The following is a 72,089-nucleotide window of genomic DNA, read 5'->3' on the forward strand; positions in this document are numbered from 1 at the left end:
GAAAATTAATTGATACTTGACGTGGAGGGCCTCTGGGCGTGCAAGTTTTCTTTTGTTGACCCTAACTCTTCTTATTGTTTTCATTCTTCGATCGATTTACTTTTGTTGGTGCTTCAAGTTGGAATTGAACATTGTCTCTTAAACATGAGTTCTTACAAAGTCTAGATTAGCACACATAAGAGTCAGTTGGTAAAAGAACAAGCGTGTTTTTTAGCCCAAGGTCATCCAAGTCTTCTCTCCCCTTGTCGTCTTTTGAGGCCATCTTGGGTGCATAAGATTAGGATCCAAAACCTTGTTTCTTTTTAGGAGGCCTGCTTGGGGATTTCATCACCCCTTGGACGACCTCAACTCCAGCGTTCTAGTGGAGTATAAGAATCAGGAGGTGAATCGAAAGACACCTCTCTTGGGATCAAGATTTTGTCACTCGGGCTAAGCCTCAAGGAACTTTATACCCTTGAGAAGTGAAAGAGGAGAAGTGGGTTACCGCTCCTCTCAGCTGTGTGAAATCTTTTTGGTCTCATCTACGGATTTGGGTCTCACGTACCTTGGGTATATTGAGGACTCCTTAGCTAAACCAACTGTCAGCCTTGTAGAAAATCATCTAGGATGTTAATGTGTTTGAGGTGACTGATCGAAACATTTGTAGAACATACAAACTCCTTGGTGCAAGTATCACTTTCTGAGAATCAAAAACTTCTATCTGGTTGTTTCTATCTATTGCTTGATCTTTTATTTGTTGAATGAATGTTTGCCAAACTTGGTCAATCCTAGCTTAGGGAATACTTAGCGTAGTCACTGCCTATTCCAGAAGTTGAACAAGTTGAAGCAAAACAACCAAGATCTCTCAAAGCCAAGTAGATTCAGGAATTGATGTCAGAGCAACCCAAACCCAAACAGAAGTTCCACAAAGTTAAACTCAAACCATCTCTAGCATACCAAGAACTTTCAACCAAGAGAAAAGAAATAACACCAAGCCCACAAATTGCCAAACTCCATAAAGCAGAGGACAAAGCTACCGACGAAGCACTTCAAGAGGCCTGGTTAGAGCGCAACATCAAATTTAGCCAACATCCAAGAGTTAATCTTGCTTATGCCTTACCAACTAGGCATGATTTCTATGATTAGACACCCTTGTTTCTCCACATATTCTTGGATAAGCTTCACTTTAGAGTCATCTTTGTAGAAAAGCCAGCCATCTTAGGTTATCCCCTTAAGCATTATTAGCTCATCCATCTCATTTAGAATCAAACCATCTAGCCAGCAATCAAAACCTCACATCCAAGCCTTCAAAATTGTTGTCACTTTTGCCAAAAGTTTGCCACTCCTAAAATCTTCCAAATCCATCAATCTCACCAAGGTTATCCCTTTGACAGAGCTTTTTCTAGGGTAATCTAGCTTTGCCACTTGTTATCCCTCATCACCTTGAGCTAAAGGTTGGGATCCACAAGTGGTCAATCTTGTGTTCTTCCTAAAGGATCATCAGTCTATCCTTAAGTTGAAAAAATCACCACCAAGCTTGCACATAGGAAAGTAGAGCTTTCGTGCTTTGGCAACATATCTTAGAAGTTAGAATCTCCAACCCAATCCTCCTTAGGTTTTGTCATATAGCTTTGCCTTAACCTAGGAAATAATTTGCATAGAGAAGCCTTCCCCCTTTTGCATCCATTAGCATTATTGCATCTCATCCCTAGGAGCATTTTTTATGCCACCCGTCACTCGCTTAGCCAAGAAGAAAGAAACAATGGAGCCCTATCATTTGGATCGAACAGCCTCACCCCCCTTGAGCACTCAGCCATCCTTCAGGCCAGAGAAAGCTATGCCATCATCTACTGATATTGAAGCTTTCATGAACCAACCAGGAAATGCAGTATTGGTAAATGCCATTATAGACAAGAACAAAGAGACAATCATGGCTAATTTTCAAAGGGACAATGTAGGAACCTTTGACTTTGGAAGACCCCCTCCATTATCAGATCCATCTCACCCATTTTTTGGGTAGCTACCACCACCCATAGGCTCTTATGATCCAAATTATCCTATATATATGCCAAAAGAAGAGCCTCCAGCCAATCCATATGATCCAACAGACCCAAACATACCATCATCCACCCAAGTTGAAATCTCCATGCCACAAGCCAACCCAGCCACCACCACTCCATCCTTGGTTCATACCTCTCTGCTCCAAACCCCCTTTACCCAAAACACCTCACCATTCACCCCCTTCACTATTGCTGCTGCTGCTCCCCAACCCAGCCTTCCAAATCCACCCATCTCCTAAATCAGTGCTAGCATCTTTTGCCAACCTCAACAATATACAATAGGGATGCCACCCATGGGGCCAAGTAATCAACCTTTCATTACCCCCAACTTGTTCACCACAACCCAAAGCACAATCCCATCATTTCCATTAGGTCTTGGGAGCTCAATACCATTAGCCACAAATCTACAAGCTACTACCCTCATTCCACAAAGCTATCAAATCCCACTAGCTACTACCAATTTTCTACCAAGCTCCCAAGTGACCCCAGCCCCTGCCAGCACTCTACCAAGCTTCCAAATCCAACCACAAAGCTATCAAACCCCATCAGTTCCATTCCCAAGCTTTCAATTCCCACCACCTCCACCACCAACTAATCCATTACCTCCAATTACCAACTACTTTTCAATGCCACTTCTAGGAGGTAATCCACCACCCCAGCCAACCACCAATTATTTGCAGATACCATCCCAAATGGGGGCACAACCCACATATATTGGTCAAACCCCACAAGCCCCCCAATCCTTTCCCCAAGCCTCACAACCATCTTATACCTTACCTCCACAAAGCAATCCATTTATCCCACAGCCAGCTTATGTTCCTCAATCCCAACCTCAAATCCCATATCAACAGCAAGCCTCATAGCACATGCAGCAATATACACCACCTCCCCCTCAGTAACTTGTCATCCACCATGCAACTGCCCAAACAATGTACAATCTCTATCAGCAAATCCCTCACAGCCATCCATATTCAGTCGCCCCATCCAGCACATACCTACCTCAAGGCACTCCTACATTGAGGGCACCCCAGCCATCACCTATCAATTCAGAATGGGAGAAAATGAAGATAGCTCTGAAAGCCATCCAAGAAGGGAATGATCCGAAGACATTCAAGTTTGAGAATGTGTGTCCTTACCCATTTGATAGAGCCATTACCATGACACCATTTCCCAAACACTTTGAGGTACCCAAATTTGACAAATTCAGAGGAAAAGGAGACCCTGTCACACATATCAAATAATTTTACATGCACTGCCAGGACGTAGCATACAATGATGTCTTCCTCTTGCGCCTTTTTCCCAAAAGCTTGGCTGGACCAACTCTTGAATGGTTTTATAGAATCCCCTATGGCACAATTAAAAACTTTGCTGAATTATCTGAGGCATTCGTAGCCCAATATGCCCGTCTTGTTGAAATAGAGCTATCAATAGTTGACCTTGTCCACACTAAGCAAAAAGGTGGAGAAAGCCTTGCTGAATACCTGCAAAGATGGCAAACCCTTACCACCCACATATCCTGCACCTTGCCAGAGCGCCATGTGGTGAAAATGTTTATTGATAATGCCCATCCTAGCTTGGCTCACCACATGACCATGAACTGTTTGCAGACCTACAAAGATATCAAAGAGAAAGGAATGATCCTTGAGCAAGGACTCATTAAAGATGGTGTGGTAAATATTTACAAGGAAGCCAACCAAAATCAATCACATTCCAATGACAATTCTAGGTATTGGAACAAAAACAAGCACGTTGCAACAGATGGCATCACTGACACCAAACATGTGAATATTGTTGGTCCTTCTCAAAACTTGTCCAACCCACCATATCAACCAAACAATCAACAAGCTATCAATTACCAATAGCATAATCACCAAAGCTATCAAAACCACAATCCAAGACCCAACTTTCAAGGGTCTAGAAATCAAGCTAATGCCATCAATGTAGCTGCAGGACAAAAGCCTAGATTCCAACCTACACCTAGAAACTATACACCCCTCGGTGAGCCATTGGATGTCATTTTTGAGAAATTAGTCAAGGAAAACCTCATCAAATTGACCCAAGCCAATCCAAAGCTGCATGGTACAACGATAATAAGTACTGCAAATTTCATAGGGTAAAAGGTCACACTACCCTCAGACGCATGAAATTGAAAGACTATGTGTAGGACCTCATTGATCGGAAGGAAATCACTGTTGGTGCCCAAACCTCTCCCAATGTAGGCTTACAGATCTATCAAAATGCTTTTCCTCCACACCACAACCAAAATCCTGGAAAAGCACCTATCCAAACCAACAACAACAACACCAACAACCGTCAGCCAAACCAACAGCATGGGAAGAACAATGACCACACTTCATCCTATATAGACTATGGTAGCCTTATAGGTTGTATATCCAAGAAAGAGCCTTCTGTCAATGTTATCAATAACCAAGGACCAAATAATGAGTGTGCAGTCACCACTCGAAGAGCGCGATTTAACATCGCAGGCCCACCCGTTCCACCAGAACCATCAACTCCATCAAAAAGCCAGTACAATATCTTGGAACACCTTGGGAACATGCCAACCCAAATCTCAATTTTAGACCTTCTTCGCACTAGTCCTGTGTACAAGAACATCCTTGACAGTGCTCTCATAGAATTCCATGTCCCTTTAGATATCAATGCTATTGATTTTCATAATCTTGTTGGACACCTATCCTCCTCATGTGCCCTATCTTTCAAGCCCACCGACATACCCGTGGTCAAGCCAGATCACACCCTTCCACTTCACATAGCCATCATGGTGTCCAAATTTGCTGTGAAAAGAGTAATGATAGATAATGGATTAGCCTTGAATATTTGCACCCTAAAATTCATAAAAAAAGCTGGGTATACTGAGGCAGATATCATCAGTGAGGTTATCACCATCAAAGCTTATGACAACTTGGAAAGAACCACAGAAGGAACTATTTTGCTGCCAATCAAGGTTGGGCCAGTCATCCAAGAGACACTCTGCCATGTTATTGATCTAAACCTACCATTTAACATCCTCCTCGGTCGCCCATGGATTCATGCCATGAAAGCTGTTCCATCCACTTACCATCAGTGCATCAAATTTTTGCATCAAGGCACTGAGGTAACCATCCATGCCGATCCAGAACCCTTTGCTTACTGCAATGCAGTCGAAGCTTCATATACAAACCATTGCCCTGGAATTGATATCGACACATCCATCGCCAGCTCATCCCACACTTATAATGACCCAGAAACCATCCTCGCCTCTACCCTATCTACCGTGAAGATCAATAACAAAGGTTGTGGAGAGTATAGTCTGTCAGATGCATTTGCTGTCGGGGCACTCCCACTTGATCCACATGCCCATGGATGACTGACATATCACACAGCTAAGGAGATTCCACCTCCTTGATACAAAAAGTTTGGCCCAACAACCTTTGTATCCTCGAAAATCCCTCTTCATGAGGAGCTCACTCCAGATATCAACAAATGGTTACATAAGGATGCACCTCAAAGAAATCAAGCATGCCTTGATCACTTCAGCCAAAAGTATCCCCAAGAACATAAGCTCATCACTGACAAATGGAACTATCAAGGTGGTGGTCTAGGACCAGAAGAAAGAGGCATGCAGTGCCCCATTGATGCACACAAGTGGGAATCGAAGTCAGGTCTTGGCTTTGGCATACCCACAACTGGGGGCACCAATGAGAACAATCACGCTTTTTCGAACATTCACCGTAACCTTGTCAAAATTGAAGACATTCCTGAGGAAGTTGAAAAGAGAGCCTACGATGATATCCTAGACCAAATCTCCCTCAGAGACTCTATTCTCCAAGAACTATCCATCCACCTCATTGACCTACCGCTCGCCCATCCACAACTCATAGATTGGGACCAACCAAGTGTCATACACATCGATGAGTTCACATCAGAGGAGGCACTTCTAAGATTCATGGGAGCTGAAACTCCTCACAAGAAAACAAAGCTAGATTCTGCCTATATCTACAAGCTAGATCCCAAGGGGTATTTTGGAGAAAATCCCCAACCTAGTTCCGATACACCCAAAACTGGAACTAAGGTGAATCTGAGACTAGCTAAGGCAATGAAGAGAACCCCTCAACAAGAAAATCCAGAGCCACAAGAAGAGCATGAGGATTTAGCATTGCCTCCTCAAGATAATCGACCAGAGGTGTCTTCTATTCTAATTGAGGATACTCGAGAAGTCAACATTGGTTCTTCAGAGATCCCCAGACTTGTTCACATTGCTGCATCCCTATCACAAGACCAAGCTGATCTCCTCTTTGAAGTCTTAAGGGAAAACATTGGTCGATTTACATGGTCATATCAAGACATGCCAGGGCTTGATCCAAAGCTTGTAGTTCATCATCTTGCAGTCGATCCAAAGATCAAGCCCGTCAGACAAAAGCTTAGAAAAATGCACCCCAAGGTGGCATTATTGGTCAAAGCTGAATTAGAAAGAATGTTAGCTGCTAAGGTTATCCAACCTATTGACTATTCAGAGTGGATCTCCAACATGGTCCCCATCACTAAGCCTTCTGGTGACATCAGAATCTGCACTGATTTCAGAGATCTTAACAAAGCTTGTCCAAAAGATGATTTTCCCTTGCCCAACATAGATATGATTGTAGATCTTACAGCTGGACATGAAATTTTGTCCCTCATGGATGGATTTTCTGGGTATAATCAAATCAAGATTGCAGAAGAGGATCAACATAAGACAACATTCACTACCCCTTGGGGAACCTTTTGCTACAACATGATGCCTTTTGGCCTAAAGAATGCTAGGGCTACCTATCAAAGAGCTATGACAACCATTTTTCATGATCTCATCCATAGCATTTTGGAGGATTATGTGGATGATATCTTGGTCAAGTCTCATACCTTCATGGATCATCTTGCTGACCTGGAGAAATTCTTTGATAGGTTAGCCAAATATCATCTCATGCTGAATCCCAAGAAATGTGTCTTTGGGGTCACATTTGGCAAGATTCTAGGCTTCATAGTTTCTAAACGAGGTATAGAGATCGACCCCAAGAAGGTCAAGGCTATCTTAGACATGCCTCCTCCCCAAAAACTACGACAGCTTCGCTCTCTTCAAGGAAAGCTGCAATCTGTTTGGCGCTTCATCTCCCATCTTGCAGATAAGTGTACACCATTTTCACATTTATTGAAGAAGGATGAGAACTTCAAGTGGGATCCTTTATGTCAGCGCAGCTTTGACCATCTCAAGCAGTATCTCATCAATCCCCCTATCTTGGTTCCACCAGTTCTTGGTCGTCCCCTGATTTTGTACATATCAGCAACACCTACTGCTCTAGGGGCACTTCTAGCATAGCTTGATGACTACAATAGAGAAAGAGCCATCTACTACATCAGTAGAACCCTAGTTGGTTATGAACTCAATTACACTCCTATGGAAAAATCTTGCTTGGCAGTTGTTTTCTCAACTCAAAAGCTTCACCATTACATGCTAAGTCATACCATCCAACTAGTCTCCAAGATTGACCCTCTCAAGTATATGCTCTCTAGAACAACACTTACAGGCCGTTTGGCCAAATGGGTTATGCTCCTTAGTGAATTTGACATCCAGTATGTGGATAGAAAGGCAATCAAAGGGCAAGCTATGGCGGATCACCTAGCTGATGCACCTCTAATAGATTCTTATCCGTTGATCACAAAATTTCCAGATGAGCATATCTATCTAATTGAAGAACAACCCCCATGGAAACTTTATTTTGATGGCTCATACACATCTCATGGATCAGGGGCAGGAATATTGTTGGTCACACCTCAAGGAGATTACATTCCAAAAGCCTTCAAGCTACAATTCCCTAGCACCAACAACATAGCTGAATATGAGGCCCTCATAGCAGGATTAAAGATAGCTGCAGAATGGAACATTGCTGATCTACAAATCTTTGGTGATTCTCAGCTCATCATCAAGCAAGCCCTAAATGAATATCAAACCAAAGATGAAAAGCTATTACCCTACAAAGAGCTAGTTGATCAGGTAACCCAACATTTTATAAAGCTTCAGTTTACACAAGTGTCTCGAATACAGAACAAAGCAGCAGATGCTATGGCTACTATAGGCTCGCTCTTGGAAATTCCCCAAGCAGCTACATAGTATGAGTTTTTAGTGGAGCAGCTCCTCACACCCGCCTATGCGAATGAGGATTCAAACTGTGTTTATATATTGGTTGGTCCCCAATCCCCTTGGTACCATGAGATTCATGCTTACCTTAACGATGGTATCATATCCCCTCACCTCACACATACCCAACGCCAAAACCTCATCCGAAAATCATCCCGCTATGTTATCATAGCCAATACCCTATATCGTCGGGGTTATCATGATACTCTCTCTCGATGTTTAGACCAAAATGAGGCCACGATGGTGTTAAAGGAAGTACACTCTGGACTTTGCAGTGCCCACACGAGTGGTATTGTCCTAGCACGACAAATCCTTAGAGTAGGCTACTATTGGCCTACCATTGAAGAAGATTCCTGTGACTTTGTTAGAAAGTGTCTCCCATGTCAGAAGCATGCAAATCTTGTGCACGCTCCAGCACAGGATCTACAGCCTATTGCACCACCTTGGCCTTTTGCTTGTTGGGGCCTTGATCTAGTTGGAACTATCACACCCCTCTCATCTGATGGACATAAATGGATAATAACAGCTACAGACTATTTCACTAAATGGGTGGAAGCAGTCCCCCTAGTCTCAGCTATAGGAGTTCAGGTCTCCAAGTTCATCTTGTACCACATTGTTTGCCGCTTCGACATCCCATCCACCATCTTCACCGACCACGGAGGTAACTTTGAAAATCTCAACATGGAAGAATTATGCACTTCCCTCCGCATCCATCACCGCTTTTCTAGCCCGTATTTCCCACAAGGTAATGGCCAGGCAGAGGCAATTAACAAAACCCTCCTCAAAATCCTAAAGAAAGTTGTCAATGATTTCGGCTATGATTGGCACCTACAAATAAATCCAGCCCTATGGGCCTATCGAACTTCATTTCGTACATCCACAGGCACAACTCCATACTCCCTAGTCTATGGTGTCAAAGCGGTACTACCTATAGAGGTTGAACTTCCCTCCTTGCGCATATCTTTGCAAGGGCAAATATCAGATGAAGAATATAGAGTAGCTTGGCTCACCCAACTAGATCTCTTAGACAAGAAGCAACAACAAGCATATGATCATCTTACAGTCTATCAAACTCGTCTCAAAAGGAATTTCAACAAGAAGGTGCTTCCACAACACTTTCAGCCAGGTGACATGGTCCTTAAAGAAAATATGAAAGTCCAAGCAGATTGAGAAAATAAAGGCAAGTTTGAACCTACATGGCTTGGTCCTTATGTTGTCACTGCTTCCTTTGGCTCCGAAGCCTATCAGCTATCTACACCAGAAGGAGAACTCTTGAATGATCCTACTAACATCATTCATCTCAAGAAGTTCTATGCTTGAAGATCCTTGGTATACCTAGCTTTTGAAAAATACAAAAAAAAAACAATAAAGAGAAATAAGCGTCCAATGGTGAAAACTTGACAATTCAAGCACCTTGGATAGGTACCTTGGTGAAAACTTGCTAATTCAGGCACCTTGTGTACTAAAGACTAATCCATTATCTATCACTATCCTATCCCTCATCCATTCACCCACCATCCCATAAGACACACTTGCTTGTTCCCTTGGTGTTCCAACCAAATATCCAAAATCTGATGAAGCTTGTAAATACCTCCTGTATAGCTTGTAAATCTTGTACCAAAGCTTGTATTATACCTTGTAAGTCTTGTACCATACCTTGTCTATCTGAATCTTGTCCAAGGTTTGTACCATATCCCAGCCTATAAATAATCTTGTATCCTAGCTTGTATACTATCACATGCACACACAAAACCCCATTTTCACTTAAGCTTTTTGCAAACCATCTACCTATCCACCTATCACCTATTATAGACATCCCATCCTTCACAAACATTTCCATCTCACAAAAACCAAAACATGAACAAACTTGTACATTTGTAACATATCTTGTTCCATCAGCTTGTACATCCTCTTTAGCTTAATACCATTGTATCTATCCAGCGTTCGTGTCAGTTCGTCCTTGATCAACATCTTGCACCCATCACACATCTTGGTTAGCTATTCCAATGCATCCTTTAGCTAGATTTTCTGTCACCAAAGTGTTATCTTTCTTAGTTTAGCTTGCCAGACACATCACTCATCCAAATCCACCAGCTTCGGTGCTCTCCGATAGGTCCTTGCAGGATATAGCTTTCCTCATGTCTGATCTTGGTCTGTTAGTACCTTGTCCTACCCATCTCGTTGGCAAATGGCTCTCTTTTGGATTTTCACTTTCTTTTGATTCGAGATCTTCCCTTTTGGGTCTTGAAGTATCTTTTCCAAGCAATCTCCTTGTTCCCTCCTCAAGGTTGCCACGATCTTCCATATCATGGTATGTTGCGAATGGGGCAATTAGAGCGTAAGGTCTTGATTAGGTCTTTCGTTTGTTTTTCTTTTCTGCTTGTGGGTTCTCCAGTGTCGTTTCCACGCTGCTTCCTCTAGGATTCATGTGTGATGCTGGGGCAATCCTTGCGTGTTTGTTTTGAGTTAGTTTGTCAGTCCTTTGGACGGTTGGTGAAAAGGCCTTGATGTTCTTGGTAACCTTGGCAATTAACCAATAGTCCTATAGAAAATCTAGTGCTCAACTACATGGTGGTACTTCTCTTTGAAGTATCCCCCCGCTCAAAAAGCTTCAATGGTTTTCCTTCATTTCCATTATCCCCCATCCATATCCAGCATCCGTCTCTCCTACCCTAGCTTATGCATCAGTATCTCTTTGAATCACTCATCACTCTTAGCTTTAGGGATCCACAATCCTAGTCTTAGGGATCCACCAATCCAAATCAATCCACCAAGCCTCATCTTTCGAGATCCACAATCCTAGTCCTAGGGATCTCTGAAAACCCATCTTCCGCCAATCTGACTCTTTGAAATCCTGTTGCATTAGCTTTTTAATCCCCTCATCCATCTCCCTATCCTAGATTCCTTTTATAGCGCTCCGCTCCTTCATCCTCTACAATCCCTAAGATCTTAAGCTTGCTTCCTCTTGTACCTCTGATTCTCCCTTTATCATTCTCCCATAGTGAGAGTTTGAGCTAACCAAACCTCTTCTCTTAAGCAAATCTGAGTCTTCTTGCTCATCTCGGATTCTTGTACTTTTCAAGAAGTCGTTGAGCCTCGCTTTCTCTCCCCACCGCCTTCTTGAGGGGGTATCTCACAGTCCATTCTCTCCTCTTCTACTCTAGCCTTGGGCATCTTATTTTCTTATCTTTGATGCCATGCCACTTGCGACATCACATCAAAGAGGGGCAAAATGTAGACACCTAAAAATCCTTTAGAAAATAATATTTTTATTTTCGGAAAAAAATCCCTGATGACATCATTATTTATTAATTAATTAATTAATTTTTATGCCATTAAATCCCTTTATCTTAATTAAAAATATTTAATTAAGGAATCCCTCCCAAAAATGTTTAAATCTTATTTCCTTATTTATTAATTATTTAATTAATAAATTGACCAAAAAACCCAAAATAAATAAAAAATTTATTTTTTGCCCAAAACTTGGCCAATTTCCTTAAGACCACTAACCTCTTCCAAAATCTTCTAATCCTTCTTTAATTTTAATTAAAGGCTAATCCCATCATTTCCTACTCCTAATCCCAACTCAAAATATTTAATTAAGATTAAATATTAATCCTCATGTTTATTAAAAAAGTTTTAATAAATATCTCCTCAACCCAAACCCTTGAAATAAATAAAACTTTATTTATTTCCTAAAAATCTAATTTATCCTCATCCTAAGAAGTTCTAGACTCTTCTAGAAAGTCTTCATCCTCATCCTAGGAAATTCTAGACTCTTCTAGAAAGTCTTCATCCTCATCCAAAGCCTAGACTCTTCTAGAAGATGTCTTTAACCCTAATCCTAATCCCCTCCTAACCTTGTCACATTCCCTAAACATGGGTTAAGAATTACTAACCCAAGCCAAAGTTAAAAAATATCTCCTCCTTCACCCACCCTCATTAAATGCCATCCACTTGCCTATCCCTAAGCTAATCCTAAACCATCCTAATCCATCCTCTAATCATTTGCACAAGCCTAAAAAAGCTTAAAACCCTCCTAATCAAGTCCAAGTCGAAATTGCTCTCATCACCCTCAAAATATCTCAACCATAAAACTTTATGAAGCCCACTAGGCCATAAATGACTCTTCCAAGCCCTTTTATTGCTCTTACAAGTCATTATGAGGGTCTTTATGAAGATTTTATCTCTTGAGCCTCCTTTGTTGACTCATCCTTCCCCTTTCCTCCATCCTCTCACCATGTGACATGTGTCACTCCTTGATTGGCTGTAAGGAAGCACAATCCATGTTCTCTCCTCTCATGCAATCTAAGCCCTCCATGAGTTTTTCCCCATCCTTGCATCTTAGCCCTCAATTCCTCAAGCCTCTTGCCTATAAATTGGATCCTTCCCCTTTGCAAAATAACACAATCCATGAAGTAAAGTCATAATGCCATTTTGAGAAGCTATTTTACATCAAAACCATACACTCACACCCAAATTCCAACTCCATTTGAAGCCCTTTTTGAAGCATAAAAGCTTGAGCATACATCCTATCTATTTAGAAAAAGCTACTCAACAAGAGAGCTTCTCATTGAAAGAGCCCATTAATGGCTCATATTCTCAATTGGGAGCTCATCTTAGTCTATCTTGAAGTTTATAAATTTTGTTTAGTTTGTAGAAGCTTTATTTAAATTTGGTTTCTATTAGCATACTAACATTTCTCATAAACATCATGTACCAATGAAATGCAAAGCACAAACAATTGATCTAGAGGTAATCACATGTATCCATAGTTGTCAAAATCAATAGCTAAAATAACACCACAACAAGTGCCAACCCATCCAACTATCCATCCCTCTAAAGGTACACCAAGTGAATTATCTCACACAATATCAACATAGCCAATCTATAACCTAAAATCATAAACCTCAAATACAATATTTGCCACATATACTCCAAGAATCTTTGACTAAAAAAGGAAGTGTCAAATATGCAACCAATCACTCACAACATCTTGTAGAAGTGAATCCATGTAGTATAAATGACATCCACAACACATAAAATAATAACTTGCAAGAACAACTCTCATAACAAGTCTCCAACACTCTACCAAGTTCTCCACAACCAAAAAATGATAGAGATAAAGGAATAACCATGCCATCTCTCACATGGCATGCATGAACACAAACCAGTGATCACAAACTCCAATCAATCTCAAATCTAATGTAAGTTAAATTTAACATCGAGGAAGATAACCAAGACCAAAGTGAAATGATGCAAATCATAACTTGTATCATGTTGTTCTACACACACCTCTAGATGTAAATTGTGATGAGTATGATCTCCTCCATAAAAGCCCAACCAAGAAGCCACAACAACACCCAAACCATATCATATAACTAATCATGGATGTGAGCCTCTCATAAGAAGATAAAACTCATAAATCATTCCTAATCCAAGGAATACACCCAATATAAACCATCTCTCAAACTCAATCAACATAACAACAACATATGTACATGGGGATAACCATCTCTCAAATGAACCCTCCATAACTAACTCATGTACCATATATTAAGATATATATCTATTAAAGAAAAGCATAAACATAATGCACCTAAGAGAAAAAATGTGCTATAACTCTCAAGTAGTAAACCATCAAGTAGACCAAGAGGAGGGAATGCGAATATTCATCAAGATATCCAAGTATCCATCCAAGACTTACCTAAGAAAAATCCCCTCTCAATTCATATTAGGTGAATGTCCCTCAAACTTTGTTTTGAAACCAAATAACTTTTCCAAAAAATACTTCTCTAATCATAAGATAAATTAGCATTGCCATCATCTCTAAGTATCCATGAGCACTTGTAACTAATCAATCCATGCCAACTCCAAATGAAACATATAAATATCATGAAGTATCCAACAAATTATCAATGTACTCAATACAAAGAAACTAGACCAAGATCAATGTTAAAGTTCCAACCATGGCCTTAGGAATATAAACATGACAACATGATCTAAACCATCTCAACCAAAGAGATAACATGCTCCATATGAACATGTCATAAAATATCAAAACTCTAAATGTGTATCAAGAGTATACCATGACATAATAATGAAACCTTCTTAGCACCAATGATAACATGTCAAATGAAAGAATAAACCACACCTTTACAAAGAGCCTTGTGAGTCCTTAAGATGCAACCATCTCCATGTACCATGAAGAACCATCTCCACACACCATGAAGAACCAAGTGCACTATGAAAATGTCATAGATTTTTATGCAACAACATGATCTAAGACATCCTCCAACATCTACAAACACTCAATAAATATATCAATACTAGAAAATCTCACTCAATAGTTGTATCAAGTCACCCATGGCATCATAAAATCCATCTCCTACATGAAGATCCTGCATGTCTAGACACACACAACCAAAGTGTCAATACCAAGTGAAACCAAGATCTCCAAACTAAGAAGATACAAACCAATCTAGGAACTAATCTTATGTTGCCACTTCATCACTATCACAAGCTCCCACTAAACCATGTATCCAATTTGTCCATGACATCATGATGAAAGCCATCAAAGAAATCAAGGTGAACATCATGAGCTCCTCAAATAAAATAAAATAACCATGATCCTCAACTAGGAAGACATACAACCATAACCAAATCAGGAATCCAAACTAATGAGCATCAAATAATTACTTGTACATCGAATTGTGTCATGCCAAAATCCATGGCCCCATGATCACATAAATGAACTGGGCATCTAACTCTCAAAGTGTCTAACCTCTTAGCATAAATAGTCAACCACAATCCTCCACCATGATTGTACCTATAACAACATCTCATCCCTTCTACATAAAGAGAAATAATAAAATCATGTGACTAAGGGCATAAAAAACCCAAATTCATGCCACCAATCTTAATATGCATCAATAATGAAAGAGAAATGGGAAAAAAAACTCATATCCAAGCCATAAAGGTAACCTATAAGTATAGACTACTTACAACACTGCACAATTTTTGGATCCAACAAGTCATCATACATAGCCAAACTAAACACTAATAATTATACCAACATGAGAACAATCTAAAATATAAATTGTGTATACAATGGCATCAAACTATAAATCTCCAAAATATATAATGTCATAAACTCACAATGTTACCATAGTCAATTTATATTATAAACTATTTAGATCAATAATTCACTAAATAAATCATGTCAAATCTACACCAAATTTGAACCAATGTGTAGATCTCTCCAAGAGCTTTTCATTGACTATCCAAAGTCAAAAATCTGACTTCGTATACCCAAGTTATACCAAATGTGTTCTCAAAATAAACAACATATAAATTTTGGTCTCTTAAAACCTGAAAAAATATCAAAATCATAGAATAAAACATACACCATGTTGTAATGCTTTGAATTAGCTTTCCAACACCTATAAGAAGTCCAAAATTTTATATCTGAAGTGACAAATATGGCCACTTTACCATGACAATCTTTTTACCACTTTCAAAATTAATTTTTTTTGATGAAAAATCTAATGGGATTAAATTTGACAGTCATCATGGGCTACAAATAAAAACCTTTTGCATTTTCTATTAACATGACCAAACTACTAGAAATTTTTTTAGTGCTCCCCTTGAGATTCATGACAAGGGCTTAACTACCTCCTATGTACTATAATTTGAGTGGTTGTATCAAGCATTGATAGATCAGTCTTTTGGTGCAATGATAACCCCACTCTAACAAATGGTATTAGAGCTTGGTCATAGGTTTGAATCCTAAGACCCTCAAGTAACACTAAGGGGGAGATTGTTGAAAATTTTTTTAGCGCTCCCCTCAAGATTCATGATAAGGGCTTAACCACCTTCTATGTACTATAAGTTGAGTGGTTGTATCTAGCATTGATAGGTTGGTCTTTTGGTGCAACAACAACCCCACTCTAACATAAACTAGGGTATATTATATATAAAAAAAAATGGAAAATCCAACTTGGATCCAATGGTGAGGTCTATTTTTACCTAAGAGGTCATTTTTGCAAACTCCCCCCAAAAAGTCTCATTTAAATGAAACGTCCAAAAAAATATTTTGACCAATAATTCCACATGCTCAAAATATTCCAATATCCTATCATAAGAGCTAACCCAAAACCCTTAGATTTGAAATAAACAACCTACAAAACTCAATATCTTTCCCTTTCTTTTATTCATTCATACATTCTCATGGATTTAATCTAAGGTTACAATAGCAAAACCATAGCTCTAATACCACTTGTTAGGAAACTTGCAACCAAAATATTACCATTTTCACATAACCCATAATGGATCTAAAATAAATAAGCACTTAAAAATCACATGCAAGAGAATAGACAACATACCCACAAAAATGTGAGACAAGATATGCCCTAAGAAACCCTCATTGAGGGAAAAATCCAGTCTCCAAAACCATCCACCACCATGTATTATTCAACAAAAAAATACTATTGCAATACAACCATGGAAGCCTTCAAAGCCATAGTCACAACCAAAGAATCCATGTGAACAAGAACGAATCCACACATCTCATGTCATGCTTCCAACCTTCACAAATGCTCCATTGACTAACTCATCAAGCTTTTTTCTCTTGGCTTTCATGTTTACCTTCTTGCCCTTCCTCTACAACTACCCTTTTGGTTGCTAATATAGTAGAAAGCTCCCACAAAACCACTAAGTGGTATTACATAAACCTTGTACTAAAACCATGTTCTACCAAACCCATTGACCCTCCATTTAATATTGGATATTTAATACTTTCTCCAATATAAAATAATTACATCAAATATTATCACAATATTACAATATAACTCATCAACAATATCTCTTGGGAATCTCTACATATTGAACATCCATCTAAGTGCTCCTAGGTGCAAAGTTAGATAATAAAATTGTAGACACTTAAAATCGTCCCAAATGATATATTAATTCATTTAATATTTTCTTTGACATTATAATTATTTATTTATTAATTAATTATATTTTCATATTCTTCTACTTATTTAATTAAATAGGTTTATTTTCCTAATGTATTTAAATTTAATTTGAATACATCCCCTCTAATGTATTAAATTTATTTAATGCATAGTGCTCCATAAATCCCCTTTTAAATAAATTCTAATTTATTTAATTCCCTCCACTTTATTAAATTCTTTAATCCTATTATTAAGTTAAATCTTATTTAATTTAATCCTAATCTCATCCTAAAAACCTAGTCTACACCCATCACTCTCATGCTTCTAAGCGTATCCATTAGTTATTCCCATTTATTTATCTTAAACACCTTTTAGCTCCTAAGTGTTTGCACACACGTGTGAGAAGCTCATGATCTAATGAAGCTTCCACTTCATTTACACGTCTTACACCTCTTACATCTTTGTTCCCCACTCCTTTCCCCAAGGTTTCTCACACATGTGTGAGCACACCTTGAGCCTCTCAACCATAAAGGTTCTTTTTAACTTTTGCACGGCTTGTCCTTTATCCCATGTGTCTCCCTTGTAGCACCTATGTGGATGCCACATAGATGCCACCTCCCCCAAGGCCTCTCTCAAACCTATAAATATAGCCCTTGTCTCAAGCATTTTACATCTCCCTCATTTGTATTGTTATCATGCTAGTATAGTTCTAGAGCTTTTTAGAAATTTTATGCATTGTTACTAACCTTTGGTAGTTGCTAGATTTTATGTCATTTTCATTTTTAACTTAGTTTAATTTCTTGCATCCATATCCATATCCTTTGAGTGCTTTCAAGCATGGTTTCTTCCATAGCCATTGCTTGAAGTATTCTCCATTCATCTTAGTATAGACTCATTATCATTTCATATCATTTTTCGATTATTAGGATTCATAGTTGTGTTTGGGGAGAGCACACTCACATCCCTTCAATCTAAATCACACCAACAAGGCCTCTTATGGGTGCCCTTGTTGAAGTACTTTGAGGTTGTGTTGGGACTCTATCTATTCGGTTGCCTAGTTTTAAAACTCAAGTTTAACATTTAGTTGTATTTTATTTGTTTTGAATCTTTTGAATATGTGCATCTACAACTAATGTTTTCTTGTTTATGTGTGCTACCAATAGGTTAGATTTTCACATATACAAAAAAAATAAAAATTATGCAATGTGTTTGACACACGTAATGTCAACACCCTAAAACTACTAGTGAAGTAAAAAAAATTCCATGGTTTGAATCAGTTTTATAGGAAGTTCAAAAGGAACTTCAATAATATATTCTCACTCATCCTACACACCATAAAAGAAGGTATGAAAACCAATCTTTAGGGGACAAAGATAGCTTACATAGGGTTTAGAATATTGAAGAATGAAGTGACTAGTCAACCATTATTGGTATTACCAAGTTTTGATGAAATATTCACCCTTGAATGTGATGCTAGCAATGTTGTAGTAGAAGAAATATGAAGCCATAAAGGAAGAATAGTAGCATTTTTCAGTAAGAATCTCAATGAAGATAAAAGAAGGTACTCTTCTTATGATTTAGAACTATATTGCCTTGTTTCAAGCATTAAGAAAATAGAGGCACTACCTCTCTTGTTGTGATGTGGAGCCTAATTAGACTCAAAGGTTTATTCGATGTGATTTTCTCCCCATATTATTTTCTATAGTAGTTTGGGGGTAGTGCCCCCAAGAGGGGGTTGAGGATATAGCAGGTGTCATTCAAATAATTGTGTTTAATTTAAGATGTTGGATGATGACAACCACATTATTTTATTTTTATATGTTGATGATATGCTTGTAGCTGGGTCTAACATGGATCACATTAAGGAGCTAAAATGTTAGTTAGCACATGCATTTTCTATGAAGGATTTGGGGGTAGCAAAACAAATCCTTGGTATGAAGATTTGTAGAGATAGGAAGAACATGAAATTGACATTATGTCAGGCTGATTATATTGTGAAAGTATTGCAACATTTCTCTATGGAGAATGCTAAAGCTATCAGCAAACCTTTACTTGGTCATTTGAAGTTGACTAAGGAGATGTGTCCCAAGACACAAGAAGAGGAGGCTAAGATGTCTAAGGTACCTTATGCTTTAACTATAGGAATCTTGATGTATGCTATGGTATGTACAAGGCCAAATATTTCACATGCAGTGGGAGTTGTTAGTAGGTATATGAGTCATTTAGGAACTGAGCATTAGAATGTAGTTAAATGGATTCTCAGATATTTGAGAGGAACATCTAGCAAGTGTCTACATTTTTGGGGCTCTACTATTGATTTATAGGGCTATGTTGACTTATATTTGGTAGGGGATATTCATACTAGGAAAAGTACTATAGGTTATGTATTTACTGTTGGTGGGGCAACAGTTAGTTAGGTTTCTCAATTGCAAAAGGTTAATGCTTTATCCACTATAGAGGTAGAGTATATTGCTACTACAGAGGTAGCCAAGGAAATGATATAACTTTAGTTCTTCTTGGAAGAATTGGGACACCCTTAGAGGGATAATTATTTGTTTATAGATAATCAGAGTGCCATTCATCTTGTGAAGAATTCAACTCTGCATTCAAAGATAAAACACATACAGTTGCAGTACGATTTCATTCAGTCAGTTCTGAATGATGGATAGTTAAAGCTAGACAAGATACATATAGATGATAATCCAATAGATATATTTACCAAGGTAGTAACAAGGGATAAGTTGAACTCCTCTTCAGCTTTGATTGGTCTTCTAGACTAAATAGAATAAAAGAACAACATAGTCCATGGTGGTTTGATATTCCAGTGGGAGCTACAAGTTTAGTAGTGCTATGATCAGTCTCCAAGTGGGAGGTTATTGTTGTCGAGTTTGATCAATATCAAAGTGGGAGATTATTGTGATGTGGAGCCTAATTAGACTCAGGGGTTTATTTGGTGCAATTTTCTCCCCATATTATTTCTACAGGGGTTTGGGGGTAGTTCCCCCAAAGATGGGGTCTCCTTATCATAGTATAGGGTGGGGTCAAGTGGAAATGCCCCCAAAGCCAAAAATGCCCTTATATTGTAAAAGATGTTGGCTGTTATTTTTCCTATTGGATGACTTATTCAAGCCTTGTTTTTATAATTGGAAAAAGCTTGTATAAAAAGTCTTAGGGTTAGGGATTTCATTATGTAATAGTGATATTGTAGCTTCTTGCATTGGTATTGAGCTATAAGGGATTTTAGATTTTAATCATTGGATAATAATAATATTGGACTTGTTGTTAGTGGACGTAGCCCAAGGATTGGGTGATCCATGTTAAATCTTGGTGTCTTGTGTTCTCTTCTATGTGATTTATTATTTTTTGATATTGGTTATATTTGCATGTAACTATTATTTTTCTCTGAGGTTAATCCTAACATCTTGCTAAAGGGGTGTCTAGCTTATATTGATCACCAAGCTCTTAGTTTTTTGAACTCACAAGAAAAACTAAAACATAGACACATCAAGTAGGTAGAGTATCTATAGTCATATATCTTCACCATTAAACATAAAAAATTCCAAAGTAATAAGGTTTTTTATTCCTTAAGTAGGAAAGTATTGACTGTTCAAGAGCATTGGGATTGATAGCTTCAAGGAGTTAGTTGTACAGGGAATATGAAGACTTCTCTGTAGTTTACAATGTATGTAAAAACTATGAGAACCATTTCCATGGTGATTATTTAGACTATACTTTGCAAGAAGGCCTAAATTTTTAAAGGGAGTCAACTATGTGTGCCAATAGGGTCTATGAGAGAAAATTTTATCTAAGAGAAGCATAACAACAACATAGGAGGATACTTTGGTTTGAACAAAATCATTGTAGAGATTTTATTATTGGCCTAAGATGCACAAAGATATTAGGAAGTATGTAGAGAGTTTTACAATATGTCAAAGAGAAATTGGGACATCCAAATTTGTAGGACTTTACCAACCTTTTCTTATTTCCAATAGGCCATGAGAATGTGACTGTGGATTTTATTATTGGGTTGCCCAGAAAAAAGAATGGACATGACCACGTTTATGTTATAGTGGAAAAATTTAGTAAAATGTCCCATTTCACTTGTTGGAAGGTAATCCATAATGCTTGTCAAATTTCCATTTTGTTCTTTAAGGAGGTCATAAGAATCCATGGTTTGTGAACCTGTATTGTATCTAATAGAGACTCAAAATTTATTGGGAATTTTTGGAAATCATTGTGGAAGAGATTGGAAATAACTTATCATTTGGGTCTTCATATCATCTTGAAATAGATGGGAAGACAAAATTTTTCAATAGAACCTTATGAAATCTGATCTTAAGGTTCTTAACCAAATAATATAGTTTTATTCATTAGATTTGGTGATACACCAAACACAATTTTCATACAATGACATATTGTATAGAAGCATGTGGATGAGTCCATTTGAGGTTGTTTATGGATCATATACTAGGGGAGTGATGAATCTTGGAGATCTTGTAGGTCTAGAGAAGAGAAGTGGTTTTTCCGAGACCTTTTTCCCAATCCATGAAAGAAGTCCATGAGTAGGTTAAGAAAACCTTGGTAGAGAGAACAAAGATCAAAGACATAGTTGACATAAAGAAGAGAGATATTCAATATCAAGTAGGTAATTTAGTGATGGTTTATCTAAACAAGGATAAATTATCCAAGGGAGTCCCTTGTAAACTAAAGATGAGAAGGATTGGACCATGTAAAATCTTGGACAAATATGCCAAAAATACCAACAATATTAACTTGCATCCTATTTTTTGTGTAGCATATTTGGTTCCTTATAAGGGCTCTAATCCAAATGGTGACAAATAAGTATTTACTATTGAAGACATTGTCTCTGAATTATAAAAATTATTTACTCAACCCAAGCCACAAACATAAAAAGTATTGGGGTCTATAAATGCCAAGAAAACTAGAAATACAATTTGCATGGAGTACTTAATTGAGTGGAAGGGTTTATCTCATGTTGAAGTTACATGGATCCCTGAGACTGATTTCAAGAAATTGGTAATACATCAACTACTCTTGTCAACTCTTATAAATTGAGTTCTTTTTATTGTGGGAGAATGGTGCAAGAGCACCTAGGGGTTTGAAAGGAGAACCCACAAGTTTTGGCTTGAAAGGTCTTGTATGGTTTTCAAGTTGAATTAGGATATTTGAGAGTCCAATAGGTAGTTTCAGTGAATTTTGAAGTGTTTTGAGTCAAGTTGTGTCAAGGTTGACAAAATATTTCCAAGTAGACAAAAGTTGGCAAGCATGCCAAAATTGGGCCCATTATGCAATATGATGTTAATAGGGAGTAGGAAGTATTGATTAAGGGTTTGAAATGTTTTGGGGCTCTAAATAAATCATTTTTCATCATTATATTAGGTGTATTAATTGGTGAAACAAAATATGTAAACCTTGGTACAAAGATGCAATGATAACTTTGCAATTTTTACAAAGTTGCATTGACAAGTTTTGTCAACTTTGTCATCTCAGGCCAAATTAGTTATGAGCATGCCCAAGTGGTTGTGAAAGGGCTTGGAAGAATATTTGAGGATTGTAATTTTTTTATAGAATGGTTGGAGGTTACTGTGGTAGATTTTACCATTTTGAATACATTGACATTTACTAGAAAAACATACACAAATGCTCTACAACATGAGCAACTAATTGGTTTTGGATTGAATTTGGAATTTTCTCACTATATAGATAGTTAGAGTACAATTTTTATTTATTTGGTGTTTTTTTTTTGTTCTTCTATTCATATGCATGTCAAATTTCTCTCTCTCAATCATAATCTTATAGGCAATTTCAATAACATAAGCTAATAATAATTAGTACTAGTATTGTAGTTCATTTTATAACCAAGATTATTAGTGACTAATCTCACATTGGTTAAAGGTTTTCCTTATGTCTTATATGGTCATATCCCTCTTATCCCACTTGGTTCCAATATTGTTTTCTATTTATCTCTTTACTAACTTGTTTGCTACAAGAACTATGCCTGCATTATCTAGACGAGACACTAGGTGAATGAGTTCTTTAGTTATTATTATATGTTAGTCACCTAGCTAGAATATTTGGTCATGAATTCTACTCAAAATAATTATGATCTACTCATGTTCCTCAAATTCCTCATAATCTACATACTGCAAAACATTTTGGTTTGTAAGTGTGCAAATTTTGGTTTGAGTATCTTATCACCATTATAAACATTGTCTAGGTATGAAATTATGCCCCTATATCTTGACTCTGATTTATAATGAATGTAAGCCCTAATTTCTTCTATATACAAGACACCTTTTGGGTTTGTGAAAATGTGCCAAACAAGATGTCCTCCATTGAGATAAAAAATATGTTTCTTGAATTGGTAATGGGGGTTTTCCTTAACATTATATTATTGTGGCATATTCATAACTTCACATCTTCACCAATGATTGCAAATGAAATCTTAAATTCAATTTTTTATTATCTAAATACATTCTTATGGTCCCATTAGGGAATCCAATGAATTTAGTGAAAATTCTTTGAAATCTCCATGCAATTACACTTCTGTCTCTCTACCCAATCTCTTAGCTTGAATGGTGAAGAATAAACTCGAGTTTTCCCTAGAATCCTTACATAAATACTTTAGCATTAAATTTAACCTTTGAAAGTACAAAAATATGATAAAACTCATAGTATATAACAAAATCGATGCCGATCTTCAAATTCTCCAAATTAGCACTTGCAAACTAAGATTCAGGATTAAGAATTCCTGACATATCTATAATAAACCCCACATACCTTAATTCTTCCATTAAAAGGTCTAATAATTTACTTGTAAAGTTCTCCCCTTTTATCTATAATATATAATTTAGGCTGAAGTAGAAGGTTTAGTGTTGTTAGTACATCTACCTTGATCTCTATATGGAATCTTGTGTCTTCTCCTTCTATACTTTTTTGTTCTTCGTACTTCCTTCTCTTACAAATATCTTATCAATGCTTTCATATTGTGTCCTATTTTCATTATCATGACTATATTTTCTCCTTTTAACATTAGGTATTCTCATAGTAACCATGTATCCATTAAATCTATAGAATCTAGTTGTATGTCCGAAATTATTACAACTATGACATGTAGCAACTAAAATTTCATACCTGGTCCAAACTAATTATTCTAAAATTTACAATATCTAGTAATATTTCCAAAGTTTCTACATTTACATAGCGCATAACTCCATTATTGATGGTATTATTCATTTTGAAATTTCTTCTAGATATCATTCTATTCCTTTCATTTATCCTCATATTTGATATCTAATTAGGCTTCTTGCATTCATGTGATTTGTGTCCATAAAGAAAGAAATTGAAATAATATCCAATAAATGGATTTGAATTAATGATACCTCTATAATCCTTCTTCATATTTACATACTTATTTCATGCATAATATCTACCTTTGAATAGTATCCTTTGATCTCTAGGCTTCTCAATCCGATCTGATGATTGATTTGATTCCTACTCAAGTTCATGTTCGATTGTGATTTCTAATCCTTTAGAAGATTCTTCTTTAATGTACCCAATTCTTGTCATGTCTTGCTTAGTTTTTTGTCTTAGAATATTTTAGAATAAATAAGAGGGGGTGTGAATCAATTATCCTTAGGTCTAGATGTACCAATTCAACTTTTAACCACTTCAAACACTTAATATCTAAACATTTATCAGCTTGGTCTCTATAGCAAATAATCATCTACATAAAAAGTTGTAGTCCACTATCCTAAAAGTTAAAAACTTTTCATAATGTAAAACATAAAAATAGAACATCTCATATAACATCCACACAAGTATGACACTAGGATTTAATGTAGAAACCCAATTTAGGAAAAATCACCAGTAACATGCTACTGATTTTTACTTTTCTAAAGTGAGCTTTGTGAGGATCCAACCTTGTTAAAGGTTTTAAAATACATTGTTAAATGTGACCTTGTTAAAGGATTTATTCATCATGTTAGGAGTGACCTTGTTAGAGGACTTTAGAACATTTCATTAAAATTCCACCTTGATTAAAGGATTTACAAGTGATTGTTAGGTTAACCTTGATTAAAGGATTTCAATATTGATACAATGGTTAGAAAGTAACATTAGGTTGATTTGATAAATACAACTCACTTTGAAAATGTAGATCACAATTAGGTTCAACATTTGACTCATTAATTGGCCTCCATTGATGTCTCCATCATTAATTGTCTTGGAAAACCTTCAAGAAATCACTCTTCTCCTCAACACTTCATTGTTTAGCCTTCAGTTCAAGTACACTGATCAACATAATCAACAACTATTCCAACCTTTATAAGTTTATCCCTTGTGCCTCCTTTAATAAGTAACTCTAATCTTTTGTTTCTTAAATATTACTGTAGATCTTAGGATTTAAAATAGATTCAATAGATATAATGAATCTATCTACCTTCTCATTCATCTTCTTCTTTTGTAGAAACTTCTCTTTAAAATCAAGCTTTTTTTTGCTCACCTAGCCCTTTCCTTGCATTAAATAATCTAGCTTATCCATCCTTATCTTCAACATATTTACATATTCCAAGAATTCAATTATGTCATCTAGAAATCAAGATTTTCTCATAATTTGTCAAATTTTATCCCTCAGCCAACACTAGGTTTTGACATTTCGTCATTACTAAATTACTCGGTCGATACTAACTCTTCTACTCGACATATTTTCTAATACTTGGTCGATATTGATGTTGGATCAACATTGTATTTTTCTTGGCTTATACTTTCATTTGGTCAACTCTAGCATCACTCGATATATACTTATAGTTCTAAATATTCTACTCTTTTCTCATTCAAGCCTATTTGGTCTTTCTTGATCACTTCTTTTAGGCTTCAATACAACTTTCTTCACCTCTTAGGTTATGATTAAACAATCACATTATCTTGTTAAGGTATAACTAATCAAGTGCCTATTATAGTTTTCCATAACTCAACCTTTCCTCTAGGTCCTTTTGTTATCTCTCCTTCTCAAATCCTCTTCATAAATCATCTTGATATGGAACTCTACTTAGATATAAAATGTCTTACCAATAAAGTTTGACATCAATGACAACATAACAATTATTCCAATTATAGTTCCAATAGTTTGTGCCATTAACTACTCATCAAATTTGTTTGTGCTTGAATATAGATTCTCAAGATGTTTCTTGTTTTGAAAAAGTTATCCTTTCATAGTACTATTATATTTCTCAAGTTCTGTGTACTTCAACTTTTTGTCTTCAAGTTTAGATGTTACCTTAGTAAGTTGTGTCGTCAAATTTGTAACCTCAATTTTTAGATACGCTTCTTCTTTTCATTCATTTGATGTCATAATAATATTAAGTGATGTGATTTCAAGTTCATGCTTCAATATTTCATTCTCTTTCTTTAGCTTGAAAATGGAATCTAAACCCTTGACTTGATCTATTATCTCTTTCATCTTGGATCTTGATTTTTCAATTTGATCTTTTAGCTTCTTAATGAAATCTTGTGTAGCCTTAAGCTTGGTCTTTAGTCTATATCTTTCATCATTAGTTTGATATAATTTCTCAAGGGTTTCCTGATATATTCTTTGAAAATAATATGAATTCATAGTGATCTCCCTCATGTTTTTAGACTTCTTCTCAATAATTGTGTTTTGATACCAATTATTAAAAATAGGGAATAATGGGAGGGGGTGAATCAATATTCCAACACTTTTTGCCCACTTATGGATATAAAAAATAAACCATAAATATGCATAAACAATAATATGAAATATCAATAACGAGCATCCACATAGAAACCCATAACACCATGTTTATTAATTAGGGAAAACCCTGGTGGGGATGGCACCCATAAAATGATCCACTAATCAAAAGTACCTTGTAAAAGGTTTTGACCCTATTAGGAGTCTATTGCATACATATAGTGTATATGTCCTTGTTAGAAAACTTTGATCTTGTCAGAGGCCTCAACCCTATTAGAAGTTGTATTATAGAATATTCTCACTACTCTAGAATAATATACACCTTTACAAATAGTATAGAGAAATACCAAAAAGACGACTATACTGATATCTCAAATATTTGATTAGTCCTTTGTTGTTCCTTGTATTTGGTCATGCCAATATACCTATGTTATTCTTTGATCATGCCAATATACTTTTTTTGTTCTATGATCATTAACACACAATCTATCTAGCATAAACAAACCTCACATGTCACAATTATCACATAGTATACTCATTGGCAACACTGCTAATCAAAAGTCCTTTCTTTATACCATTTCCTTCAACTTTTTGTTCAGTCATCTTGAATTAGCAAGTAACATATTTCTAAAGCATATTATTAAAATATGCTAAGTAAGGAGGCTTAACGTCTAGGATGTCATCCCTTTATTGCCAAGTCCTTGAATTGACAAGTCAATTCAATGCATTAGCCAAAATAAAAATTATGTCCCATGAACTCTACCTCTACAGTAACAAACTATATTCTTATTATTCATCCAAAATATGTGCCAATTTTCATTCTAACATAGGAGGACATATAGCTATCAAGTATACTTCTCATTCTACCATATCCAAAATTGTATCCTTGTATTGCTTCTGGTGAAGCTTTCTAATGAAAATAATTTGATTGTACCCTATTTTATTTGGTCATACTTAAGCAATTTTATCACTCTATCATATAATAACTTTATCTTCATAATGGGAAAACTTAACTGTGCATGGTATTTTCATAAATGACAACATCCAAGTACTTACCTTATCCAACTTTCCAAGAGTATCTATATTGGATAACTATTTAACATTGAAATCAAACAAGACAAAATAATTAATTGAGGTCATGATTAGTAAAGTTATGATTTTAAGGTATCAGTTAGTAATTTTGTTCAATCTTGTTCTATAAAAACAAGGACATGGAAAGTTTTTGAGGTTGACCTCTTGGTTAGAGGTTGGATTCAGTATCTCTTGGAGGTTACATATGTGATAATAGGAAGCACAAATTAGGATATGTAGCTACATATCTATTATTTCTCCTTGACTCAAAGGAGTGAAACTTAGTTATTTGATGATATGTAGGCCTTATATGGATGAAATACAAGTTTATTATAACCTTTTTCTTAATATGACATATTTATTTGTGTACGCATTTTTGACACTATTTTCTCCCTTCAAAAGAGTTTCCTAGGCTACAATTGGTGTTTTGGATTACGGTAAAAATAGGTTTTGAGGGGACCCAAAACCCCTTACAATGATATTACATTAGATATTCAATTAATCGCATAAAAACAAAAAACAAGAACAAAACATTGTTGGAAACACAAAAACTAACAAACCAAACCAAAACCAACAAGATCGAACAACAATGAACCAATAGATACTACATACACACTAGACCCAACCAGAGAGATAGAAAAGAAGCTAGGATAGATCTCTAAGGATTCGAGCCACATGCCTTTCTCCAATGACAACATCACCAATAATATCTAGAATAGCCTAAGAAACAAAACCCCAAGTCTTCTTCCTCATCCTCATGTTGGTCCATTTTCTAGGACCAACAATGTTGGCTTCTGAGTTAACAACTTTTGAATAACCCAATGATAGGAAAAAATACATCTAGGGGTAGCTAATTTCAATGTTCACCATATCTATTTAGACAACAGGGCAAACTATAAGGCTATAATCCTTCTTCTTCTTCAGGCTCTACAAGACCTAGGTAGGTAGACCACAGGTTCATTTATATGCTACCAATTCCAAAGCATACAATCTAAATCTATACAAAGTAGATAAAACCGTTATTCTTATATGCTTATAAAAAAAACATAGACATGAAATAGATAATGACATGACCTATGAACTTGATAAGTTAAGTGAGGGTAAATTCTTTTCGCTATTCAACATAAAAGGGAAAAGACTCTGATTAATGTGTTGATTATCAACAAAACCAAGGTATAAACAAAAAACTATAGATCCTATAGCTAATTAGTGCCATATCTATGGGAAAATTCCACAAATTAGTAACACACATCCTTGGATATCATTGATACATCTCATATACCAAGACTCCAGATCTATCCTATCACTTTGTGAATTAGACATTTGCATCAAGACTAAACCTTATACTCGACATATCATTCTGTGAAATTTGTAACCTTGTCAAATATATCAAGCATTTACTTGGCTCTTTGTTCCAACAAAAAAACATATTAAGACATACAACTTTAAGGAGTTGCAACTGGGTTTAAGCTCTTTGTTCAAAAACCATAAACCATTATAGATAACACAAATAGGAGACAAGAATGAGAATGAAGATAAAACTAAATTATTGCATCTTATTTAATTATTCTTTGAAAAAATACATAAAGGATGTATGAAGTAACTCACAAAACAATTGAATAGATCATAACTATACAGTATAATTCATTAATGTTGTTCAAATACAAAGAGAAATGCTAAAGAAATGGTGGAAACCCAACAAAGAACTTGCTTAGAAAACTTAGGAACCAACCAAGTGGTATCAAAGATATGGAAAAAACTATCCACGAACCTAGAACCTCCTAAAGAAAGAGAAGAGAAGAGAATAAATAGAATGAAAATAATCATAGATTTGTTATGCTACTGCCATTTGTCCACTTGAAAATCCTCCATCTGTTGATGTAAAAATTCTCTATACTCTCTTCCTGTACTTGAAAATCAAATCTTCACCATTGTTGTTGAAGAATGCTTGAAATATCTTCAAAATGATGGAATCACCAACTAAAAAAGATGCCAAATTTGATACTAAAACAAGGGTTAAAACACCTACCAAATGGATTTGAAGGAAAAATAACACTCTTAGGAACATTTCCCCCCAAATCTAGAGCCAACAAACTCCCTTGTCTACTCTCTAACTGAATCCAAATCTCAATGATTAAAAACATCTATTTTGCTAAGAATGCCCCCACTTTCACAAATCTACTTATAACTTTTTCCTGGTTGAACCTACACATATTCTAATTGCAAATTTGGGAAGTTTGTCTTTTTCCCTTTCTAATGGTATACTACACTCCATATTTTGGATAAAAATGGCCCCTCTAGTGTTGATTTGAAAAATCAGGCCCTTGTCCAGGAAAAAACATGTTTTCCCTTTAATTCTGCATCTAGTTCAAACTTGGTCAACCCTCTTGTGACATGTGGTGACACTTGATTTTTCAATATCTACACTATCATCACTAGCTGGGCCCACTGTCAAGTGTTAGCATGTTGTTTGACTGCTTTGGTTAAAGTTTGAGCATCTTCAAAATGCAGAGAAGTGACGATCACTGATCTTCATCTGATCGACGATCCTAAAGATCCTAGCTATAGCTATATTTCCTTTTGAATTAGGGCTTGCTAGGACACATGTTGAATGGTCATATTATCACTTTGGTTATTCTTCATGAAAATTTGAAAAGTGAGAATGTGACAGATGTTGATCTCCTCAAATTTGATGACTATGACCAAGCAGTACTTTTTCTTATGTCTCACATCCATAGAAAATTAAAACTCGCCACTTGGAACCTCGTATTGACAACAAATTTTGGCAACTCATAGCATAGGCTGATCCTACCACTTCCACATGTTGTTATGTCATATTCTCACTTTGGCTAATCTTTGTGCATCTCTATAAAGCAAGAAAATGACAACCATCGATTTGCATCCGATCAACAATTTCTATAAAAATGAAGTTCTTTTGTCACAGTTAGCCCCCTCGAGCAACTAGGACATTCCATTTAGATAACACATTCTAACATATTTTCTTTCTCATGATCTCCTTAGCTTCATAACTTTGAAATTCTCCTTAAAAACCTTTACACTTATACGATCTTCCATTCATTGTAAGGTCGTAACCCTCCATAACCTCAACATCTTATGTCTTACAATCTCTTGATCCTTTTGATTTTTTATTTTCAAAGGTTCCCTTTCAGTCATTGGCCTGAAATTCATTTGGATGTGGACAAGTATCATTATTCTAGAGACTTTAAGAATACAAGATGACTGTTGCCCAAAATTGACCCAAAATTCATTTGGAGTAATTGATCTTCCAAAGATTGAATAGTGGTCAGCTTGATGTCCATTCTCAAGACATGTCACCAAAATGTTTCAGCATCTACATGGTCTAATCATATCTTAGGTCCCTATTAACAAGGGTCAAGTCCCACTAAAAAATAAGACTCCATCAAACTCCACATGTCAAATTCTCACATTTTTTCTTTGGCTATCCTTTGTGCAACTTTATAAAGTAGGAATGCGACGAGTGTCGATCTACATCTGATCAATGGCTTGGAAGATACACCATTTTATATTGTTTAGAAACAAAAGAGGGACTCGTAGGGACATGTGTCAACTCATCACTTTCTCACTTTGGCTAAAGTTTGTGCATCTTCAAAAAGTGAGAAAGTGACGATCATTAATCTACTAAGATCTAACGATCATGAAAATGACTCTTCTTGGGTTAAGAATTTAACAATAAAACAAAGGGTAGTCTAACCATAGGAAAACCTAGGTCAAAGAAGAGTTAAGAACTAGGGTAAAAGGATTTTCCCAAAATATTGAAAAGACCATGTGACAATTATACAATAAAAGGATTTTCAAAGGTTTTAGGGATTTATTTAAAAATCTTCCCGTGCATATTTGAAAACATGAACAATATCAACCAAATGTTAGAGACCTAGGGCATAAATAACATTAAGGCAATGTAATTAGTAATTTTTCTAGGGCATAACCAATTAAAAAGACACACAATCCCTGATTTCAACTGATTTTTTACCACAAATTTGTAGAATTATAACATGTAAAAAACTAAGCCAATAGTGGCTTTGTCTGGGAATGCATGTCTCTTGTGGGCATGGAAATGATTTAGATATCTAGAAGAAGCTAACCATTCCAAAACATTCTCTCAAACAACTTTACTAAAAGCAAGAAAACTAGTCCTAAACTATACAAACGATGGCCCTGGGCCATCGTTTTTCAATAAAATTTATTACTTCTGACATAGACCTAATTTTTATTTTTATTTTCATGAGGTAAGTTGACACCATCACTTCCATCAGTTTCATCAATCAAATTAGCATCTTGAATCAATTCACTTGGCAAAACAAAATCTACATCTTCATGTTCATAGTGAGTATACAAACTAGGAACCACTTCAACAAAATTCTCACTATAAACATATGGATTAGCATGCTCAAATATATCAGAATTAAAATAAGACTCCTCTTGATCAAATGAATCATGTATGCTATCAACCTTGAATATGAAATTTTCATATTCAGATTGGGGAAAAAAATCACATATGTTGAAATTATGTATCTTCATGTGCAACCGGTTGGTACTCAAATGAGAAATCAGATTTATACTCACAAATGTCATCCACGTCAATGTTTGAAACTAATTTGGGGTTCTCCAATGATTCTTTGCGATCAAAGAACAGATTAGCCATCATATTAGTGTAGACACCTAAATTTGTCCAATCCCATTTCCTAGCCAATTAAATAAATATTTATTATTTATTAATTACCCTACCTTTAATTAAATAAATTCACATTTATTTAATTATATTTTCCTTTCCTTGATTTAAATAAACTAAGGTTTATTTAAATCCTAGCCCATTCACTTTAATTACGTACTTCGTTTACTTAATTAATCTCTTGCCTAATCCACCTTGGAATTAAATATTACATTTAATCCTATTTGAGCACATGTTTCCTACCTTTAACCCTAACCTAACCCATCTTTATAAACCTACCCACTTCCTTAATCATGCTTGCTTTTCCTAATCACCTAACTAATTACCTTTTAATCCTAAGTGTGTTCTCACACATGTGTGAGAGATGTTCATACTTTCCTCATCCCTCATGTCTTCCATGCCTCTTGCACACTTGTCCTCTTGCATGAGAGTCAAGGTGTCTCACACATGTGTGAGAAGCCATGCTTCTCACACCTCTTGCACACTTGTCCCCTTGCATGAGAGTCAAGTTGTCTCACACAGGTGTGAGAAGCCATGCTTCCCACACCTCATTGATCATGTCACCATCAAAGGTTGCTCACACATGTGTGAGAATTTTATCCCCTTTGAATGGTCAAAACCATAATCCATGTGGAGTCTACTTGGCCTCCACCTCATGGACACCTCATCGATCCTGAGGGATCCTAGCCCTTCATCTTGCATTCAATCTCAGCCATCTGTTACATCTCTTTTTTGATAAAAGGAGAGCCCTCTCCTCATTTTCACAAGGACCATCTACCTCATTATTATGCTGTTGGATTTGTGAGCAACCACATCCCACAACAATGAAATCATCTACACTTGGTGATTTCATGAGGTTTGCATAGTGATATTTTGAATGATTTTATGCTCTTTTTGGTTTCATGTTGCTTATTTACATGTTTATCTTCCATATTTTGAGGTTTGCATAATCATGTAAGAATAGATGTTAGTTGCTTAATGTTTATTCTGTTATTCCATTTTTATGCAATACATTTTGGAACGCTCGGTGGGACCCACTTCATGGGTTCGAACTAATTATCTAAGGTGTTTTTGAGTATTTTGTGAGCTTTTAGGTTGAAGAAGCACTTGGAGACCAAATCTTACAAGGAGCACCTAATCAAGCCATAAAGCCCATCATCGCGTCTGGAGGACATAATGAAATTTTTTTGACATAAAACACTCTATGTTTTCTTATTGCTTTATTTACAAGCGATAGAGGTACATATGCATTAAATATACTCTTCGTTATTAGTAAAATTTAGAAAGAAAAAAAAATACTCCCTTTTTGTTAATATATAAATTGTTTGAAAAAAAAAAGTGGGGAGATTTTTTGTTTCATTTCATTTTGTTTTTTTTATACGATTTAAAAAAAAAAAAAAATCATTTATGTTTGCATATTATTAGGGAGGAAGATCTTTTTAAAAGGAAAAATTAAAAATTAAAAAAAATGGGGTGCATATTTCTTAGTTTAAATATGTTAGTGTAAATCAAAAATCAAAAATCAAAAATTAAAAAAATCTAAATCAAAATCCAATTTAAAAAAAATAAAATTAAAGAAATAAAAAAATAAAACTTTTAAAAAAACTTTATTTCCTTTTTTCGTGGCTCCAGGCCACCAACGTGGCACCACCTGTGGTGGTGCCTCGAGCGGCACAATCACTGTTGCAGCCCCCCCATCCGTAGCCACATTCGCAGTCGTCGATGACTTCTCTCCCGACGCCACCGCCCACGGCCCCTCTGCCGTTGTGCTCAACTCTCACTCCCCGCTTGCTCCCTGCAACACCACCACAGTCAGCCAATGCTCTGTCGTGGCTCATCTAACCTCACCTTAACTCCTCTGCCTTGGCCCTACATCGCCACCTCTTCCCTGCCCTGCGACCTTCCACGTCTGCAATTACCGCTCCCTCGCTCCTCTGCTGTCTCTGCCCACCGCGGTCGCATCTCCTCCAAACAACTGCACCACTGCCAAAATGCATCCACTCTACTTTGCTTCCTCACCACCACCTCCCCTACTATGACCTACTCCCTCCTCCTATGGTCCTATGTCCAATCCTCCACCGTAGCTGAGATCCCCACCTCCCACCGCCGCTGCTAACACAACCCCTGCACCGCCCGTTGGCTACTCCCTACAACTCTCGTCTGCTTCGTCCTATCTCCTCCACCCTTCATCCCTGTGCCCAACCACCTCCTCTCCTAGCACTACTTCCCTATGTCTCCCCGTCCCTCAACCACATAGCTCCACTCCCTGTGCCCCACTCACTATCGAACCCTCCTCCAACACTCTCCACCACTCGGCCCGCTACCCCGCTCAGCCCAAAACCAATCCTTCACCTCCAAAACTCCTTCGCGAACACAACCCAACCTCCACCTTTGCTCATCTTGTGCCCCACTCCTCTCGACTGCCTCTCCTGCATAACTCTTGCTCAATCTCCACTCCAATCTGCCGCGATCCTGCAACTCCACCACCTACCACAAACTCCTCTGTCACCTGCGCCGAATCCCTCAGCCACACCCTGCTAAACCCTCCACCGTGCATTGCCACCACTGATCCCTCCGCTCAGCCAAAGCCCAACCCCCACCTGTGGCCTATTTGAAACAAAAAAAAAAAAAAAAAACCCTTCATTTTTACCTTTTTTTATTTTATTTTATTTTTAATATTTAGATTAACAATGTAAATATTACTTTTCTTTTTAACTATTTTTTTGGTAATAAAATAACCTTTATCTTTTTAAATTAACAATGAGGATTTCATTCTTTTTGAAAAACATCAAAAAACAAAAAAAAATTGCTTGACGTGCTCCTAACCATCAAATTTTTTCTCGTAGGTTACTGACATCATCACTGCATCAGCAGTCCATATGCCCTTTTAGATCATAAGGAGCAACCTTTGGTTTTTTGCTCATAACTTGAGCATACAAGCTCCATTTTTGCAAAATGAAATATAGCCGGAAAGATGATTCTGAGCCCGTCATCATGGTTCTAGTTTCATGAGATTTTGATGATGTTTATATCTCTATTTTTCCTATCAAAGACAAAACTTTGTGCTAACCTTTTCATTGCAGGGTTGTTTCACATTTGTCTTACATTTTTGCTCCCCTAACTTGTGTTTTTATAGGGATATTTTCTCACTAACCATATTGCTTGTAGGTTTTTTCTTTAATTTTGGTTTGGAATGAACTTGTATGCTTAAACACTCATCTTTGAATGCATGGTTAAATGCTAAAAAAATCAAATTCAATCTTGAATGCCCTAAGGGAATGGACATGCATGCTTAGAATAGCAAACATTTGGGCTTGGTTTTTAAAATGAATTCATCCACTCTTGAATACCTTAAGGAAATGGACATGTATGCTTAGGCTAGCAAACATTTAGGCTTGGTGCTTAAAATGAACTCACACAATCTTGAATGCCTTAAGGGAAATTAATTTCATTTTCAACATTTTGTTTATGCACACACTTGATTTACTTTCTTGTTGACAAATTTGCACTTTTCATTTACGTTGACCACAATTTTAAGTTGGAAAGAACATTGCATAGTTTAATCACGTGTGTCTTTAACGTAGATTACATAACCTAAAGTTTCATTGGGAATGAATGCATGTCTTTTTGAACCCAAAGGCCACTTATGTATTCTCTCCCCTTGTGCCTTTGGGTGATCTTGGGTGCACAAGAAATAAGTGGTCTTATTTTTCATTTTTTTAGGAGGCCTACTTGGGGATTTCATCACCCCTTGGGATGACCTCAACTCCAGTGTTTTGGTGGAGTATAAATAGCAGGAGGTGAATCGAAAGACACCTCTCTTGGAAGTAAAATATTGTCACTCTTGGCTAAGCCCCAAAGAAATTTATACCTTTGGGAAGTGAAGGAGGAGATTTGGGTTACCATCTCCCCCTAGCTGTGTGGCAGTATTTTCTTTCATCTACAGATTTGGGCCTCACGTATCTTGCGTATATCGAGGATGCCCTCTAGTTGAGCTTGTATATCTTAGTCAAAACCTTACAGGTTTGTTGGTGTGTTCTACATGCTTGAATGTTCAAAAACCTCCCCATTCAAAGGAGACAAACACCATCTAAACTTGTCTTGTATATATTTCCTTGTTTGATTTTGCATTCCAAATTTGAAAAACCCAAAAACATTATAAAACGCAAAAATCTAAAAACATTGTAAAACATAAAAATCCAAAAAAATCATAAAAGTTCCAAAATCCAAAAAAAAAAATTAAAAACATTTCAAAAACAACAAAAACAACAAAAAGAAGCTCATGTTTTCTCCATCACTTCTTCTATCCATCCATCCCATCATCATCATGCATCTCTTGTCTTAATCATGTTCTTAATCGTTCAAATCATTCCTCAAAACCTTAATCATTTCTATTCATTCAAATCATTTCCTCATTTTCTTAATCACTCAATCAAATCCATAATCTTCATCCTAATCATGGTTCATAGTCCACATAAAGATCCAATTCCATCATTCAATGACTCATCCTCATGATTCTTAATCCAATCCCTTGTCAAATTCATTCTTTTCTAATCAATTCTTAATTCAATCCATTTACATCTTCTTCCATAATCAATCTTTCTAATTTCATTCACGTCTTCTTCTAATTCAACTTTGCATCATATCTTCTACTTTAGACATAGGAGCATTATCATTAACATTGGACTTTCATTCAAATCTCACATTCACTTGGTTAGGGTTTTTTATCAAATCAAATCAAACCCTCATCCATATCATATCCAATCAAATCAAAATCAAATCAAATCAATATCAAGTCCATCCAATTCAAATCAAGTCAACACAAAGTCCAAAATTGCTTCTAGTCCCAAGTTCATATCCCATCTATCCTCAAATCTTTCATCACTCTTTGTCTAACATCTATGGATTTGAATTTGCTTAATCAAATGGTTTAAAATCTTCAAAGATAATATGGAGTTATACCTCCCGTTTAACCAGCATATCAAATCCATCCTCACCACTTCATATCCAACTCTCATCCACCTCATGTTCATTATTCATCTACCTTTAACAAGGGAAATCCACCTCATTACCCTTCCACTACATACGATTCCATTCATAGCCCACACAACTCCTCCAACACAAATGCTCTTGCCATGGAAATGGAACAATTAAAGAATTATCTCTTGGCAAGCCAATAGAAAGATGCCACCTTCCATGCCATGTGTCCTCTTCCCCCATGTTTTGAAGACCATAGTCCTCATGTCCCATCCAACTCCAATCCTCCATGCAATTCTCTTCACAATCCTAATCCTCCAAAAACATCATCCCCACCTTGTAAGGGATTTTTCTCATCATTATTGGCTAAATGTAAAGAACAAGATAAAGTGAGCCAATCACCCAAATTCATACACCCAATTCCATCTCATGACCTTCCTCCAAAGCATGACATTATAGATTCCTCTTCTCCTCTAGATTCGAGCATTTTTCCATCTCATTGTTCCCCTATCCCTCAAGGTCCATTTATCCCTCCTAGTCCATCTCACGATCCCCTTCCTAATCAAGATCAAGGCATTCCATGTACCATTCACATTACTGCTTCCATTCCCTCTCAAGAGTTCACATCTATAGATCCTCCACTTCATACTGAAGTTCCTTCCACTCCATCCACTAATATTCCTCCATATCAAGATCAAATCACTCCATCTCATGAACCTATTCCATCTCATGATCCACTCATTCTGCTACATGATCCTCTTTCAAGTCAAGATCAAAGCACCCCTTCATTTTCTTTTCATGATCCCACTCCATCTCATGATCCTATTATCCTTCAAAATCCCCCTTGCGATCCTTATCCTCCACATGATCCTATCCCACCTATCCAATCCACTCATGTATCCCATCTACCTGGACTCACATATTGTATTAAAAATGATAAATATCCCATTAATGAAATAATGTCTCAAGATGTTGGTATGCTTTCCATTCCTTCCAAATCCAAAATTCCTCCATCCAAACTTAAAGCTTTCCATCATTCATCTTCCAAGTCCATTTTGGGACCTTATATCCATATTCCCATTCCTTCCTCCCTTCCATCCATTCTAGGTCCCTATGTTCCACCGCCAAATCCTTCATCCCTTCCTTCCATTTTGGGTCCTTACATACATCCATCCACCATATCCATCTTTTCCACTTCATTCCCTCTTGGTTCTAGTCAAGATCAACAAAGGCACACATCCTTGAATTCCTTACCATGTTCACCATCCATACACTCTCCATCCCATTTATCTTCATGCACCCATACCATGGCCAATGGAAGCAATTTGGATGCCAAAGAAAAAATGAATAAAGTCAAAAATCCACAAAAATCAAAGGATCAACATGTCCCCTCTAAAAAACATGTTCAAGAAAAGAAAAATTTGATCCAAAGCAAAATCAAAAAGCCACAAAGTCTCAAAATAAAATATGCAAAAATTTTGTGGATCCCAAAGCTACTTAATGTAGCAATGAATCTCAAAGAAAGATTCAAAATGGCATCCAACTTTGCTAATCCAAAGGCTTCCCTCCTTTACAAATCATCCCAGCTTCCATTTTCCAAATCCATTTTGGGCCCTTATATACCCAAATCCACTCTCCTAAATCCATCGTCTCCTTCCTCCATTTTGGGTCCTTACACTCCACAATTTCCTCCTTTCCATCACCCTTCAAGGTGTGTGCCAATGACGATCTTTTCATCTTCTTCATCCACCCATTCACAAGTCTTCCAACCTAGCATCCATCCACCATGTCTTCCTCCTACCCACTCCACCCCCTTCATCCAAACTTTTTCATAAGTCATTGTCTTCCATTCCCATTCCACGTCATCCTTCTTTTCACTATCCTACCAACATCTATGAGAACATAGTAAAAATTCCTTGAAAATAACAAAAAAGAAAAAAAGAAAAAAAAAGAAAGAGACAAAAATATCAAGGGATACTATCCATATATCTAGATGCTTGAGTCCTCCCTTCATTTTCCCTTCATGTATCCATTGTCTTCCAATTCCACTTATCCATCCATTCACTTTTCCTCTTCCACTTGAACTCTACACTAGGGGCAAGCTCCAGCCATACCATACTGCCTTACATCTCTTCCCTCCTTCCCTCTACCATTCATTAGCCCTTTTCCATCTTCGATCTTGACTTTCACTTTCCTTTCATCCATCCATATGCTCACTTGACATATCCCTTGTGCATTATCCACAAATATTCCTACATACTTCCATAATCCTTCCATACATTTGATCTTGACATACTATCCATGTCTTGCATTCCATAGTCCTTGTCATGTTCATTCATCCATTTTCCATCCATACTCCTACATACTTCCATCCTTCTTCCATATGTCCTTGATCTTGGTTGTCCCTACCTTTCCTCCACTTCATATCGCACATGTCATCCATCTGCTTCATATTATTACCCCTTTTCCATGCCCTCCCTCCCATATCCCTTGTTCATTCCTCTTTCATACCCATGCTCGTGATCACCATTAGAGGCACAACAACAAAATGTTCATATGTGCTTTGGAAGAACACATGCCTCCTCTTCCTCCATACGCTAGCCTTTGTACCATCTTTTCATTTTCATGCATCCTTTCCCACCATATTTCCTTCCATTTTCCTATCCTTGGTATGGGGCATTTGGACTCCTTTGAAACATGGTCCTTGGTTTCACATTTTTTGATCCCATATCATTTGGCCTCTTATATCCTTTCACTACTCCATTCATCCATTGACTCGCATTGCTTTTCCTCCATTTACCATGCCTTAGTCCTCCCTTGTCATTGGTCCCAATACATTCTATCCATTCTATAACACATTCGTTCATATCACATTCGATCTCATTCTTCCACTCACTTCAATCAACTTCATTTATCCTCTATTTCAATAAATTTTCCCTTCTAATTCTTTCACATCAAATCATTCTACTCTAATCATTCTCCATCCTATCAATATTATTCTTCCAATCTCACCCACGTTCATTCTTCTATTCGCCATAAAATTAAAAAATATCAAATAAAAAAAGTCAATCATTGTGCAATCAATACTAATTCAATCAATCTCATCTTGCACTCTTGTACATCAATCTTCAATCAATTCATCACTTTGACCCAATTAGTTGATAATCCATTAACCATATTCAAACATCATTATCATGGGATGAATCCTTCCCAATCCTTGGGTGTGCCTTACACTTATCATTAGCTTTGCTTTCCTTAATCAATCATCATCAATCAATCCACTAATGAGTTTTCAGCTTGACTAGGGGCAAAATTTTGGTTTGGTTTTGGTTTATTGTGCATGATTGCTTGTTACTTGTCTGCATTAGTATTTTTTTGCATTTATCATGGTCTTTGCATCCTATTGTCCCAGGAATCATGGTCTTCCATATCATGGTTTCATAAGGCACATGGTTGTATTAGACCCCTGTTTTCATGTACTTGACACATTGCCATCTTGGTTCCTCATACCTTGGTGCATAGTGTTGAGTACAATATCAAACTTAGGTTGTTCACACCATTACATCATAGCTTTTCCACTCCCTTCCATCTTCCTATCCATTTCGAGAGAACATCCATGTTCTCCTAACCTGCATGTCCTCTCGAAGGGGCATACTGTTCCACCCTCGTCATCCTTCCTCATCCTTCCATGACCGAGGCATCATGCTACTAGTTTTATCCTCCCATCCACTATGTTTTATTCTTCTTTGATATAACATTACTAATGCTATATCAAAGAGGGGGAAAATGTAGACACCTAAATTTGTCCAATCCCATTTCCTAGCCAATTAAATAAATATTTATTATTTATTTAATTACCCTACCTTTAATTAAATAAATTCACATTTATTTAATTATATTTTCCTTTCCTTGATTTAAATAAACTAAGGTTTATTTAAATCCTAACCCATTCACTTTAATTAAGTACTTCATTTACTTAATTAATCCCTTGCCTAATCCCCCTTGGAATTAAATATTATATTTAATCCTATTTGAGCACATGGCTCCTACCTTTAACCCTAACCTAACCCATCTTTCTAAACCTACCCACTTCCTTAATCATGCTTTCTTTTCCTAATCACCTAACTAATTACCTTTTAATCCTAAGTGTGTGCTCACACATATGTGAGGAATCCTCACACATGTGTGAGAGATTTTCAAACTTTCCTCATCCCTCATGTCTTTCATGCCTCTTGCACACTTTTCCTCTTGCATGAGATTCAAGGTGCCTCACACATGTGTGAGAAGCCATGCTTCTCACACCTCTTGCACACTTGTCCCCTTGCATGAGAGTCAAGTTGTCTCACACATGTGTCAGAAGCCATGCTTCTCACACCTCATTGATCATGTCACCATCAAAGGTTTATCACACATGTGTGAGCATTTTTCCCCCTTTGAATGGTCAAAACCCTAATCCATGTGGAGTCCACTTGGCCTCCACCTCATGGACACCTCATCAATCTTGAGGGATCCTAGCCCTTCATCTTGCATTCAATCTCAGTCATCCATTACATCTCTTTTCTTATAAAAGGAGAGCCCTCTCCTCATTTTCAAAAGCACCATCTACCTCATTGTTATGTTGTTGGATTTGTGAGCAACCACATCCCACAACAATGAAATCATCTACACTTGGTGATTTTATGAGGTTTTCATAGTGATATTTTGAATGCTTTTATGCTCTTTTTTGTTTCATGTTGCTTAGTTACATGTTTATCTTCCATATTTTGAGATTTGCATAATCATGTAGGAATAGATGTTAGTTGCTTAATGTTTATTCCATTATTACATTTTTATGCAATACAATTAGAGCATTGACCATAAAACTCATTGCGATGTGCAAGCTAATTTTCAAGAATAACTTCATCTAACACCTCATCATAACCATCATGAGATGCAATATCATCATCACAATCACTATCACACCTAGAGGAAAAACAATATGCTTTCTTATAGTAGTAGGACAATGTGCCATCATCAAGTTCAACATTAGCTAAATCTGAGAACTCCATGTACTCTTCAAAAATTGGGTTGATAATTCCATGCAAAGCTCCCTTGTAAGCATTTCAAAAAGTGTTATGTTGATCAACATCAAACTCTTCATCATACAAAAGATTAATGAAGACCTTGAAACCATTTCCAACATCATTTTCATGAACACTTTCAACATATGAAGAAGAAAAATCATAATCATTACATGAATACACACCATCCACTTCATCAATTAGGCACGAGGAATATAGATCAAAGTTACTTGCATTTTCTTCTTGAAAATGATTTATATGGCTTGACAATCATCTCTTAACTTATCACTAGCAGTTGATGCATTAACTTTGGAATCACTTTCATACTGATGATTACAACTATATGTAGTCTCATGACATTCTTCTACACAACTAGGTAATTCATCCTTGTAAATGATCTACTTATCTTCATATTGTGTAGTCAATTCCTCTTAAAGTTTTCAACCTAAAGCTTATTCATACAATTCAGAAATGAAACTTCATTTTTAGATTTAGAAGAAGAACTCATACATCTACTTGCATAGGAGTATTCACTTACATCATTTCTCTCTTCTTCCCAATTTGTATCAGACTCACATGAAGAGGAGTATGCATTATCAGTGCCCATACCTTGACTTGAGTAACCACTTTCATCATCTTCTTCACACGATTCTTCTTCATAACATACCAAATTAGTAAAAAAAAATTCATCACTTGAGTCATACCTTTGAACCTCTTCATCTTTATAAACCTGAGATGAATGCCTTTCAACTTCATGATTAGTAACATTCTCAACACAAGGAAAATCATCAATAGGAGAAGAAATGCCTGAAATTACTTCTTGCATATGTAACTTATCAAGTGAATCAACTTTATTGTCTACTACTGTAACACTATAAACATGTGCATTTTGTTCAGCAGGAATAGGATCATCTCTCCTTTGCAACAAAGAGAATTCATCTTCACATGTTTTTAAATCCAATTTTTCAACAATATTATTTACAACAATAGGGATATCTACATGCTGCTCTGTATTTAAACAATCAACATGACATTGGTTTCTCTTTTCAACTTCATCTTACTAGAAAACCTTTCTAGAGAAATGACTCTTGGTTACTCCATAATTTATATTGTTTTCATTCTCTATTGCTGTCATGAATGTCTAATGCAAAGCCTTGGGTTCTTTATCCCTCAATAGATAGCTAATTTTTTCATCAAATGCATTAAGGTAAACTACTAAATGCACTTGATCATCTAGTCTACAATTCTCAGGAATCCCATTCAAGGCTCTTGCAAATTTGATATTAAATTTAGGGATAAATTGGCCATCCCTAATTTGAATCTTCAAGGACTTATCAAAAGAATTAGATATGCTTATTCTTTCCCCAAATTTCTCCATGAAGGTTGAATGCAATTCACCCCAAGATGAAATAGAAGATGTTGGAAAAAAGGAAAACCAATCTCTAGCATCACCTTCCAAGGTTTGAACAACTTCATATGCATGTCTTCATGAAAAATCTCAAAATCACCAATCAAATCACTTAACATATGAACATGATGACTGGTTGAATCCAAATGGCTCCCATTAAACCTAGGCAAATGCTTTCTAAGATCATATGGCACGGTGTTTTGGAAATCCTAAATGCCATGTGTAATGGAAAGTACCTCTTGGTAGAAATAGATCTACATTTTTTATCAATGGACTGCATACTAGGAGGAAAGAAAACTTCTATTATTCACAAACTTAGAACTCATTCACCAAGATCATTTTCAAAATTCATAACTTGTAGTAGATCTGAAAAATCTTCTACCAATTCAATCTCTAACATACTCCAACATGTAAACATATTTTCTAAATCTATCTTTCATAAAGTATGTTGAGATGCATTAAAAAACTCTCCTATTTAGTGTTGAAAACATCATTTGGTATAGAAACTTTTGTATAACTTACTTTCAAGGAAAATAAATCTCATGAAAGTGAAAAATACCTTAATATGTGATGCTTACAAACCACTTCAATGTTGCAAACAACAATAGATTCAAATCTTATCCCTATTTAGTAACTCTTGCATAGCATCCCACATAATCCTTTATATTGTTGCCAAGAACTTTAGATCATTTCTTCAAATCTGATTTCCAATTGTTGTGTCCTTTGCAATACCTTCAACTTCACAATGCACTAGTAAAGAGATATAACTTTGAGTCACTGCTCACTTAGTGAGAAAAAAATTGCCCAACTTGCACAATACAACAAACTATTCCAAAATTTGAAGTAGGTATTTGAAAAAATTTATACAACAACTTTGGAATTTCATACTCTTGACAATGTGAAAGAAAATCATATTTTTGACTCTTAGATTTATAGAAACACTTTGTAATCACTTGGACTAGAACATGGGAACTCACAAGTGGTCTTAATAACATTACTTATCATCAATCTTCAAAGTTTACTATTGTCAAGAATAAGGCATAACTGGGGGAGACATGAATCTTTAGCAAAAAGATGGAAAACACCTCACAACCTTGTTGTTGTAGCAACATTTTCATATGCGTTTCTTCTAATTGTATTTAATCTCTTTTTAGATTCAATACTTCCCTAGCATAGTCACCATTTTGTTGGCTCCTAAATTAATAGCTTTTCAATAACCCAGTGATAGGAACAAACACATCTAGGGGTTGCTAATTCACATGTTCAACATATCTATTCAGAGACTAGGGCCAACTATAAGGCTATACTCCTTCAGACTCTGCAAAACCTAGGCACGTAGACCTTAGATTTCTTTATATGGTACTAGTTCCAAAGAATACAATTTGAATTTGTACAAAGTAGATAATACCCTTATTATTATATGCTTATACAAAAAAAATAGACATGAACCAACTAATGACATAACCTATGAACTTGACAAGCTAAGTGAGGGTAAATCCTTTCAACTCTTCAACATAAAAGGGAAAAGACTTTGATTAATGTGTTGATTATTAGTGAAACCAAGGTATGAACAAAAAACATATAGATCCTATAGTTGATCAATCCCTGATCTATTGGGAAATTCCACAAATCACTAACACACATCCTTGGATATCATTGATACATCTCATATATCAAGACTCCAAATCTATCCTATCACTTTGTGAATCAGACATCTGCATCAAGACTAAACCTTATACTTGACCTATCCTTCTGTGAAATCTGTAACTCTATCAAATATATCTTAAATTTACTTGGCTCTTTGTTCCAACAGTAAAACATATTAAGACATACAACTTTAAGAGTTACAACTGGGTTTAAGCTCTTTGTTTAGAAACCACAAAACATTATAGATAACATAGATAGGAGACAAGAATTAGACTAAATTTTTACATTTTATTTATTTCTTTAAAACAAATACATAAAGGATGTATGAAATAACTCATTAAACAACTAATTAGATCAAACTGTACATTATACCTCGTTAATTTTGTTCAAATACAAAGAGAAATGTTAAAGATATGGTGGAAATCCAACTTAGAACTTGCTTAGAAAACTTAGGAACCAACCAAGTGGTATCACAGATATGGAAAAAACTATCCAAGAACCTGGAACCCTCTAAAGAAAGAGAAGATAAGAAAATAAATAGAATGAAAATAATCTCAGATCTACTATGCTGCTACCATTTGTCCACTTGAAAAACCTCCATCTAGTGATGTAAAACTTCTCTCTATTCTATTCCTAAAATTGAAAATCAAATCTTCATCATTGTTTTTGAAGAATGTTTGAAATATCTTCAAAATGATGGAATCACCAGCTACAAAAGATGCCAGATCTGGTACTAAAACAAGGGCTAAAACACTTGCCAAATGACTTTGAAGGAAAAATAACACTCTTAGGAACATTTTCCCCCAAATCTAGAGCCAACAAAATCCTTTGTCTTCTCTCTAACTAAATCTAAATCTCAATGATGAAAAACATTTGTTCTATTAAGAATGCCTCAGTTTCACAAATCTTCTTATAACTTATGCTTGGTTGAGCCTACACACATTCTAATTGAAAATTTGGAAAGTTCATCTTTTGCCCTTTCTAATGGTATATTGCACTCCATATTTTGGATAAAAATGCCTCCTCTAGCATTGATTTGAAAAATTAGGCCCTTAGCCATGAAAAACCATTTTCCCCTCTATTTCTACATTTGGGTCAAACTTGGTCAACCCTCTTCTAACACGTTGCGACACTTGATTTGTCAATCTTTGCACTATCATCTCCACCTAGGCCCACTACCACATGTCAACATATCACTTTTCACTTTGGTTAAAGTTGGAGCATCTTCAAAATGTAGGGAAGCAACGATTGTCGATCTTCATTTCATCAACGATCCTAAGAGATCCTAGCTAGAGTTGTATTTCCTTTTGAATTGAGATCTGCTAGGAGATGTGTTGAGTGGCTACATTCTCCCTTTGGTTATTCTTCATGCAACTTTGAAAAGAGAGAATGCAACATATGTTAATCTCCTAAGATCTAGCGGTTATGACCAAGCAATACTTTTCCTTATGTCTCACATTTGTAGCAAATTAAAACTCACCACTTGGAACCTCATACTAACAAAAACTTTTGGCAACTCATAGTATGGGTTGGCCTACCACTTTCATGTGTCATTATGTCATATTCTCACTTTGGCTAATCTTTGTCCATCTCTATAAAGTGAGAAAGTGACAACCATCGATCTGCATCCAATCAACAATTTTTATAAAATTGAAGTTCTTTTGTTACAATCTGCCCCCTCGACCAATGAGAACTTTCTATTGAGACAAATCATTTGGACATATTTTCTTGCTTACAATCTCTTTACCTTTGTAACTTTGAAAGTCTCCTAAAAAACCTTATGCTTATATGATCTTCCATTCATCATAACGTCATAACCCTCCATAACCTTAGCATCTTATGTCTTATGATCTTTCAATCCTTCTTCTTTCATATGTTCAAAGGTTCCCTTTTAGTATTTGGCTTGAGATTCATTTGGATGTGGACAAGTGTCATTATTCCAGAGGCTTTTTAAATACAAGATGACCGTTTCCTTTTGCCCAAAATTCATTTGGAGGCATTGATCTTCCAAATATTGAATGGTGGTTGGCTTGATGTCCAATCTCGACACATGCCACCAAAATGTGTCAGCATCTACATGCTCCAATAATTTTGCAAGTCCCTACTAACAATGGTTAGGTCCCACTGAATACAAGACTCCACGTGTCAAATGCTCGCATTTTCACTTTGGCTATCCTTTGTGCAATTTTATAAAGTGAGAATGTGATGAGCGTTGATCTACATCTGATCAATGGCTTGGAAGATACACATTTTATATTTCTTAGAGACCAAAGAGGGGCCCAAAAGGATAGGTGTCAACTCATCACTTTCTCACTTTAGCTAAAGTGTGTCCATCTTCAAAAAGTGAGAAAGTGACAATCGTTGATTTGCTAAGATATGAAAATCATGACAACGACTATTTTTGGGTTAAGAACTTAATGATAAAATAAGGGGTGTTCTAACCACAAGAAAACCTAGGTCAAAGAAGAGTCAAGCAGTAGGGTAAAAGGATTTTTTGTGAAAATATTTAAAAGACTGCATGACAATTATACAATAAAAGGATTTTCAAAGGTTTTAGGGCTTTATTAAAAATCCTTCCCATGCATATTTGAAAACATGAACAATGTCAACCAAATTCTAGAGACCTAGGGCACAAGCGACATTAAGGAAATGTAATTAGGGATTTTTTCTAGGGCATAACCAATTTAAAAGATACACAATTCTTGATTTCAACTAGTTTTTTACTAGAAATTTGTAGAATTTTAACATGTAAAAAACTAGGTCAAAAAATAGTACACATGCCCTACTCTAGATCCATATAATCAGTACCTTGGTTGTCATCATTGGTATTCAATCGGGAAGAATCCACAAGATGTTGACTAATCACCTTCATCTCCTATTTACTACCTGTCAGAATATCCTTCAAGTTCTCCTCATGCAGCTTCAGATCCTCAAGTATCTATCCTCCTTTCTAGCTTCATCTTGGCTTGAGATTCTCCAACCAATTGGGCTTGGAGGTTATCAATATTACCCTTAAGATTATGAATTTCAATGTATTTCTAATTGTCCTTTTCCAAGGAATTATCAACCCTCAAATTTACCTTATTCAAAAACTCTAAAGTATTCTACTCCTTACTACTAGGAACACCATAACTAGAGTGGGTGGCAATCTCCTTTCCACTAGCAAGATCACTAATGACATTTTGAACATCAACATTAAAAACCACAATGTTATTAGGGTTACAGTGTCCCTTGGTCGATCCATAGTTGGGATAGTGAACAATGTTCTAAGTGTAAATTTGGTTCTACTTACTATTATGATCCTTCTCCTAGGCAGTCTAATCAGTCCTTTTAGAAATTTTTTTTGTCTACATATCCTTAGTCTTGGCCTTAGTCTGAATTAATATCTTTTGAATAACCCAGTGATAGAAAAAAATACCTCTAGGGGTAGCTAATTCACATGTTCAATATATCTATTCAGACACCAGGGCCAACTATAAGGCTATACTCCATCTTCTTCTTTAGGCTCTGCAAGACCTAGGCGGGTAGACCTCATATTTGTCTATATGGTACTAGTTCCAAAGCATACAATCTGAATTTGTACAAAGTAGATAATACCCTTATTATTATATGCTTATGCAAACAAAATATACATGAAATAGCTAATGAAATGACTTTATGAACTTGATAAGCTAAGTGAGGGCAAATCCTTTCAGCTCTTCAACATGAGAGGGAAAAGACTTTGATTAATGTGTTGATTATCAGAAAAACCAAGGTATGAACAACAAACATATAGATCTTGTAGCTGATCAATCCTTGATCTATTGGTAAATTCCACAAATCACTAATACACATCCTTGGATATCATTGGTTCATCTCATATATCAAGACTCTAGATCTATCCTATCACTTTGTGAATCAGACATCAACATCAAGATTGAACCTCATACTTGACCTATCCTTATGTGAAATTTGTAACCCTATCAAATATATCATGAATTTACTTGGCTCTTTGTTCCAATAGCAAAACATATTAAGACATACAACTTTAAGGAATTACAACTGGGTTTAAGCTCTTTGTTTAGAAACCACAAAACATTACAGATAACATAGATAGGAGACAAGAATTAGACCAAAGATAAAACTGAATTGCTGCATTTTATTTATTCTTTAAAAAAAATACATAAAGGATGTATGAAATAACTCATAAAACAACTAAATAGATTAGACTATGCATTATAATTCATTACTTTTGTTCAAATACAAATGGAAATGTTGAAGAAATGGTGGAAACCAAGCTGAGAACTTGCTTAGAAAACTTAGGAACCATCCAGGTGGTATCATAGATATGGAAAAAACTATCCAAGAACCTAGAAACCCCTAAAGAAAGAGAAGATAAGAGAATAAATAGAATGAAAGTAATCCCGGATCTACTATGTTGCTGTCATTTGTCCACTCAAAAAACCTGCATCTAGTGATGTCAAACTTCTCTCTATTCTCTTCCTGAAACTGAAAATCAAATCATCATCATTGTTGTTGAAGAATGCCTTAAATATCTTCAAAATGATGGAATCGCCAACTAAAAAAGATGCTAGATTTGATACTAAAACAATGGCTAAAACACCCACCAAATGACTTTGAAGGCAAAATAACACCCTTAGGAACATTTTCCCCAAAATCTAGAGTCAACAAAATCCCTTGTCTTCTCTCTAATTGAATCTAAATCTCAATGATGAAAAACATTCGTTCTATTGAGAATGCTCTAGTTTCACAAATATTCTTATAACTACTACTTGGTTGAACCTACACACATTCTAACTACAAATTTGGAAATTTCATCTTCTACCCTTTCCAATGGTATATTGCACTCCATATTTCAGATAAAAATGCTTCCTCTAGCATTGATTTGAAAATTAGGCCCTTGGCCATGAAAAAACATTTTTCCCTTGATTTTTGCATTTGGGTCAAACTTGGTCAACCCTCCTATAACACATGGAAGCACTTGTTTGTCAATCTTTGCACTATCATCAAAATTTGGGCCCACTGCCACATGTCAATATGTCACTTTCCTGCTTTGGTTAAAGTTGGAGCATCTTCAAAATGCAAGGAAGTGACAATCGTCGATCTTCATCTGATCGACAATCCTAAGAGATCCTAGCTAGAGCTATATTTCCTTTTGAATTGAGGCCTAGTAGGACACATGTCAAATGGTTGCATTCTCACTTTGGTTATTCTTTGTGCAACTTTGAAAATTGAGAATGCGACAGATGTTAATCTCCTAAGATCTAGCGGCTATGACCAAGCAATACTTTTCCTTATGTCTCAGATTTGTAGAAAATCAATACTCACCACCTAGAACCTCATACTAACAGCAACATTTTGCAACTCATAGCATGGGCTGGCCCTACCACTTCCGTGTGTCATTATGTCATATTCTTGCTTTGGCTAATCTTCGTGCATCTCTATAAAGTGAGAAATTGACAACCATCAATCTGCATCCAATCAACAATTTCTATAAAATTGAAGTTCTTTTGTCATAGTCAGCCCCCTTGACCAACCAGAACTTTCTATTCAGACAACTCATTTTGACATATTTTCTTTCTTACAATCTCCTTAACTTCGTAACTTTGAAATTCTCCTTAAAAACCTTTACGCTTATACAATCTTCCATTCATCGTAAGGTCACAACCCTCCATAACCTCAGCATCTTATGAATTATGATCTCTCGATCCTTCTTCTTTCATATATTTGGAGGTTCCCTTTTAGTATTTTGCCTAAAATTCATTTGGATGTGGACAAGTGTAATTATTCCACAGACTTTTTGAATACAAGACAATCATTGCCCAAAATTGGCCCAAAATTCATTTGGAGGTGTTGATCTTCCAAAGATTGAATGGTGGTCGGATTGATGTCTAGTCTTGGGACATGTCACCAAAATGTGTTAGCATCTACACGGTCCAGTAATTTTTCAAGTCCCTACTGACAATGGTCAGGTCCCACTGAAAACAAGACTCCATTAGACTCCACATGTTGAATACTCACATTTTCATTTTGGCTATCCTTTGTGCAATTTTATAAAGCGAGAATGCAACGAGCATTGATCTACATCTGATTAGTGGCTTGGAAGATACACCATTTTATATTTCTTAGAGACCAAAGAGGGGCCCGCAAGGATATGTGTCAACTCGTCACTTTCTCACTTTGGCTAAAGTGTGTCCATCTTCAAAAAGTGAGAAAGTGATGATTGTCGATTTGCTAAGATATGACGATCATGAAAATGATTATTCTTGGGTTAAGAATTTAACTATAAAATAAGGGGTAGTCTAACCATAGGAAAACCTAGGTCAAAGATTTAAAAGATTGCATGACAATTATACAATAAAAGGATTTTCAAAGGTTTTAGGGCTTTATTAAAAAACCTTCCTGTGCATATTTGAAAACATGAACAATGCCAACCAAATTTTAGAGACCTAGGGCACAAGCGGCATTAAGGCAATGTAATTAGGGATTTTTCCTAGGGCATAACCAATTTAAAAGATACACAATCCCTGATTTCAACTAGTTTTTTACTACAAATTTGCAAAATTTAACATGTAAAAAACTAGGCCAACAAAAAGTATCCATGCCCTACTCTAGATCCATATAATTAATACCTTGGTTGTCATCATTGTTATTCAATTGGGAAGAATCCACAAGATGTTGACTAATCGCCTTCATCCCCTATTTACTACCTCTCAAAATAACCTTCAAGTTCTCCTCATGTAGCTTTGGATCCTCAAATATCTATCCTCCTTTCCAGTTTCATCCTGGCATGAGATTCTCCAACCAATTGGGCTTGGAGGTTATCAACCTTACCCTTAAGATTATGAATTTCAATGTATTTCTAATTGTCCTTTTCCAAGGAATTATCAACCTTCAAATTTACCTTATTCAAAAACTCTAAAGTATTATATTCCTTACTACTAGGAACACCATAACTAGAGTGGGTGGCAAACTCCTTTCCACCAACAAGCTCACCAATGACATTTTGAACATTGACATTAGAAACCACAGTGTTATTAGGGTCAGAGTGTCCCTTGGTCAATCCATAGTTGGGATAGTCAACAATGTTCTGAGTGCGAATTTGGTTCTACTTACTATTTCCTAAGAAATTTAATTAATCTTTTTAGAAATTTCTTCTGTCTACATATCCTTAGTCCTAGCCTTCTTGCTAGACTCAAGCTTAAGAAGCCCAATCTTCTCAGAACCAATGTATGTCTCTTTGTCCATATTCTTGAGACAAACCATGCAAGAATCATTATCATCCTCCATCTGCATACCTTTCTTCTCATCAAATGACATGTTAACATAGCTCCCCTCTTCATTCTTCGAACCAATATCTCCTCCACTTTAATTAGTCCCAATCTGCTCATTCTTGTCAATTTGTTTTTGAGTTCTTAGAAGGGGCTTTTTTCCTGTTTTTGAGCCCCATTGACTCTTCTTGTCAAGCTCCCCCACTTCCATAGTTCTTTTCCTTTTAGGAGCTCTTCAAAGAAGTCCTTGACTCACAATACTTCATAATCAAAAGAATAAGGCCCTCGTGAAGCACTAGCTTCTTAGCTTTTTCACATATTTAACTAGACTATTCTTGAGCTTGGACTTTAATAGAAAAAAGGAAAAGAAACCCTTCTTTTGTATTCAAGAGTAAAATAAGTCATAACACATGAGAAAACTTTCCTCTAGATGGATTTAATATGTGGTTATCTTGTGGTTTTTTTATGAAATATTTGTTTGACACTTATATCTCTCATGAAGTTTATGTCAGATTATTATGTTTTTCTTACAATTACCATTCAATTTTTTTTAAAGATCATAAATTTCTATATTCCTAATTAATTATTTTTTTTTTCTTTTGAATTTCACATGAAAACATTCTTTATAGTTTTTAATTCTATTTTAAAATATCCTATTTTATTCTCGTGTTTCTAAGAAACATATAATAACTTATAAAAAAATTTAAAAAAACTTTTATTTGACACATTTTAAAACAACAAGAACTATTGAAAAAACATGAAACTAAAATTATTTACTAACTTTTACTTAATAAACATTAGTTCAACATTAATCGTGCCTTACAACTATGTAATCATAATGAATCCAAAATTAACTCTATAAAAAATAATCTAAAATTTTACAACTTTATTTTATAAAGAAAGACATGCATAATAATGGCAAACAAATTCTTTGCTTGTCCCATAAGATAAAACTCTGAAAGAAATTGGAAGAGCCGTAACACATTTGTTAAAAGCAACCTCCTTTTGCAACATGACTTCTTAATATCTAAGCAATTCTTGCGCTTAGAATAAGTCATTAAATGCTCAAAGCTTGCAAAGGAAATTACATGAATTTCCCTTTGTTCAACATGGGTGGAGATTCAATGAGATTTATAGTTTCTGCTGTTGCAACTACTTTTATTTACAATGGGGTATTTTGCAATTTCCATTTGTTTCTTTCTTGTGTATTAGTTGAAGAGGTTTCCGCAATCTATTATTTAGATCACTGAAGTTTCTAGATTTGATTGTGTATAGTGTTTTTGTATCAATTATTTACACTCTGTAATCTATCATTAGGATGAGAAGTACTAGAAATTATGTGATATTATATATGGGTATTTTGTATTGCTACAGCTAGCTTGATAATGGTCATAAATTATGTGTTGAGCTATTGATGTTCTAGAAAATTATCTTATGCTGACAGTTGGATGACACTAATAATGGTTTGTTGCAGATGATTAATTTTAGAGATGGGGAGAGAAGAGGGTGCAGTGATGGTTTTGGGCAGAGTTTGTCAAGAGGTCAGATAAAATTTGCACTAGAGTTGGATGGCCTCCATTGTTTTGAATGTCCTCTCCCCACTAGATGAATTTAGTTTGCTTTTAGATGACTTCAACTAATTTTATTGTTACAAGTTATAAATATGTAATAGAAATGATAACCATGTAAAATCTGATGGAAGTGTATTATTTGATAGTTAACATTTATTTAATTTATTTGTGTATGATGGAAGTTTTATAGTTTGATACTTAATATTTATTGAATTTATTTTTTTCTCAAATGTAAGATATGTGACAAATTAATAATGACTCCATTCTAAGGAGTGATTTTGTGGTAGTTATTCTTTTAATTTAGTTGAAAGAATAATTACTATTATTACAATTTTGATTTATAACAGATATAATCACATTTTTATTAATGATATAACATTGAAAAAGATTTAGTTATGTATTTTATGTAGTTTTGTATATATTTGTTAGAGTGTCTTTAATGTAACTCTAATAGATATGTTTTTAATTAGTTTTCTTTTCATATCTTAATTTTTAAAAAAAATTGTTCTTATTATTTCTTCTCATGTATATTTATTCTTATATATTTGTCATTAGCCATTCATTTATTCCATTCCATTTGAACTTATTACGCCAAGAGTTGTTCACACAATGACAACACAAAGAGAGAATACACAAATAAATTAAAAAACCTTTCATGTGCTAATCAGTTACAAATGAACATGAAGAATCATAGTAATTGAAGTGTGTCACTGGTATTTATTTTAAAAGCCCTCAACATGGTGAACAACATTGCAACATACATGAATAGGTGGACCACAAAATAATGACACAATGCCATTACAATAAATTTAATTCAAAGGAGGTTTTCTTTGTGTTTTTGTATGGGGGAGGTTTCACCAAGCACTAAGCTAGATTAATCATGTCAAATTCTTTGTATTATTTATAAGTATTTCTCTCTTGTGTTAAGACGTCATCAAATTTACACTTTTGTTTTAAGGATTTATATTATGTGATTTTTATTTAGATAGGCGAGCAGCACAAAGATGAATGAAAAACTATCTCTAGTGTATTTCCATGCTCTAGGTGTTCTTGCAACTATCCTGATACAAATTATGTTGGAATTTACAAGTGGGAAGAATACTTCTTGTGCAGGGTGGGGGGGTGAATCAGAAGTACCCAACTTTAAGCTATAAAAATTTTAACTGAAATCAATACATCCATGAAACATATCTAATTAACATGAAAGTAAAGGCATGCATGAAAATAGACAACAAAATATTTGATCACCCAGAAACCCTCCAAAATGAGAAGGTAAAACTGGGGTGGAGATGACACCCACAACTTATCATTGTAGCAATATGTAACTTATCAAGGTTACAAAGTTTGACCATCATCAATGGTTTGCCTTGTGAGAGACCTACCTCGTTAAAGGCTCAAACATTCTGTTAGAAGTGACCTATCTAAAGGATTTACAAACATTCACTTGGAATGTCACCCTATTAAAGGATTTATAGAATGGCTATTAAACCAACCTATTTTCATAGAATTTTCATTCTCCTAGTACAATGGCTAGAAAGTATAGTAGAATGTGGTGACATGATAACTTACAATCCTCAATTGCTAATTTCAGATTTTTGGTATGTCCATTTTGATCTGATCTCCTATGATCTAATATGATTATGTTTGAAGTGCTGATACTCTATTCTGTTAACTAATACTGCAATGATGTCCTTCTAAGTCTTTACACCCCTTTCACTTCCTTCAAACTTTGCTAGTATTCTCTCCTTGCATGCATTCTCTTTTCGCATACTCTCTTCTACATTCCTGTACATATTTGAATTATGGGGTTTCAACCTCCTTAAAAAGGTTTCATGACTTAGGGTTAGGTATGAATCTATGATTGAGATTCATCCATCTTTCTCACTTAAATATTTCCATTTTTCTGATTGGTTGCATGTTGATTTCATAGGGAATAAAAAAAAATTGATCTTATCTTTTAATCCTTCAAGATTCATCTTGTGTTGGCTCAAAAATGGTTTACATCTTAGTTTATGAGGGTACAAACTCTTATGTTGATTCTGTGTTACTCAACACTTACTGCCTCTTGCTCCTTCTCCTTTGGAGTCTCCTCCTCTATTCTTCCTTGATCAATTACTGTGATCTGTGGAGGTGCACCTTGTTCTTGTGCTGTAGAGACAGATGTATTTATCTGTCTTGTTTGCTCCCTTGTGCCTTTTGTTCAATCATCAAGACTTGAACTATGGAGTCAACCTTTGTAGATGTGTCTACTAATATTTGCACTATTGGTTGTCCACTTGTTGCTATAGGGATGTGAGAAGGTGGTTCTTATGGATTCACCTTATCCCTCGTGATGTCAACTATAACCTTTTGCAATTCTTCTACACTCATCAAGATTGGATTTGTACACAATTGTGCTTGTAGTGTAGTCTAGTGAAGAATCTTTTTAAGATACTCTATAGTTAGTGGATTTATATTCTAACTAGAATTGTCAGGAACATCTTGTATGGTTATTGTATCTGCAGATGTGGTGGTATCATGTGGAGGGCTCAAGGGTGGCAATTGTGTGTCTTGCACACTCTATTCTTGTTGATGCTCCTTAGTAGTTCCCATATCATCTTTTTGTGTCTCCTTCTCCATTGTAACATCTTCCTTGTCTTTTTCACCTTCTTCCTCCTTGTCATTGTCCTCTTCTTCTTCATTATTTCTTCCCTCAAAGGGATTTGCTTCTCCTTCTTTCATAGTTTTCAGGCCATAAATTAATTTTCACATTTGAGTAGACTTTTTGACAACATCCTCAATTTTATTCTGGAATATACTAAATGCTCTATATTTGGTTGCAAATTTTCTCACATGCTTCTTATTTTCCTTAATAGTTTTCCCTTTAGTAAGTTCAGGAATTACTTGAGCCAATGTTGACTCTCTTATTTCTTTTTCCATATTGAGGCAATAATGCCATTTATTTTCTACAATAGAATATAACTCCTTAGGCATTGTATTGTCAAGTTCAAGTGGAGTGTTCTTGAACTTTACCATCATGGTGTAGACAGACTCTTCAACCATGTTTTGTTTCTCTCTATTCAACTTATTAAAATCAATACCTTTTAAACCTGACAAGTCTAAATTATCCCTAATGTTATCACATATATTTTCCAAATCAAACTTGGTGGTGTAACTTACCACTCTAAATTGGTTGTTGTCATCAGATTTTGTTCTTTCTTCGTCTGATTTAGGAGGTGCAACATATTTTCTTCTCAACTTCTTCTTGGTTGGACCTCCTTGTTCAATAACCTTCTTCTTTTCTTGCTCCTTGGCCTTCTTTGATGTGGCTCTTGTATTGGCCCTTGTGGTAGGCTTTGATGGGCTAGGCTTAGCAATTTTCTTGTGTTTGGTAGCTGGTTTGGTGGATGTTTTTCTTTTCTTTACCTTTGGCTTGGTATGTGCTTCCTTGGTTTCCTCTTCCTCCTTGACACCTTCTACCTCTTCTGCATCTTCTCCCATGCCTTGGGTCAAGGCAAGTGGCCCTTGATCTTGCTCTTCTTCTTCTTCATCATCTTCATCTTCTTCTTCACCTTCTATCATGCCTTCACCAAATTTATCCTTAAGCTTTTTTAGTAGTCTATCTTTCTTTTTCAAAATTGAAGCTGTCTTCAATTCCATGTCCACCTTACATCTGACAACATCATAAGTGCCAAAGGTTTGAGCACTTTTATCCACTTCCTTTGCAAGTAAAGTTGTTATTGTTGTTGATGCCTCATCAATATTGATTTCATAACCAAGTGGCCTTAGCCATATCACCCTTGGTACTATAGCTTGGATGTATGTGAAATCAATGTCTACTAAGAAAGAAATGTCATTGATGTGTTATTCAACAAGACAGATAGGTATCCTTAGTCTCTATTTCATTGACTTCTTAAAGTCTTCAAAGTAGCTGGTCATTATTGTTTCAAAATTTTCCCCCATCTGCTCTATGTATTCATTGACCTGTACTACTATTGGCTTGTTTGTCTTCCAACTTACCGTTCCAAAAAAGGGGAATTCATTCTAAACATAGAAAAATTGCTCCAAATTTGCATTGGGCTCACTCAAACCTTCTTATGGCTCCCCAAGTTCTCCATAATTTGTTGTAATTGTAGTTCAACTAGATCATAAGTATGATCCTTCTTAACAATTTTGTATCCACATCTATTGCAATACAAGGTACAATGTTGAGTTATCTAGACTGGTAGAACTTATGGGATATAACCCTAACAACAAATTCTATAAGAGGTTCTTTAATGGTGTCAATTTTCATCCCTCTCTTGTTCCACTTTGCCCTAGTGTTCTTCTCTATGGCTTCTTTAGAATCACTCCTTAGAGTTTTTGGCCATTCTAGGGTCACATACCTAGTTACTCTATGTATAATTCTTTTAGATAGTTTAATGGGTCCATCTTCCAACCATAGGCATCCATCATGGATTCTGCTCAACACAATTCTTACCCATTCCGTCTTAAATATTGTAGGGAAATCTAGGGCACAGGTTAAGCCCTTCCTCTCAACAATTTGAAACTCTTCTTTCAATACCTTGTCCTCACATAGTTTATCGTATGCTTCCCCAATCTCCATATCACGAAATAGCTCCAATTTTGTAGTTATAACATCTCCTAACATCTTGCACCATCACAACTTTAGGTGGAATCATGGATAAAGCTCCTACATGGTTGTTCTTATAAGAAACTTCAAGAATTTGTCTAAAATTGGGTTGTTTCACTTTATTATTGACCAATTGAACTTCAAATGGCTCCTTGTCCTAGGTTTTTCTAGAGATAAATGCCATATCTTCAAACTAGGGTTTCAAGTCATAAAAATTGCTTAACTATGTAGCTTGGCACTAGTGTAAATACCTTAAATTGATGAAATGATGCTAAATCTTGACTGGAATATTTGCAAAAGCTTCAATCTCTACTTGGAAACCATTTCTACACTCTTTTTTCTCTTGCTTTGTGTTCGTGATGATGAAAAATGATTGAAAACTCGACCTTATACCCTTCATTTCATAGCATTTAATGCTTAGTGCATATACAGTTGTCCACTCAACTCCTTATGCAATTTTGTTTCACTCGGCTTCCATTGATATTCCAACACTTGGAATACACTGGAGTTTCCTTTCACTTAGAATCCACTACTAACTTGACTTCTACTGAATTTGGTAGACAACTCGACATCTGAAGGCAACTTTCCTTATTAAGCAACAATGTGAAAATTTTGAAGATTTAACTTTGCATCTTTATTCATGCTTATCTATCCTTTCCATTACTGATTTAGTCTTGGAATTGATGTATGATTATCAGTCTTACATACCTTCTTTTGCTTAGTTGGATGAAGTGTGACCACTTGACCATTTGGGTGAAGTGATCCCTCCATTTGATGTGTTGCATCCATCTTTCTTCTTCCATGTTTTATTCATCTCTCCTCTAACATGCTTAACATCTACCTTACCTTACCAACATATTATAGATCCAATGTCCATGATGGGCTATAGTAAGATACATGGAATAAATTAGCATTTAATTCTAACACAATATTTGCAAATCCTATGTCCTAGATATAGGTAAGTCATAGTTGTCTCTTCTTCAATTATAAATTCATGTCAGATGATTTCTAATTATATTAATGTTATTCCGACACTGAAATTTTGATTTAATCTCAATTTGTTGAAATTTCTGTTACTTTCTAGAATGCAATGATTGCAAGATATGTTAAAAATGGGTTTTTTCAAAAGGCTTCAAATACTTTATATAAAATGTGATTGGAAAACATCAAAAAAGTCTCCACAACCTTTGCAGATGCTTGACCTATCCAAAAACAAGATCTTTGGAGCTAGGAAAAGTCATCCATCATAGAATAATCAAAAGAGGATTATTTTCAAATGCAACAATTTCAATGCAAAGTTAGATTCAAACTTGGTAATAAAAGCTAATTTTTAGTTAAAATTACACACACACACACACATAAGAAAATTTTTAGTTAAAATTATATGTATATGTATATATATAATTTTAACTAAAAATTAGCTTATATATATTAGAGAGAGAGAGGGAGAGATTAGAAGCCAAGGAAGCATATAGGGAATAGAAAGAGCAAGAGGAATCAGTCAAAGAAACCAATGTAGATAATTCTACTACTGGTCAAGAAGGACCACATGTCTTAGGACCTCAAGATGAAAGGGATAAGGACATTGGATAAGAGAATATTGTAAAGGATAATGTAGTGTCGAGTGCTACCATTGTTGTTCCAAGCACTGAAGTTCAAGAAAGGTCAAGTGGTGACATCTCATCACCTACTCTTACTCTAGTAGTGTTGAGCAACAACACTCCCAATAAAAGTAAAGGAAAGAAGATTAAGGATAGTTCTCTAGATATTACTATTAGTCTAGATGAAGTAATTCAAATGCCAAAATGGGACCTACATATTTTTTGATCCTTTTGATAGCCAGACCATTGATGAGTAGGTCCTCATCATCTCTCAGTTGGTACAAATTATTGAAAAGATCAACACTGAAGATATTGAGGCAAATGACAAACTAATGGCCTATTCTAAAAGAAATTTGAGAAGAGTTTTAGAGAAAGTTTCTACTACCATTATAGTTAGAAAAGTTGAGTTATAGGCACTTGTATAGAACATTGAAGAACTTGTGAAGAAAGTAAAAGATATGTACAGCATACTTTGTGATGTGTGAAGTTTCACAAGTGACTTTAAGGAAAACATACAGAGGATTCAGGATGACATGAAGCAATTAGGAGAATCTATCTCTCAATTAGCTAAATCAAGTTCAAAGTAGTATAACAAATTGTTGTTTTCAAAAGGAAGGTTGGATAAGCTAAATACAATATATAGCAGAATGAGAGCCAAATTAATCTCTATACAGTCAATGTTGATACCTCATTTGAAGGTTATACAATGAGAGATGATCTTAGAAAAGGATGTAGTACAAAAAGATCCTAATATTTCAATTGTTGGTAGCTTGATTGACTTAGCAACAAATTTTGAGTTGAAGATTCATGTTTTGGAATCAACAAGAACTAAATGGGATCATGCATTTTCTATGATCACCTAAATTCACAAACCATTTATTGATAAATATGGTTTGATTCCAACACCCTCACAACCCCAGCAGTCAAAATAGAAGACAAAAGTGTCAAAAAAAAGGGGGAATGATGATTAATGACTAAGGGGGAATGATGATTAATGACTAAGGGGGAATGATGATTGAAAGAATGATGAGATTTAGAGTTTAGAGGACAAAAAGTAGACAAGGTATGACAATGTTATAATCAAAACATTTGAGTCATGTAAAGTTTCTATTGTATTGTAAAGGCAAGTTTTGAAGTTCTATAGGAACCAAGTCATTGGCTTAGGGGGAGTACTTTTATTCTTTGTACAATAAAGTTTTTATTATGAAAAAGTGTTTTTGCCACTAATGTCACATGGGGATATTTTTGATAGCTCTAAGTCTTGTTGTCTATTAGTGTCAAACACTTAGTCATATAAATAGCAGAGTTAGACAATCATCACTACGATTGAGCTACTCTATATAGGTCAAGTCATGTAAAGGCTTGTAAAGAATCATGTATATGTCAAGCTCTATAGGACCCAAGCAAGTCTTTGGTCACCGAGTATTTTTAGTACAAGCCAATACTAGTGAATGTCAAGCATACAAAACACATTGATGCCAAGTTGTACAGAATGATCCAGGCATAGTTATGGCTGAGCAACAACAGAGATAACAGTTATGACTGAGCATTAGAGACAATGAGTGCCAAGTAACACAGAGAGAACATAAAATTCTAAAATGTTAACAAACTTTGAGGTAAACCATTTCAAGATGACATGGACAAGACATTTAATGATTGTAGAGTTTTTTATAGAGGTTGTTACGCATTTTGACGTGGATTACTGATCCCTATGAGGAATGAACAACCAATTAGATGAAGAGGCAAAAAGGAAAAAAGGGAAGCTTATAGAAGACTCCACAGAGGTCTTTAAATAGGCAGATCCAAACTTATTTTATACAAAAGTGAGGAGAGCTATCGCAAAAGGTATTGCAAAGTGTGTGAAGGAAGCAAAGGACTTAAATTTTGGATGTTGCACGCATGAGAGTGTTAAGAAAAATAGAATATTGCAACCTTATGAAGTAGTGAAGGACAAAGTAAAAACATATTAGATTGGAGATTAGATTAGAGATTGGAACAAGGAGATTTATTATCATAAATTACAGTGCAAACTAAAAGATCAGGTATTAAGACAGATTGAATTAGAGAAAATATCTCAATAGAGTGGTCTTAATAGACCTTTGTAAATCTCCTAATAGAGTCTTTACTTTATTATAAGTCTAAAATCCTTTAACAAGGTAAGACCTAACAGTCTTAAATTCCTTTAGCAAGGTAGATCCCTCATATGGTAGATCATCAAAAGTGATCAAAATTGTAACCATAACAGGTTAACTTTGTTACTACAGTAGTGAAGATTTGTGGGGGTCATCCCCACCCTAGTTTATTTTCACCTAGGAGGGTTTCTAGGTAATCAAGTCTTTTGTGTTATGTGTTTACATTTCATGGGTGTGATTGATAGTTAGATTTATTTATTACAATATTTGAATTTACAAGTTATGTTATGCATAAACTAGATATGAGAATATCAATATGGTGAATGCAATATAGTTGTTTTGAAGGATAATTTTTTTTATAGATCTTGATTCACGCCCCCCACTCCTCTCAATATCTTAGTTTCCCAGTTAAACTTCTAATAATTAGTATCAGAGCATTGGTTCTCTTAAAGGAAGTCTAACAGCTTCTGAGTTCAGATCTTGGAGATGGAGGCTTACAAATTGGGAAAGGTTATTGGCAATCAAGTGATTGACATCCAGCTCATACTGCAAAAACTTGAAGTGGCAAGAGAGGAACTGAGGAAATCCCTTAGAAAGAGAAAGGACTTGGCTATTGAACAAAATGATAGACATTATGAAGAAGTTGATACACAAGGATTTCTTGACAATGGAAATTATAATGAGAATGATGTAGCCATTATAGGTCTACTAGAGAATAATAGTATCTTGAATGAATAAGTTAGAGGATTGAAGAGAGAACATGAAATCTAGTTAGTAGGGCTATGTGAAGTGACTAAACAAAAGACGAAATCTGAAGAAGACAAAGTTGTAGCTGAGGAAGAAAAAATAAAAATGGCCATCAGACTTGAAGAAAGGTCATATGATGTGCAAAATCTTACAAACACTTAGCTAGACATGATGAACCAACTAGTGCTTGCAAATCAAGAATAAAATAGGAAAGACATGGAGATAGAAAATTTGAGATCACAAACTAAACTATTGAGGAACGAGTTAATATCTAAGAAAAAACTTGTGGAAAGGATGAACAAGACTAGTGAAGCATTAAAATACATTGAAGAACTAATGAAAACACCTAGGTCATCTGGAAACACTTCTAGACACATACATATAAAGAAACATTCATCTATTGAGCAATTAGAATCATCCAAGAGTGGAGAATTGAGGAATGCAAAGTCAAAAGGAAAACCTACATGCTATCATTGTGATAAACTTGGACACACTGCAAACATTTGTAGAAGTAAGAATGGTATGCAAAATCCTAAACCTAAGTTTATTGGTTATTATTTTTATTGCAAGAAGCAAGGACATCAAATATGTGAGTGTAGATCAAAAATAAAATTACATCTACTACACCTAGATTTGAAGTTTATTGTTATAATTGTCAAAAGTTTGGACATAGAGCATATGAATGCAGATCACAAGCAAAACCTAACTGGACAAACATGAATGCACCTAAGAAATTTTGTTCTAATTGTCACAAGATTGGACATGTGAATAAGAATTGCAAGACTTGAGCACTAATACAAAAAAATGAACACAACAAGAGTAAAGGAAAATTTGATGTTGAACAAAAGAAGGAGATGAATGAAACCTAGAAGGAAAAGGTGGAAACTGGAGGCAGTGGAACAAATGAAGTTTTGGTCACCGAATCCAATGGAGAAGGTGATCACACCACCTCAAATTGACCAAGAAAGGTATATAAGGAATTCTGTACTTAATGATTTATCTTACATCATTTCCTAACATAATATGTGAAAAAGTTCATATTGGCATGAGAAAAGATGCAATAGAATATACTACAAAAATAATAGTGCAAAAGAATTATTTACACAATGGGTGTTGAATGTTAGTAAAATTGTCTATATGATCAAGCATTACAATATGGATTGATTACCTCAAAAACAAATTGATGTATAGGTCAATAGATGGAATAGACCAAATTTTATAGTGGAGACTGAGTTCAAAAGTTTATTAATGACCGAGACAGCTTGATTCCACCCAACAAAGGATAGAACATTAATGGAGATCCTAACTTGAGTGAATGAAGGTATATGTCAAAAATTTGAAGGTATTATTCACACCTTGCATTCAAATTTCAAGAGCATAGAGAGATTTGAACAAGTAGTGAAGCAATTTCAAAAGTGATTGAAAGAGAACTAGCAGTGAAAGAGAAATCGAGTATTGATCTTTAGTTGTGTCAAATAGATTAGAAATTGAAGTTTCCATACCCTAACATGCGAATATGGAATCTTCATCATCTACAAAAAATAATCAAGGAGTAGAGGTAAGCAATGTTCAATTGGTGATGAGTGACACTTGTCCTCCACCTAAGTTTTGTGTTATTCTAGATATTGCTATGAAAGGAGATTCAACTGGTGCATTGTTGTCAATAGCACCTAAGGTTATCATGATACATGATGTAAGGAGTTAATACATGTGGAAAATTGGTTAAGTTGGAGGCTATGAGATCTATGTGGTGTATGCTTTAAATTATGTGATGAAGGTATATTGAAAGATGAGTTCAAAATTATTGAAAGAAAAGGGTTAACTTGTAGAATTTTCAAGGAATTTTAAGATTGAATAGTTTGAAGTGGTTCTAAGTAGAATTCATTATATGAAGTTGTGGTTAGAAGATGGACCAATCAATATTTTGAAGAAACTGATTCATAATGTAACTAGATATAAAGCAAGGGACAAGAAGATGATGATGCATTGCCTAAGAAGAGAAGAAATTGAGGCTAATACTAAGGCCGAGTTGAATGGATGAGGATTTTTTATTTCAACCATTATAGATCCTATGATTGAGTTTACAATGAGAGTCATTTCTCATAAATTTTATTAAGTCAAGTAGACTAAGTAGCATGCCCTATATGATAGTTGACCAAGCATGGAAGATTGTGATGAAGGATAATGAATATGATCTTATTACTTATATGCATTTTCTTATATATTTATAATTATTTTCCTACATTGAAAATATTATTTGGGAGCAAGGAAAACCAGTTACAAAATAAATCAATGAGTATATAACACAATTGGGAGAAATTTTTGAAAATGTTATGGATAAGTACGAATTCAAAAAAAAAGATGAGAACAATAATGAGGATCCTAGAATCATTAGTGATGAAACATTACACTAATATATATTTTCTGGTAGATACAAAACACATTGATACAGGAAGTTAAGCCTAGAAAGGCATGGCTTAAACCCTTTGATTATGAGATTGAAACTGATAATGTTAGTGAAAGTGTTGCTACACTAGTTATTGAAGAAATTGTTGTAGAGGAATAGCCTTTTGGGGAGTTTGAAAAAGAAAAGGTTAGAATCATAGTTGATATCACAATTGCTTCTACAAATAAGAAGTGAAAGAGAATGATTGAAGACCTAGAGGGTAAACTAGGCAAACAAACAAAAGGAAAAGAACCTTTTAAGTTAACTCAGGGTCAAGAAGAAGATAAATAAAATGATAGTAGAAATGAGGAAGAGGAAGAAAGTGAAGAGAAAAAGGGAAAAGCCCTACTACTAGTCACCCCACCAGAAGAGAAGGCTAAAATGGTAAAAATTACAAAGCCTAAGGTGACAAAGGTTGCAAAGAAGACAAAACCAAAGCCCCTCTCTCTCCTACACTACAAAGACTGAGGACTAGGCCAACAACAACTATAAGTGTCAAGCCACCAGTGAAGAAAGGAGTAGTTAAAATAATCAAACCAAGTGGCTCAAGTGCAAGAAAGAAGAAAGTGTCAGACACTGAAGGCCAGAAAAAGAAGAGAAGACTAGTAACAAAGAAAGACATTAAAGAGGAAGATGCAAAGAAGACCAAGTTTGATGAACCTGGACATGTAACAGTACCTACAAACCCAATAAATATTGATGAGGTATGTGCCAACATCAGAATCTTTGCTAGGTTATCAAGTTTTAGATATGTGAAGTACGATAAATTGAGAAATAATGATAGAATTAAGGTAGAGGAGGTCATGATAGATATCATGGCTAGTAATAAAATGGATCCTATTGAACTAGAAAAGAAGATTCCTAGTGATTTATATGGTAGGTTAGATAAAAGATGGGAATAAGCATCTTAAGTAGAGAAACAAATAAGAGAAGGTACATTGGTCAACATTATGTCTGATTTAACAAATAAATAGAAGAAAACATTTTTGGAGAAGCATAGGAACCAATTTGTTCCTAAATTTAGAAAAATTATGATTCTATAGAATAAGATTGAGGTTGTTGTACAAAAAAATGAGTTGCTATGGAAGAGTATTTTTGGGTTAATTGCTAAAGAAGTTGAGAAGAAAAGGTAGTGGAAACTGTGACCATCAAAGATGATCAAAGTAATAAAGAAAGATCGTGTGTACCAATTCCACAAGGTAACTTATCACCTATCTATGATACCACACTTAACACTACCATTGTTGAATAGAAAAAGACCTTAGAAGCTAAGGAACCAGACAAGGAGAAGCAAGAGAAAGAGGAATCAGTCAAGGAAACCAATGTAGAAACTTCTACTACTGGTCAAAAAGGACCACATGTCTCAGGACCTCAAGATGAGTGAGATAAGGAGACTAGACAAGATGGAACAGTAAAGGAGAATGTAATAATGAGTTCTACCATTGTCATTCCAAGCACTGAAGTTCAAGCAAGGTTGAGTGGTGACATCCCATCACCTACTCTTACTCTAGTAGTGCTAAGCAGAAACACTCCAAAGAAAATTAAAGGAAAGAAGGTTAAGGAAAGTTCTCCAGATACTATTGTTAGTTTGGATGTAGTAATTGAAATGCCCAAATGGGATCTATAAAATCTCACTCTTGAGAAAATTGTCACCTTACAGGAAAACTTAGCAAAGAAGAAGAAGAAAGAAGAGATGAGGCTTTCAATATAACAACATGTGTTGCATGACATCAAAGACATATTTGTTGATGCTTTTGATATTCAAATGATTGATGAGTAGACCCTCATTATCTCTTAGATGGTACAAATTGTTGAAAAGGTCAACACTGAAGATATTGAGGAAAATGACAAGCTAATGGCCTGGTCTAAAAAGAAATTTGAGAAGAGAGTTTTGGAGAAAGTTTCAACTACCATTGTAGTTAGAAAATTTGAGTTACATGCACTTGCACAGAACATTAAAGAAATTGTGAAGAAAGTACAAGATCTGTACAATATAATTTGTGATGTGTGAAGGTTCACAAGTGACTTTTAGGAAAACATACAAAGGATTCAGCCTAACATGAAGCAATTAGGAGAATCCATCTCTCAATCATTTGAATCAAGCTCAAAACATTATAACAATTTTTTTTTGCACAAGGAAGGTTGAGCTGTAGAATGAGAGCCAAATTGATCTTTATGCATTCAATATTGATACCTCATTTGGAGGTTATGCAACAAGAGCTGATTTGAGCATAGGATCTAGTACAAAAATATCATAATATTTCAATTGTTGATAGCTTGATTGACTTAGCGAGAAATTTGAAGTTGAAGATTCATGTTTTGGAATAAAAAAGAACTACATGGGATCATGCATTTTCTATGATCACCCAAATTCACAAACCATTTATTAATAAATATGGTTTGATTCCAACACCCTCACAACCCCAACAGTCAAAACAACAAACATAAGTGTTAAAAGCAAGGGGGAATGATGATTGAAAGAATGATGAGATTTACAGTTTAGAGGATAGAAAGCAAACAAGGTATGACAATGTTACAATTAGACTATTTGACTCATGTAATGTTTGTATTGTATTGTAAAGACAATTTTTGAAGTTCTATAGGAACCAAGTCATTGGCTTAGGGGGAGTACTATTATTCTTTGTACAATAAAGTTATAGTCACGAAAAATTATTTTTTCTACTAATGTCAAAGGGGAAGATTGTTTATATCTTTAAGCATTGTTGTCTATTAGTGTTAAACACTTAGTCATATATAAGGCAAAGTTTGACAGTCATCACTGTGACCAAGCTACTCTATATAGGATGATTCATGTAAATATTTGTAAATAATCATGTACATGTCAAGCTTTATAGGATCTACGTAAGTCTTTGGTCACTGAGTATTTGCAGTACAAGTCAGGCCTAGTGAATGCCAAGTAGACAGAGATGCCAAGTTTTATAGAATGAGCTAAGCATAGTTAAGGCTGAGAAACAATAGAGATAATAGTTATGATTGAGCATCAGAGACAGTCAGTGTTGAGTAAGATAGAGAGAACATAAAAGTCTAAAATGTTAACAAATTTTGAGGTAAACTATTTGAAGCTAACATGAACACAACATTTAATGATTGTAGAGTTTGTTATAGAGGTTGTTACATATTTTTACGTGGATCGCCAATCCCTATGAAGAATGAAAAACCAATAAAATGAAGAGGCAAAAAAGGAAGTGTCTAGAAGACTCCACAAAAGTCTTTAAATAGGAAAATCCAAACTTATTTTATACACAAGTGAGGAGAGCTATCACAAAAGGTATTGTGAAGTGTATGAAGGAAATAAAGGAGTTAAGTTTTGGATGTTGCATGCATGAGAGAGTTAAGAAAAATATAGTATTGCGACCTTATGAAGCGGTGAAGGACTGAGTAAAGATATATCAGATGGGAGATCAGATTAGAGATTGGAAGGAGGACATCCATAATCAGCAATTATAGTGCAGACTAAAGGATCAGGCACTAAGATAGTTCTAATAGATTAAAACAGGGAAAAACTCTTAATAGAGTGGTTTTAATAGACCTTTTTAAGTCTCCTAACAGAGTGGTTTTAATAGACCTTTGTAAATCTCCTAACATAGTCCTTACTTTATTGTAATTGTAAAATCCTTTAATAGGGTAAGACCTAGAAGTCTTAAACGCCTTTAGTAGGGAAGACCCCTCACATGGTAGATCATTATAAGTGATCAAAATCATAACCCTAATAGGTTAACTTTGTTACTATAGTAGTGAAGATTTTTGGGTGTCATCCCCACCCAAGTTTTACCTTCACCTTGGAGGGGTTTTGGGTAATCAAATCTTTTGTGTTATGTGTTTACATATCATGGGTGTGATTGATGGTTAGATATATTTATTACAACATTTGATTTTACAAGTTATGTTATACATAAACTAGATATGAGAAGGTCAATATGGTGAATGCAATAAAGTTGTTTTGAAGGATAAAAGTTTTATAGATCCTGATTCACCCCCTTCCCTCTCAGTATCTTAGTTTCCCAATTTAACTTCCGATAATTTCCATATCTATGATTTATTACATATTTACATAATCACATTTATAGGAAATCAAGCACATATTATTGCATTTTCATGCTAGCTATACACGATGTGAATGCGTAGTCATGAAACTTTAGTGTAGAATGAAAATAGACTAACGACGAACTATACTAGACCCAAGATATCATCATTAGAATGTAATCTCTAAAAGCATCTCATGTTTCCCTTTACTACAACTACTAAAATAGCTCTCAGACAAGCATCTTATGATAGTTGTAGAATGGGATTATGCTAAAATGTAGATCTACAATGAAAACATGCAAGATCAATGACTAAAATGGAGATTATATTTGAAATACAACTCCTATAAATGCTCTTGAATGATCATGCCATGAACTAATATGCAATAAATGATGCTAAAATACCATGAACTTGCTACAATGAAAATGCTAAAATGATGAGTTCAAATGTGCCTATAGATAGATGCATAAAAACTTGGGCCCCTTGTCTCTTAGATTTCCCTCCTATTTATAGGATTTTAGAAGGGGTTGGGGTAAGAATTAGAATTTTCACCGTTTGATTGGGGGTGAAAGTGAAAGTGAAACTATCTCATAAGAGACCAGGAGGAAGAGTCCAATAGACTTGATTTTGAGGATAATTGAGGATATTTCTAATTCCTTTAAAATGAAAAAGGGAGATTTTCAATCTTGTGAGGATAAATGATTTTATTGATTTTAATAAATTTCTTATTTATTTTCAATACTTTTGTCTTTTTCCTCCTTTTTTGAATTTCATTTTATGAATCTGAATTCGCTTCTCCTCTTTTAAAGTTGATTTAGGTCTTGTCGATTTGATAGGTGATTAATGACCTGATGTGATTTTTGATTTGAAAAGTTTGTTGTGTTTCTTCTAATTTTCTCTTTAATTTGCACTGATTGATCGAAATTGCATGATTTAGGTCTTTGCCAATTTTTGGGTGTCTACAAATGCCCCTCTTTGAGCTAATATGCAAAGCATATTAGTTCAAAGATTGTCTTGATTTTCTAATTTTAGGTAAAATTATGATGATTTGGATGTCTCTTCAAAGATGATTTGATGTTTTTATTATCGTTGATCTAATGATTTGATTGCGATGTTGATTTGGTGTTGCAATAGTTTTGTTTGGATACCCTGGTTTTGGTAGGCTTGATGTTTGAAATTTTTTGGATGGGGTAGAACATTTTTAATGTTTCAAAAAAATTTAAAGGCTCAAGGGCAACAAAAACCCTCCTATCAATCCTCCCAACACTGCTGGCAATGCATCATACTAAAACAATATGAAACTAGGAAATGCTATCATCAACAATATTGTCATCTCCAAACAAATCTCAAAATGCAGCCCCATCAGTAGTCTAATCATAATAAACCAAATCCTCTATGGTCAGGATCTAGAAAATCTTTTATACATCCTCAAGAGTCACCGTCGTCTCCCCCATTAGCAAATGAAATGTGTTGTGGTCTGAGTGCCACCACTCAGCTACAACTGTCATTAATCCCTTGTTCACCCAAAACTGGGGTATTTGTAATAAATATGTGAAACCACATATGTCTATCACCTACCTATCTACATTGAACAATCAACCCAATGCCTCTAACAGCCATGGAAAGAATCCTCATACCATGAGCTTTAGCCCAAGCACCTGATATTCATAAAAAAAACACAATGCATCAATTTTTTTCACAAAGTGATCATCAGGCATGTCAATCTCATAACTATATCTAGCTATCTAGCTACTGGTTCTATCTTGGACCTATTTCTCATCCTCCTCTATCCTGAGTCAGACTAGTTTGTCTTCCCTACTTTGTATCATGAGTTGGGGCATCACCTATCTATCATCATATCACTCCTACAACATCACTTCACGAATAACTGACTCCTAT

This window comes from Cupressus sempervirens, chromosome 10 (assembly GCF_028749045.1).
Source record: "Cupressus sempervirens isolate cs-2001-9-10 chromosome 10, ASM2874904v1, whole genome shotgun sequence".
NCBI classification, from domain to species: domain Eukaryota; kingdom Viridiplantae; phylum Streptophyta; class Pinopsida; order Cupressales; family Cupressaceae; genus Cupressus; species Cupressus sempervirens.